Source organism: Cajanus cajan, chromosome 3, assembly GCF_000230855.2.
Source record: "Cajanus cajan strain Asha chromosome 3, NIPB_CcT2T_4, whole genome shotgun sequence".
In the NCBI taxonomy this organism is placed as follows: Eukaryota; Viridiplantae; Streptophyta; class Magnoliopsida; order Fabales; family Fabaceae; genus Cajanus; species Cajanus cajan.
In genome coordinates this window covers 40,955,981-41,028,069 of record NC_138519.1, presented here as the reverse complement: position 1 = coordinate 41,028,069, position 72,089 = coordinate 40,955,981, and the positions used below count along the sequence as shown (strand labels likewise).

The 72,089-nt window shown below is 36.0% G+C and overlaps 3 protein-coding genes across 7 annotated transcripts in view; 2 read left to right on the top strand and 1 right to left on the bottom strand.

The window, feature by feature from the left end:
* Positions 1 to 6,769, top strand: part of LOC109810194 (serine carboxypeptidase-like 20) — a 9,980-nt gene extending 3,211 nt beyond the window's left edge. For all 4 annotated transcript variants that reach the window (XM_020373602.3, XM_029273748.2, XM_083070914.1 and 1 more), the window contains 7 exons: positions 376 to 456; positions 538 to 783; positions 4,741 to 4,806; positions 4,878 to 4,999; positions 5,167 to 5,280; positions 5,959 to 6,004; positions 6,489 to 6,769. In XM_020373602.3, coding sequence (XP_020229191.1) covers positions 376 to 456; positions 538 to 783; positions 4,741 to 4,806; positions 4,878 to 4,999; positions 5,167 to 5,280; positions 5,959 to 6,004; positions 6,489 to 6,572 — 759 coding nt within the window. In that variant the 3' untranslated portion in view covers positions 6,573 to 6,769. The remainder of the gene's footprint in view (positions 1 to 375; positions 457 to 537; positions 784 to 4,740; positions 4,807 to 4,877; positions 5,000 to 5,166; positions 5,281 to 5,958; positions 6,005 to 6,488) is intronic.
* A 27,842-nt stretch (positions 6,770 to 34,611) lies between these two features.
* On the top strand, positions 34,612 to 59,837 carry LOC109810207 (linoleate 9S-lipoxygenase). Its single transcript, XM_083070912.1, has 9 exons — positions 34,612 to 35,055; positions 35,892 to 36,175; positions 36,824 to 37,064; positions 37,463 to 37,804; positions 38,051 to 38,136; positions 39,698 to 39,787; positions 40,836 to 41,134; positions 41,790 to 42,053; positions 58,908 to 59,837. Exons 1-9 carry the CDS (start codon positions 34,836 to 34,838, stop codon positions 59,674 to 59,676), a joined length of 2,595 nt encoding a protein of 864 aa, XP_082927038.1. The 5' UTR covers positions 34,612 to 34,835; the 3' UTR covers positions 59,677 to 59,837.
* On the bottom strand, positions 56,907 to 60,889 carry LOC145955761 (uncharacterized). 2 transcript variants are annotated; one of them, XR_014432454.1, is made up of 2 exons: positions 60,770 to 60,889; positions 56,907 to 57,499 (listed from the first exon to the last, which is right to left on the bottom strand). XR_014432454.1 is itself a non-coding variant. In XM_083070913.1 (2 exons), the coding sequence occupies exons 1-2, from the start codon at positions 58,007 to 58,009 to the stop codon at positions 57,462 to 57,464; spliced, it is 351 nt and encodes a 116-aa protein (XP_082927039.1). In that variant the 5' UTR covers positions 58,010 to 58,933; the 3' UTR covers positions 56,907 to 57,461. The 2 variants fall into 2 exon arrangements, 1 of the variants encoding a protein (XP_082927039.1); XM_083070913.1 differs by lacking the exon at positions 60,770 to 60,889 and adding an exon at positions 57,697 to 58,933.
* Between the last annotated feature and the right edge of the window lie 11,200 nt (positions 60,890 to 72,089).

Genomic DNA, 72,089 nt, shown 5'->3' with positions numbered 1-72,089 from the left:
CTGATTTCCAAGCTCAATGAGTTCCACATTGAATAAAGTAGGATATATTGAATAATATATAAGTATAAAAGATTCATAAATCTAATGTTTTAATGTTTTATTACTTTTGTGTTTTTCTCAAGACCCATTGGTGGAGTTCTTCCCAGTATTTAACCCCCTCGTGTTCCCATTGATGGGTTAGGGATGACTGCAATGAAGTCAACTTTCATCATTTGACAATGTATTATATTTTTGGCTTTAAAAGCATTATGCACTATTTAAGAGCAAGTTTGGAACTTTATCTTTGGTTTTAACTTGACTGTTTTTTGTTTGAAAGCGTACTATGCCTTGTCTTCTAAATATGTTTCATTTAATCGGTTGTACTTGCTGCTGCAGGAGATTAGCAAAGAATGCAATGGGAATTTCTATAATCCAACAAGTGATAATTGTTCTCTCAAGCTTCTAAAAGTTGATGAGGTGATTTAACTATATAACATTACTAGCAAGAAATGAGCTATAAGTGAATTTGAAACTCATTGATGATTCTTGCTATATTAGGACATTGATGAGATAAACATATATAACATTCTAGAACCGTGCTATCATGGCACAGAGGCAGAGAAGATTACAGAATCCTATATTAGGTTGCCATCTAGCTTCCGGAAGTTGGGCGAGACAGAAAGACCTTTTCCTGTGAGGAAAAGAATGTTTGGTCGTGCTTGGCCCCTAAGAGCACCTGTGAGAGATGGCATTGTACCAACTTGGCCACAATTGATGAATAGTGAGAGTGCTCCACCATGCACTGTAAGTTTCATTGTTACTATCTAAGTATCTATTTTACCATTTAACATCTACTTTTCCCATCTACCTATTGGTTATAATTTCTTGATTATTGCATAAAATTTATGTCTTCTTGAATGCATACTAGAACTATTGGTTCCTTATTGCCAAAACCAAAAGGTAACTTTCAACTTTAGTCCTTAGTGAAACAACAAATGCTGATTGCTGAATTAGAAAGTCATGAAAATAGCCCTGAAGAAGAGAATGTGCTCAAGTTAGTGAGTAACACTTAAATGCTAAAATGAAATGCACTCTTAAGAAGTGTTTTCTATCTTGTTCTAAACCTTATATGTTTGAAATAATGCTTGTTGTTGGAATTCAAGAAGAATTAGAAGGCTTAAACTCATATATTTTATTCATACTTGTAACCTTTTAAATACATAATTGAAAGTTGATACAAATTCTGCTCATAAACATAAAATTAAATGACAAATATAAATACTCATAAAAGTGTAACAGCACCTATAATTCCTATAATTAAAAAATCATAACCGTAGAAATTCTAATAATGCTCCATTAATACGAAATAAACTCAAATAATAGATGCTGATTCAGATTCTCAACACTCCTCCTTGAATCAGTAGCTATTAACTCGAAGTTTCCCTCTCAAGTTCTCAAACTTTCCTTTTGGAAGTGCCTTTGTGAAGATGTCTGCCAATTGATCTTCTGTTATTCAATCTAACTCTTCCTATCTTTGAATACCATTTATTGGAATTTGTCATATCAAATACATCTTGCTTAAAAGTGTGACCAAATCTTTCATGCCAAACATTACTCTTATCAATTTTAGCAATAAAATCATGATCTTCAATCAAATCAAATTTCAAATAAAAACCGTTTTTGGTCATCTCAATCTTTGCAATCTCTAAACCATGTTCATCCATGATAAAACAATAATTCTCTTTAAAAGAGACTCCATAATCATTCCTTAGCATTTGTGGAACACTAAGAACATTTTGATCCAATTTTGGAATGTAGAGAACATCTTTAACAATTATCATACCTTTCTTGGTTGCAATAGAAATTGTACCTTTTCCATTGGCTTGTACAATTTCACCATTTCCCATCTTGACTTTTGGCTTAATTGATTTGTCAATGGAGGTAAAAAATGATAAATATTTAGTCATGTGACTAGTGCAACCACTGTCAATGAGCCAAGTATTCAATTCATGTGAATTGAATTCTTGAGATGCCATAAATAAATACTCATCTTCATCATCATTTTTTTTTTCAACCACATTTACCTGTTTTTCTAGTTGTTGTTCAGGCTGATTCTTCTTTAATCTGCAATACTTTTCACTATGACCATTTTTATTGCAAAAATTACAGTGAAAAAGTGGTTTATCTTTAAACCAACAATCTTCTTTAGAATGGTTGGTTCTTTGACAATGAAAACAAGGCAAAACATTTCCTTTTCTCGAAGAACCTTCATCTTTTCCTTTGTTCTTATTGAAAGTTCGTGACTTTCCAAAATTCCTTCCATTGTGCTTTGCTCGAAAGGCACCTTCAACAGCTTCATCACTTCTAATGGAGACTCTTTGCTCTTGTGCGTGAAGTTTGCTGGTCAATTCAGTAATTGTGAGAGTTTGCAAATCACAAGACTCTTCAATTGCAGCAATCTTGGCTTCAAATCTTTCAGGCACCGAAACCATGATTTTCTCGACAACCTTTTGATCTATAAATGATGTTTCACCAAGAAGTCGCATTTGGTTCACAACATCCATTAATCTGCCAGAATAATCTTTGACAGATTCATTATCCTTCATCTTCATCAATTCAAATTCTCTCTTCAATGTGAGAAGTCTAACAGATTTGACTCTGCTACTGCCTTCAAATTCATCTTGAATCTTGTCCCACACCTGTTTAGGTGTTTCCAAATCCATGATTTTAGTAAAAATATGATCTGCAAGTCCTGCATGTAGACAAGTGATGGCCTTATCTTTCTTCAGCTTCTCCTCCTCATAAGCTTTAATTTGTGCAATGGTTGGATTTTCTCTCAATGGTGGTGGATCAGCTTCAGAAATTACAACATTCCATAAGCCTTGAGATCTTAAAACAAATTTCATCTTGACGGCCCAAATATGATAATTTTCACCATTAAACATTGGAATTGCAGGTGAATTGGTGGAAGTAGACATCCTTGCACCAAAAATTGTTTAAACAATAAATTACTCAATTTTGTGTTTGCACTCAACCTCAGTGTATTTAGCGCTCAATAAACTTTTCCTCACAGCCCGTAAGAAGCAAGCTCTTGATACCACTTGTTGGAATTCAAGAAGAATTAGAAGGCTTAAACTCATATATTTTATTCATACTTGTAACCTTTTAAATACATAATTGAAAGTTGATACAAATTCTGCTCATAAACATAAAATTAAATGACAAATACAAATACTCATAAAAGTGTAACAGCACCTATAATTCCTATAATTAAAAAATCATAACCGTAGAAATTCTAATAATGCTCCATTAATATGAAATAAACTCAAATAATAGATGCTGATTCAGATTCTCAACACTTGTCCATCAATTCAGATTAGAAATAAATAATACTGGAAGGACATCTAACAAATAACAATAGTGGCACAAAATAGTGTCCTCAGAAAACTAGGCTTTATCTTATAAAAACGGTGCTTTAAAAGTCATTATTGTTGAGGGATTTTAAGTTCTAGTTCATTGCCTACTAACATCAAATCTAAGTTAGTATTTGACAACAATTTTCTTTGATCATTTCCACTTGTTATAAATTTGTTTAGAAGAACAAGTTTTTGTGATAAACTGACAAATATTTCCCTATTGAAGGGACAATACTTCCTTTTCTGTCTTTCTTATTTTATCATATCAGCTTTGATCTCTGAAGCACGGATACGTGAAAATAGATCCCGTATCCGTATCGGATACGTATCCGATACGGATACGTTTTGATACGTGAAGGATACGTATCTTATCCGTATCCACACTGATTTTATTAAAAAAAAAAAATTCAGATTTGTTCCCAAAACAAAAATATTCGGAAATCAACTATAAAATAGGAGGAAAATACAAATTTGAGAGGGAGATACTTTGCATTCCATAGGATTTGCTGCGTTTAGACACCGAGTCCGACTCAGAAGACAACCGCACACCAGACCCAGTTCCGGTCATGCATAGCGAGATGGAAACCTAAGGCTCTGGTCTCGACTTTTTTTTTTTTCTGGTCTCAACTTTGTTCCTCTGTTGGGGGGGGGGGGGCTCTGGTCTCGACTTTGTTCCTGTGTGGGGGGAGGGGGGGACTCTCTGGTCTCGACTTTGTTCCTGTGTGGGGGGAGGGGGGGAGGCTTTACGCTTTTGGGGGAGAAAATTTATCTGATGCGTATATTTTACGGTCATGCTTCATGCTTTTTGATAAAATAATATTAAAATATAATATTAAAATAAGTTAAATATTTAAATATTAATTAAAAGGTGTATATAATATTAAAAAAATTAAAATCAAAGCAAATATTTTTGAGTCTATTGCCATTTCATTTTTTCTTTTTTTTTTTATATTTTACTGTGTTATTTGTACCTTTATTTAATTTTATAATTTATTTAAAAATATAAAAAATAGTAGCATATTAATTTTATAATTTATTTGTACTTTTATTTAATTTTTTAATAATATTTATTTACAATTATTATTTTATATATATTAATTTATTTATTTTTTAATACGTATCCTAAACATATCGTATCCTATATTTTTAAAATTTGACGTATCGCCGTATCGGATACGTATCGTATCCGATACGCGTATCGTATCCGTGCATCATAGGCTTTGATAAAAATGTTGCTGGGGACTCTATATACATGATATAAGTGTTATCATTTTTATAGTTGATTTTATGGCATTACCTTTTCATTGAATGTCTAACAAGTAACAAAGTGTAATGTTATCTTTAGGATGATGAGATTGCAAACTCATGGTTGAACAATGAAGAAGTCAGGAAAGCAATTCATACTGCACAGGTGAGGTTTCTAGTAAGATTCCTGAAATGGGGATATGGAAGCACTAAACTGTGATCTTTCTGATGAAACAGAAAAGTGTGGTCAGTAGTTGGGATTTATGCACAGACAGAATTTCCTTTGATCATGATGCTGGCAGCATGATCAGTTACCACAAGAACTTAACTTCCAAAGGTTATCGAGCACTTATATTCAGGTGAATTTCCAGATAACAGGTTTTTTATATTTTATCATAACAAAATATATTCCATTGTTAGACATTGAGGTGCAATTCATTGTTCCAGCTTTTGTAAGGAATATGAAAAAGAAAATTTGGATAATTTTTCACCTTTTTTGTTTGAAAACTTGAAATGTTTCTGTCAGTGGCGATCATGACATGTGTGTTCCATTCACGGGGAGTCAAGCGTGGACGAGATCAATTGGATACAAGATTGTTGATGAATGGAGGCCTTGGTCATCCAATGGTCAAGTTGCAGGGTACTTCTAGTTCAATTTCTCTGTTATCTTTACCCACTTAATGAATCTTCAAAAAAAAAATTAATCAGTTAAATGGAGGGACCTTAGTTGAAACTCTCAAGTTGTTTCTGAAATGGCTTGTAAGTCAAAATAAATTGATCTTTCTCAAGTATCTACATTTTGCATTATTAATCATGCTAGCACACATTTTCTGTTATAATATGTCACCCCACTTGAATCTATATTGAACCTATCTCTAATTAATGTGATAGTCAAATACTATTAGATTTAGAGTTTATATACTTACAAGTTTAAAAGTGTTTTTGAGAGTTTATCTACTGAAAAATGTTCTTTATTTTCAGTATAGAAACTTTTAAAAATATTTATAACTTGTATCCAAACAGACTAGTGTCTAGATAAATGGTAGATGACTCTGTTTAATAGATTTAGAATGCATTCAGAATTTAGGTTTAACTTAATTTATAAGATAAGAACTTTCTCTCTTACATTTATTTCTAATCCACGTGTGACCTGAGCTTTTTTTCTTTCCAAATAGTCCGTATTTGGCTTCAAGATTGCAACCTGTTATCAAAATATGACCCTAAATGTCTCCACAGTGTATATTATATAAAAGAAAAAGACCAATCTTCTTTTCATATGTCGACTAGATATTTAATTGATTATCTTTATTGTTTGCAGGTTTACACAGGGCTACGACAACAATCTTACTTTTCTAACCATAAAGGTTTGTATATACATAGCATATAAAATAAGAGAATTAGAGGCAATCTTGATCATTCGTTCTTATGGTCTAGATGAGCTATGTCTCCTCTCACTTGATATTCTTCCTTATGGAGGATATATCATGTGAGAAACAATAAATTGACCATACAACCATACTTAGATACTACGATTGCTTAGGTGAATTTCTTTTTCACTGTGCTATTTATTATATGCATTTATGTAAAATTTCTTAATTAACTCGTGATTTAGGTGAATTTTTATAGGGTCAGTTAAATGATAAATAGGACTTTAAAATACACTAGTTATGTGGAATTTTTAAATAAGCTTAATGAAGTTAATTATTATAAAATTTAACATTTTTATTATATATAGTTTGTGATTAGATAGTGTAAAATAGTGATTAATTAAATTACCTTATATTAATATTATTTTATACTGTTGGTTGAGTTGGTGTACTTGATAATATTTGATTACGTTTGGTACAGGGAGCTGGGCACACTGTTCCAGAATATAAACCACGAGAGGCATTGGACTTTTACAAACGCTTTCTAGATGGATCGTCAATATGAGAAAGAAAGAGAGGCAGAAGATTTGGAGTAAATAATGATGGTTCTCATTTTCTTTCTTCTTTGTTAATGATAATGATTTGTGGGTGTATGCAGGCCAGATGTTATATATCTCTATTCTATGTTCACCTCACTAATTTATTATCATATTAATATTAAATTATATGTCAACCTATGGGAGGCGTAGCTTTTTATTACAAGTTTTTGAATGATTGCAAAGTTATATTTATATTTTGATTTAAGGGCGTTTTTAATCTCTTTAATATTATAATTATATAATTTTAATTTTTAAAATTTTAATTGAGTAATTTTAGTTATTTAATTATTATAATTGTGATATTTAAAGGACTAATATTGTTCAAATAAAATTTGAGAAATTAAAAATATATAATTATTATATGTTCTAACAGTAAGTTTGCTATCCTCATTAAGATTATTATGTTTGAAGTATTGTCCGCTTTTGACACTCGTAGGATTGTCAGGTTTTGTCTTTTAAAATGCATTTTGGTGGGTTAAGGATAGAAGGTATTTATTTAGTCTTGACTCCTGAGTAATGTGAAACTTTTTAGACATGTTGAAACATGCCTCTGGTTGAGGTTAAGGGGCAAGTCCGCTGTCATTATTAGAGTCATAGCAATAAAGGTGTATTGTCTACTTTTGACACCTGTAGGGTCATTACGATTTTGTCCTTGAAAATGTATCTTGGTGGGTTAAGGAGAGAAGGTGTTTTTATTTAGCCTCAATTCTTAAGTAATGTGGGACTCTTTAAACATGTCGAAACAAACCTCTAATCGATGCTAAGGAACAAGTCCGTTGACATCATTAGGATCACCGCATCCGAGATATTTTTCGCTTTGAAAATCGATAGGTTAAGGAAGAAGATTGCTTATAAACTATCATTAGCCTCGACTTTTAAGTGATGTGTTCTATATTTTAAGAATAAAATTTTAAATGAAAATCATTTTAATTAAATGCAATTTATGGGAGCAAATAAGAAATGTACTTTTCTTTACGCTTTAGATGCTTCAATCCCAAAAGTTTAGAATAATGAAATAAAAAATGGCGATTGCCACATATAGCCCGCTTGGCCAGTTGTAAAACCTGGGTATAGCCGGTTAAAATTTTAGTTCCCGGTTAATTTATTAATTTATTTACAAAGATAAAATTCCCATATTATCCTTTTTAATTATTTCTCTTTTTTTTTTGTGTAAAGAACTGAAATTTGTTTTAGTGAATGTGTGGGTCTACCCCCTTTTTGAGATTGCATTTTCAACTTGGAATTTTGAGAGATTGAAGGAGCTTTGCATTACATACATAACTACAGTATGGAATATTCAAAAAGAGTACTTCCATATATAAAAAACATTATTAGGGTTTGTTTGCAGGCGAGAGAATGGGCCTTGTATATCAGGGACAATTTGGAACTTCAACCACATAACAATAAATGTTTAAATAACAAAATTAAATTAATAAACAAGTAACCAGTGCTTCATCTTGACCGTTCAATTTTTTTGTAATCGTATCCAACGGTGGAGAACAAGTTGTCCACATGTGAACAGCTTCAAATTAGCCTAAAATTGTCTTTGTCCACCGCTAAACCATATTTTCGATAGACATTGGTAGATTTCGCCATTAAAAATAAATAAAAAAAAGTTGTTGACTTTTCTTTGAATTTGAAATCAAATAGTTTTATTTTACAACACATGGTTGCTAAATGGTTAATAGTTGCTTGGAGTGTCAAATTTATTTTCCAATTGTAGTATGTCTCGAATAATCATTCATTTTGAACCTATTGATGACTCGTTACTGAAATTGCAACCATATCATGTGTCTAGGTATGTTTGAAATGGTGCTGAAAATAAGATATTAAGAGTTAAGAGAGCCACAAAGAGTGAATTTTGTGATGGGGTAAAATCCCTGATGAAATTCAACCTTTTAAACATTGAGTTGGGCTTTTAGTGGTGACACATATCATTTATTTTTCAATTGACCACCACCTAATATCTACATTGATTGAGTGTTGGAGACTGAAAACCCATATGTTTCACATGACCTCCAACAATTGTACTATTATGTTGAAGGATATTGTCATTTTATTTGGGTTGAAGGTTGATGGGGAGTCTGTCACTAGCTTTGCTACAGGACATTGAGTTCATTTGGTGAAACAACTATTAGGAACTAATATATTGAGTGGTGGCAGGTTGAAGATGAATTGGAATGATTGCCACTTTTTTTATGTTTCTGAGCATCTGCATAGCCAAAAACAATTGAAACACTTTATTAGAGTGTTTATTCTTCGGATCATTGGCAGTTTCCTATTTGTTGATCATTCTAGTACATATATACCTTTGAGATATTTGGCCATGCTTGCAAGCTTGGATCATTATGATCGTATGAGTTAGGGATCTTCTATGCTAGAAAATATGTATTGAGAGTTGTGCTTGTCCACCAACTATGATCACAAGGAAATAGGTGGTGCATGTACGTTGTTGCAGGTATGGACATGGTACCAGTTTCCAATATTTTCACCACTATAACCACCTCTAACTATTACTAGTATTCTCCTATGTACAAGGTTAGTAAGTATATAACTTATGTATACGTAACATATTAAGCTTCAAAATTTAATTAGTATGTTATACTAAAAATGTTGTTATCAATGTAATAGGTGGAATAATGATTTGCATAAGCCCAAGGAAGAAAAAAAATTAGTGAAATAAATAAATAAATAAATAAATAAATAAAAATTTGACCAATTAGGTCAATAAGATGTAATAATTTATTTATTAATTGATAAACATTGTTTTTTAATTAATTTTTTTTTTGATATTGGTATAATAATTATTTTTGTTTAATGCAGATTGTATGACAACCTATATTCAATTGTTGTCTACATTACTTCTTTACTGTCTAAAATACTCTGCAGTTTAGAGGGCTATTGTACCTCTAATTGATTTTCACATTGTTGAGTATCATTATCCAGATTGGGTAATGCGACAATTTAGCATGATCCAACGCATTCCTTTCACTCCAATTCATTATGATAAATTACATGATCTTACTTTACGAGGCAAGGATGATATGGACTGGAGTGTTACACACTTTCAGTTTGTTCAGGAGTAACAATCATGGTTGGACTGTGTATAGACATAAAATGTATATGATATGCTAGAGTTAAGTTCCAACTCTAAGTACATGGTCTAGTATAAAAAGCATACTCGATGATGGATGACACATTGTACAACGTAGAATGCATATGTGACTAGTATATTTTTCTTTAACTATTAAATGAAGGATTTAGTTAATTGATTTTATTAATTAATAAAATCTACAATTTTTTAATTTGTTCTTTTATGTCGATGTGTTAGAGCATGTTGTAGACACCTAATTTCGTCTGGGATATATAAACAAGGAAATAAACCTTTAACATAAGAAGAAGGAGTTCCTAAAGGCCTAAAAATGACATCAGAGCATACTAGTATGACATCAGAAGGCCCAAAACCCAACAGGGTTGAGTTAGAAACATGGATCGGGTTGTTCTCAATTTGGAACGGGTCGTTCTAGACTCCTAAAAAAGCCTAGAAACCCTAGGTCAAAACCTGTTGTTCCCAATCCGAAACGAGCCATTTTGACCTAGTTTGTTATGAGAAAAATTCAAATCTAGAATAGGCTGTTCCAGGTTCAAATTTTACACTTAACAATCTCATCCAAAACAAGCCATTTCGGTGATCGAAATGGGTCGTTCCGATCATCGGAACGTGTCGTTCTAGTCAGTCTGACATCTGTAAATGTGAGCCTCATGCACATTGCTTAGGGATCGAAAACGAACGAAAAAATTGTTTATTGAAGTCCTTGTAGTTTGAATTTCTCTATCTTATTATCCTTGTATTTCTTGAGAGTTATGAGGTGATTTGTAGTGTGTAAGGGCTGCCAAAATGTGGCTTTAACTCAATATTTCAAGATTTCTATAAAGCTCGCCTTAGAGGTATTTGCATCAATTTCATCTCTCTTCTTTATTTAGATTACCTTGCTTATATGATATTGCCATGAGTAGATAATAATCATGTACATAACATCTTTTCAAACACTTGAGGGTTTAAACCCTTTATTTTTGTAAATATTTATAATAAAACAATGTGTAAATAATTAATAAAAAAGGATAATATTTAAATTACCATTCTTTATTATGCTAAATTCATCATAGATACCGAATTAAGGCATTGTACGGTGCCTAATACCTTCGCTACACGTAACCGACCCCCAAACCCAATTCTTGCTATGAGGACCATTTTGGTAATTTTAAAAAATCTTTTCTTTTTCTGATGTTTTGAGTAAAATATCGGTGACGACTCCTTTGAACCATTTTTAAAACCATTAATTAAGGATTAATCTAATTTTTGAACATTGCTTGATTGATGAGATTTTCAAAAGGAAGTTCAAACCATCTACAGGTAAGATCAGAATTTTTCAGGTTTCGATGATGGCGACTCCACTGGGAAAACTTAAAGAGGGTCAGACTCATTTAATGACAAATTTAGCATAATGAAAATAATAATTCAAATATTTACCCTTTTTATTTTGTTTGTATATATTTACCTTTATGTTGTTAATATTTATCTTTTATCTTGGTTTGTTTATCTTTTATCTTGCTTATATTTATCTTTTATCTTGTTTATTTATCTTGTATCTTGTTTATAAATACTTATCTTTTGTCTTGTTTTTAAATATTTATTTGTTTATTTTATTGGTTTTAATATCTATATGTTTGTTTAAATTTATGCATTTGTTTGAAATATACAACTGCACACAAACCATTGCACACAATAGTTCCTCCTATACCCGGGGGCATGAGAAAGTAAACATAGGGTGTGGTTGACGTATGAGCAGCCCAAGAATGGCCTTATTGCCTGCGAGTTTTGTCAAAAATCACACTCAAGATGATAATCGATTACTCTAGCCTGAAATACCGCGTCAAACTTAGATGTTTGTCAAGTGATGGCGATAGAGATATCGGGTCCCTATAATGGGGGCACCTCGGGAACCTGTAAAGACTAGTAGGTTTAGAACCATCTTATACAATGCACTTTCTTTGATAAGGACCATAGACCAAGGATTATGTATGTGACTTTTTGCGGGTGTACTATTGTTTGAGCATATGTGTGCTGCATTTGTTGTGACACTTTGTTTATTTCAAATAGATAAGGAATATAAATAAACAAATAGATATTAATAAAAATAAAAATAAAAACTAACACGTTTCTGTATACCCTAACCTAAAAGCATCATATAGGTAGTTTATTTATAATAAAAAAACATATGTATATAAATAAAAAAAATACTCTTATCAAGCATCATTTCCCATATTAGTGAAAAACAAATATCATGCATCCCTTAGGTTAGTACATACATTCTTTGATAATGGAATTTCATTTAGAATAATATGCCTTCCTGTCGCCACCAGCCCGAACGGGCCTCGGCGGTCGCAAAGACGGTCGAGCTCGCTTATTATTTTAGTTTTGAAAATGTATTGGATTATTAGAACGACTTGTTCTCAAACTGAGACCTTGTCGATCTTATCCAATTTATTTATTAAAAGTCTCACTAATCCATATTAATCCCAAGCGGGACCCTCCATGGATTAGTGGTTTTCGCAAAAGGAGGGTTCGTGGAGTCGCCACCAATGTTTTACTCAAAACATTGGAAAAAGGGATAAGGCAATTGATTTTATAAATCAACTTTGGTCATTACAACCAGAGTCGGGTAAGGGAGTCGGTTACGCGTGGGGAAGGTGTTAGCACCCCACAGCGCCCCTTTCGGGTTCCCTATGACAGATTATTTCTAAAATAATAGCGTAAAATTACTAAATTACCCCTATTTATTATAAGCGATTATAAATTAACTATCTACATGATGACAGTTTAAATATGCACACAGAAAGCAGTAAAAGGAAGGATTTAAGAAGAAACCTCTTGAAGCGTGCTTTTATATATTGAGTAAAACTGGGAAGCTTTTTGGCGTTCCCTCGCTCTACAAGCTCGCTCGCTCCTTCCTAAAAACTTTTGACTATGGAAATCCGGAGGATTTCCCTTCGACTAGGTTCGAATCTCCAAGCTAAGTGCTCGGAATTCCAGAACTTCGTCGGATCGACTCCTAGAGAGATTTCTAGGGCAGAACACTGCTCAAAAACCCCAGAATCTCAAGGAGGGAGTCAAAACTCAGTGTGAAAGTGTGGAATGACGTCCAATTGACGTCATATTTATAGGGAATAGGCGCAATACGGCCTACAGAAGCAATACGGCCGTATTGAAATTTTTGAACTTCAATACGGCCGTATTGAGTTCAATACGGCCGTATTGAAATTCAGAAATTTCAATATGGCCGTATTGAGTTCAATACGGCTGTATTGAAGCTTCAATATGGCCGTATTGATTTCAGTACGGCCGTATTGAAGTTTCAGAAACTTCAATACGCCGTATTGAATTCACTGCGGCCGTATTGAAGCTTCAATACGGCCGTATTAAGTTCAGTACGGCCGTATTGGGCTTCATTCCCTCCACTTCCTTATTTTGAGCTATTCTAAGACCTCTAGACCTACAGAGAACCCTCCTAGGGCCTTCCAGGAGTTCTTCTGGCTGATCTTCCTTCAGTCTTCGAGAGTCTTCAAGCTTTATTTCCGACCCGGACAATTTTAGGGGTCTACAGCTGCCCCCCCTTTACTTAGTCAAACGGCCTTTTGGTGTACCGATTGACAAGTAAAGGAGTTGACCCAATTGTCCGGGGAATAAGCCATCCTTCCGACTTGTAGTGTCTTCAGGTGGGAACATTGTTGAGTAGCCTCTCCAGGTTGGTGCATACCTCCGCGCTTCTAGTCACTTTGGTAGCGTGAGCCTTGCCCTCTCCAGGGTGAGTTTGCCCTCTCCAGGGTGAGTATTAGTCGTCGCCTCTCCAGACTTGTGCGTGAGTCTTGCCCTCTCCAGGGTGAGTTTGCCCTCTCCAGGGTGAGTTTGCCCTCTCTGGGGTGAGTATTAATCGGCGCCTCTCCAGACTTGTGCGTGAGTCTTGCCCTCTCCAGGGTGAGTTTGCCCTCTCCAGGGTGAGTTTGCCCTCTCCGGGGTGAGTATTAGTCGTCGCCTCTCCAGACTTGTGCGTGAGTCTTGCCCTCTCCAGGGTGAGTTTGCCCTCTCCAGGGTGAGTATTAGTCGTCGCCTCTCCAGACTTGTGCGTGAGTCTTGCCCTCTCCAGGGTGAGTTTGCCCTCTCCAGGGTGAGTTTGCCCTCTCCGGGGTGAGTATTAGTCGTCGCCTCTCCAGACTTGTGCGTGAGTCTTGCCCTCTCCAGGGTGAGTTTGCCCTCTCCAGGATCTCCCTCCGTGTTCTTGACGACATTGGCAATGTGAGTTTGCCCTCTCCAGGGATTTGAGATGATTGTTGTCTCCACAGTCCACGATGTTGCTTCGACGGTTTTTCTGATTTTGTGCCGCTGAGGGCTGGATAACGCAGGGATCCGTCTAGGGGATGTGCAGTCATTCATAGGTTCCTGTGCCCCAACTTGCATTGCATTGTTGGTACCCATTGAGGAATTTCTGTTTCCTTGGGGTGTAGACACAGATGCTCTTTCTCTCTGAGTTGAGCGATGCCTTATGTTTGGCTGACGTCCTTTGACGTTGGTGGAGTATCCCGGTTTATCCTTATTCGGGTATCTCTTTTTGATTTTCTGATTTTTGCTGCCTCTGTGTAGGCTATTATCCGCTGGGGATTCTGGATGTTGATTTTGTCTCCACAGTCCACGATGCTGCTTCGACGATTGTTTTTTATTTTTGTGCCACTGAGGGCTGGATAACGCAGGGATCCGTCTAGGGGATGTGCAGTTACTCATAGGTTCTTGTGTCCCAACTTTCCATTGAGTAGTTGGCGCCCATTGAGGAATTTCTGTTTCCTTGGGGTGTAGACACGAAGATGCTCTTTCTGAGATGAGCAGTGCCTTATGATTGGCTGACGTCCTTTGGACGTTAGTGGAGTATCCCGGTTTTCCTTATTCGGGTAACTCTTTTTAATTTTTGGATTTTGTTGCCTCTGTGTAGGCTGTTATCCGCTAGGGGATTTTGTCATTGGTTGTGATTGGCCTCTTCTGTTAGGCAGATCATCTTGATGTTCAATGATAGGCTGAGAGCCGGATTCCGCTTGGGGAATGATTATTGATCTTTTCGATTTTTTTCTTTTTTGAAAGAGTGCCTCTGAATAGGCGAATTATCTTGATGTTTGATGATTGGCTGAATGCCGAATTCCTCTTGGGGAATGGTTATTGATCTTTTTGATTTTTTCTCTTTTTAAAGGGGTGCCTCTTGAGTAGGCGACTGGGGATTTGAAGTTCAGTGTTTGGCTGAGTGCCAAATTCCGCTTGGGGAATACTTATTGATATTTTTGATTTTTCTCTTTTTGCAGGGATGCCTCTGAGTAGGCGATTGGGGAATGAGGGATCTTATGTATCCCAGAGTATTATTTAGGAAGCCTCTGCAGGCTTAGCGTCACTCAACACTTGAGTTGGAGAGCTATCTTCACTGAGGAAGTGTTAAGTCCTTTGACTTGTATATACTGTTTGGATGATCGCACTTCCATTGGGGATTGCGTCGATTTTGCTTTGATAGCTCTCGCTGGGGATTTTTCCGTGAGCTTGAGCTGAGGTTCCCTCTGGGGAGTATTATTTCTGCGAGCCTCTCCAGGCTCAGTTATTCTGCATACTGTGGAGGATGTGGAGTATTATTTTGGTAAGCCTCTCCAGGCTTAGTTATTCGGTACAAATTGTTTGTTGGATTTTCTATATCCTTGCCTTTTTTATTTTCGGCTTTTTCTGTATTTTGCCTTTTCTTCTGATTTGGCTTTTTCTGTATTTTGCCTTTTTTATGTTTTTGGCTTTTGCTGTACAGAAATTAAAAGTGCTAAAGAAATTAAATTCAATTATTATGAGAGAGTATTATTTCGGCAAGCCTCTCCAGGCTCAGTTATTTTGTAGGAGTATTATTTCGGCAAGCCTCTCCAGGCTCAATTATTCTGAAGGAGTATTATTTCGACAAGCCTCTCCAGGCTCAATTATTCTGTACGAGTATTATTTCGGCAAGCCTCTCCAGGCTCAATTATTCTGAGAGAGTATTATTTCGGCGAGCCTCTCCAGGCTCAGTTATTTTGAGAGTATTCTTTTGGCAAGCCTCTCCAGGCTCAGTTATTTTGAGAGTATTCTTTCGGCAAGCCTCTCCAGGCTCAGTTATTTTGTATGACGCTGTTGATTTTCTGAATCTTTGCATTTTGTTTGCTGCTGTCATACACAAGCAATTCTTCCTATTTTTTCTAATTTATGTAGTTGCCTCATGACGAGGTCTTTGAAAATTTCTTTATGGCCAATACGGCCGCATCCATTTCAGTATGCCCGTATTGAATTGAAAATTTGTTCATAACCCTAATTTTGGTACTGGCGTACTGAACATGATACAGGCGTATTGTTTTTTCTGAAGTTTATATATTTTTTGTTTTTTCAATAAACAGAGAATAAGTGATCTTCCAGTACACCTATCATCTGTATGCATGTATGCAGTATGATGCACCTAATTCTATTTGATTCTTTTTTCAAAAGAATTAACCGATGCGTTTTTGTGTTTGGATTTTGCCATTCCTCCAGACGGACTGTGCTCTGCCGATTTCTGTTACCGAGGAATGATGCGTATTATATTTGAGATTTGGTGTCATCAACCAAATGATCCTTCCCTTTCTTTAGAAGATGTGTCAACCCTCCTATTGACCACTATATCTCCATGTTTCCACTAGATTATTCAAAAATCGTTGGGACAAGAGAGAAAAGAAGGAAAGGGTATATTTTTCAAAAGTTTGTGTTTTAGAGGGGATTATTTTATTTTTTGAAAAATGGTCTTTTGTAAGAATGGCTGGCCATGGTAGGATTATGTGTTTAGGCTTGTTCGATTAAACACTTATGAGGTTAAGCACATCTTTGTTATTAATGATTGTGTTTTGACAACTTGGATAGCTTTTCTTGAGCCCCTTGTTGAATTCAATTGATGGTACCATCATGGATTTATTTTGTTTTTTTCTTTTTTTGACGGCCCTAACTTTTGCCTAAAACACCCATTTGTGATGTCTTAGCGGGCTTTTGTTTTTATTCATTATTTTGTAACCCTAATTTTTGCCTAGGTCACCCTTTTGTGGGATTCCTAGCGGGTCTTTTGCTCTTATTTTGTAACCCTAACTTTTGCCTAGGTCACCCTTTTGTGGGATTCCTAGCGGGTCTTTTGCTCTTATTTTGTAACCCTAACTTTTGCCTAGGTCACCCTTTTGTGGGATTCCTAGCGGGTCTTTTGCTCTTTAGGATTTCTTTATCCATGATGGCACTTATTGAGGCCAAGAAAAGGTGCTCCAAGTTGACACACACACTTCCACATAAAAATGATGTGGGTTTATTATTATTAAGATGATTTTAACCTCATTCATGTTTATTCAAACAGGGTTAAAATAATGTGGTCTAGAATTTTATTGCAAGCGAGAAAAGAAGCAATAAAGAATTAATGAAGAATGATTTTATTATAATCGCAGCGGAAACATGTGCCCTATCGAGGCTCGGGGGTCGGGCTGTCCCCGAGGAGTGATCTCTAATAGTCACTGAGTCTACACATCCCTATTAGAAGGAAAAGGACACTTGATGACGACAACCGGCCTTGACGATTGTGAACCGGCCTTCCTAAAGATCTGGCTTAAAGAACGTCGAGAAGGATCTTGATTCCTCTTCGTTCTTTGATCTTTAACAGGGTTGTATCCTAACCCTTGTTTCCCCGGATTGTCCTTGATAATGGGTAGCTCCGGGATTCCTTGGGAGTCCTTGCCTAATCCTTGTCCTGGCAAGTATCCGTTCTTTATGAGCATATGAGCTACCTTCTTCATTTCTCGGGGAAACGTTTCAACATTGGCAATTTCCAATGCTTGGAAGGCGGTTTCCAAAGCTTCCTCTGCTGCCTCCACATAAGGTATGTTGGATGGCTTGCTGATGAGTATGTCATCTTCAGCTTGTACAGTCACCAGTTTGTCACCCACTATGAACTTGACTTTCTGGTGGAGCGTAGAGGGTACAGCTTTCGCATCATGAATCCAAGGTCGGCCGAGGAGACAGCTGTATGCGGGAGTAATGTCCATCACTTGGAATTCGACATTAAAGATAGTGGGTCCAATTTGGATTGGAAGATTGATCTCTCCCACCACTTCTCTTTTAGATCCATCGAAGGCTCGAACGATCATGTTGTTGGCGCATTTGGATTCCCTTGATTGCCACTTGCTCGAGCGCTTTTTTTTTGGCATTACGTTCAAGGAAGATCCATTATCTACCAAGACTTTAGCGATGTGATACTCCTTGCACTTTATAGAGATGTGCAAGGGCTTGTTGTGGTTTGATCCCTCGGCGGGGATTTCTTCATCGATGAAGGTGAGGTGGTCATTAGCCTTGATGTGACTAACAATCCCCTCAAACTCGTCTTGGGAGATAGTGTGCGACACATATGCCTTGTTCAAGACTTTCAACAGATCTTGTCGATGCGGTTCGGAGCTTCGGATCAACGACGACAGCGTAATCTTTGCTGGCGTCTTATGAAGTTGATCCTCGGTGGAGTACTCGCTCTGTCGGATATACTTTAACAGCTCGTCTGTCTCCTCCTCAGATTCTTTTTCCTCGGTTTTCTTTTCTTCTTTTTCTTTATTCTTGGGGGCTTTATCATAAAGATCTTCGGGAGTGTAGATCCTGCCACTCCTAGTTATGCCCCCAAGTCCAGCGATGTTGGAGATATCGCTGTCGGCAGAAGAGTGGATATCGTATATCCACGGCACAGCCTTATTTGATTTGCAAGGGAAAGGCCTTGGAACTGTGATCCTTAATGGTGTTGGACCTTCCCCTTTGTTTGTCTGATTACCAACAACGGAGTTGACGTATGCTCGCTTGGCATGGTTGTTGGCTTACACTTGATAACGAACGGCGTGCGATCCATTCTTTGAACATACGCATCGATTATTTCTTTCTTTTTATTAATATTTATTAATGGAATACTAGGAGAGATGTATGAAATGAATAACTCCTAGATCCCTCCATGATCTATATGCATGATATGAGATGATGGTGGTGGATATGCATGCATAGTGTTTATTCAACTAAGCATTATCATGTTTTTAGGATGTTCCTAAGATGATGCATGATATTGCTTGGTTTGGATAAATAACCCTTTTTTCTTTTTTTTTTTGGGTATTTTTATTTATTATATTTTTTTGTATTTTTGGGTGAAAAGGGAAACTACCTATATGAATGTGATGAAGGTAGATGTTAACACCATGCAATGGAAGATCCTTATTCCTATTTATTTTTATTTTAAAAGAATAGGAATGTTGTATGTTTAAAGAAATGCAATGTATGCTCAAACAATTTCACATAAACAATGCACAAACAATTCACTCATCCACGAACAGTCACGAGCGAATCACGAGGTGGGGGTATCCTGCAGAAAAGTGCATATTCAAGGTGGATCTAACTGTTCTCACCGGTCTGAGGCCCCCAAGGTGCCCCCATTATAGGGACCCAATTCCTCTCGTCGTGGGTCGATGGAAAGTTCCAACGCACCGTCGGACTTAAGTTCATGGTTATCACCTTGAGTGATGTTTTTCCGACAACGGTCTCGTAGGCTCCTATAGACCCATTCAACCGGCCGTACTAACATCCACTCCCTATGGATTACCACTCATGCCCCCGGGTATAGAGGGAACTGTTGTGTGCAAAGGTTTGTGTGCAATTTATATTTCAAACAATTGCGGAATTTTAAACAAACAACAGTTATTTAAAGCCAAATATATAAAGCATGTTATCATACAAGCAAAGGGGTAATAAAGTAATTTTAACTATCATTTGTTAAAAATAATCTGTCACTAAATGGGACTGACTCTCGAAGCTTCCCCAGCGGAGTCGCCATCTGTCGCCACCGGCCCGAACGGGCCTCGGCGGTCGCAAAGACGGTCGAGCTCGCTTATTATTTTAGTTTTGAAAATGTATTGGATTATTAGAACGACTTGTTCTCAAACTGAGACCTTGTCGATCTTATCCAATTTATTTATTAAAAGTCTCACTAATCCATATTAATCCCAAGCGGGACCCTCCATGGATTAGTGGTTTTCGCAAAAGGAGGGTTCGTGGAGTCGCCACCAATGTTTTACTCAAAACATTGGAAAAAGGGATAAGGCAATTGATTTTATAAATCAACTTTGGTCATTACAACCAGAGTCGGGTAAGGGAGTCGGTTACGCGTGGGGAAGGTGTTAGCACCCCACAGCGCCCCTTTCGGGTTCCCTATGACAGATTATTTCTAAAATAATAGCGTAAAATTACTAAATTACCCCTATTTATTATAAGCGATTATAAATTAACTATCTACATGATGACAGTTTAAATATGCACACAGAAAGCAGTAAAAGGAAGGATTTAAGAAGAAACCTCTTGAAGCGTGCTTTTATATATTGAGTAAAACTGGGAAGCTTTTTGGCGTTCCCTCGCTCTACAAGCTCGCTCGCTCCTTCCTAAAAACTTTTGACTATGGAAATCCGGAGGATTTCCCTTCGACTAGGTTCGAATCTCCAAGCTAAGTGCTCGGAATTCCAGAACTTCGTCGGATCGACTCCTAGAGAGATTTCTAGGGCAGAACACTGCTCAAAAACCCCAGAATCTCAAGGAGGGAGTCAAAACTCAGTGTGAAAGTGTGGAATGACGTCCAATTGACGTCATATTTATAGGGAATAGGCGCAATACGGCCTACAGAAGCAATACGGCCGTATTGAAATTTTTGAACTTCAATACGGCCGTATTGAGTTCAATACGGCCGTATTGAAATTCAGAAATTTCAATACGGCCGTATTGAGTTCAATACGGCTGTATTGAAGCTTCAATACGGCCGTATTGATTTCAGTACGGCCGTATTGAAGTTTCAGAAACTTCAATACGCTGTATTGAGTTCACTGCGGCCGTATTGAAGCTTCAATACGGCCGTATTAAGTTCAGTACGGCCGTATTGGGCTTCATTCCCTCCACTTCCTTATTTTGAGCTATTCTAAGACCTCTAGACCTACAGAGAACCCTCCTAGGGCCTTCCAGGAGTCCTTCTGGCTGATCTTCCTTCAGTCTTCGAGAGTCTTCAAGCTTTATTTCCGACCCGGACAATTTTAGGGGTCTACATTTCCTTATAATTGAATAAATAAGAATAAAAAGGAAAATCTAATCTATGTGTAATAATCAAATAATGAAATCACTGATAATCAATTGCAAACCCGACGCATCAAATCGAGAAACACTTAACTTAAAACCAGTAATTGCACAAAAAGATGAGGGGCATAGCATGCCCAGATTGATAATTCAAACACCGAGACTTTCCCATTTGGAAGTGACAAGGCAGTGCCATGGACGTATAGAGTTCGTCAACAATGGACTCGTTAAATATTAACAAGACAAGAGGAATGATTAGGAATGGATGAATCTTTGCTCCTAAGGAATTACAAGAAAAACACTCCAAAGAGAAGGAGAAGTCCAAGGAAGAAAGGAAAAAAACTCGAGAAGAAGATGAACTTCTCAAACGTACAAAGCAGAGGGAATGAGGCTTCCTCATCAAGACAAATCCAAATTGAAGAAGAAGCATTATGATCAAAGGCATTCCCACCTATATTTTCCTCCTTGGAAAATCATGAATACCCCGAGACTAAGGTCGTACCCTCCATGCTCATCAAAAGTTCCTCAAGGAAAAGCCAAATAGTATGTCATTACACAAAATCTTCCAAAATGCCAACATTCAAGCAAGTGGAAGGATGTTTCTAAAATAGTTAGACATCTCAAGTCAAGTAGAGATCTGTGGAGCCTATGAATCTATCACAAAACCCTTAAGCCATATCAGCCAACACCACATCAAGATCAATAGGAGTTCTCTTACCCCACAGACAAACATTCCCTAACACTCCAACAATGAAATAAAACATCCAAGTCATCCATATAAACATCTCCATGCTAAAGACATTGCCACAATAAGCACTACTAGGGGCTACACCCCAACACCCAACAAAAACAACAAAGACATCCAAGTCAATCACATCACCACCAAAATGAGCATTGTTGAAGGCAACATCCCATGCCACCAGTAATCAAAAATCAGATAACCCATAATCAAAGGAGGAAACCTCAACCCAAATAAAATTTTGCCAACACACGACTTTACCTCAACAAGCAGCAAACATCTACAAAAAGTTCAACATACCACTTCACACAGCAATAACCAGACATCAACAAAAGAAAAACTCAAACAACACTTCGACACAACATCTATCCAGATTCACCATGACAGGCAACACCTATCTACAAAAAGCTCATCATCAACAAAGATGCTTGGAGAGGCATTATAATTCTCACCTGGTAGGAGCAACAAAAGATTCCTACCAACCAATCACTAGTCAAAATGCCTGGAGAGGCATCATAATACTCACATGGTGGGAAGAATATGAAATTCTCGCCATACATCCCCAGCATAGATGCCTCGAGAGGCATCACAATACTCACATGACAAGAACGACACCAAAATTCGTCCCACACATCCCATTCCCCAATGGAAATGCCTGGAGAGGCATCACAATACTCACGTGGTAGAGGCAACACCAAAATCTCTACCACTCATCCCCCTAGTATAAGACGCATGGAGAGACATCATAATACTCACACAATAGGAACAACACCAGAATCTCTACTACACATGTTGATGGAAATCTAATTCCCAAGGATCCCTTTGGAAGAGGTAAGACCAAGAAGGGTGAAGGTTGATCCAAGGAGGCTCACCCATGAAGACCATTGGGCCTTTAACTAGGTCCATGGTTAGGAAGCTAGAGGAGGCTTCTACAGAGGAGGTGCTTCTTATACCTTTGCTCCTCATGAGCATTGATTATGATTCCTCTTATTAGTCTCTTGAGTTTCCATTGTACATACTTGTATAGTTGATTTCTTGTACTTTGTATATAGTAGATACTTGTATAGGTATATTTTTGCCTTTGTATTTGAGAGGCACTCTATTTCCTTTACTAGCTATTTTATATTGTTTCTAGGGTAGGTTACTTGGACACTTTGACTCCATTTAACCTAATCTAGAAATACACTCTTTTCTTAGCTTTCTAGTAGTAGGATTGGGAGTGGCATTAGCAAGCTAGAGAGTGTCACTAGCAAGCTAGAGAGTGTTACTAGCAATTGGGCCTATAGGTGGGCATAGACAAATTTTTACATATTGGACTCATTTTACTCCTAATTTTTCATAGATTTGATTTAGCTAGGTTCCATTCACATTCAATGAACCTAACTAAACCAAATCAACATTTTCAAAATCGGTTGGAGTAAAATAAAGTCCAAAGAGCCACCCACCTTAGCTTGTGTTCACATTGGGCAAATTGCTTGTCTCCTCTCAAGCTTAGAAGCTTGAAGCACAAGCTTCTCCTTAGCTTGCTTACCAAGCAAGCTAAGTGAGTAGCTTTCTCTTTAAGCCTCTAGACCATGGATGGTTAGCTAGACCTTACCATGGTTCCTAGTGAACCATGGTTAAGGCTAGCTTGCTCTCCAAGCTTCCTACTCCTATATACTTGTTTTCCTTTCATTGTAAGACACCTTTTGAGATATTGAGAATTATTTTCTGAAGATTATTCAGATTTCTCTCTTCTAAAAGTCTCTAAACCTCTTTGATATTCATCCAATTCTCTTATCCCTTCACTAGAAGAGTATGGTGAGAATTGAAGAGACTTATCTGTTCATCAAGGAGTGGCGTCTCTTGGGAGAGTTCTCCACCAAACCGTGGTGGTTCTAAGGTCTCCTCCTCCATTGCAGACCTTAGCATAACTTAGGAAGAATCAAGGAGCCAAAGATCTAGGGAGGAACTTGAAAAAGATTCACATCAATCTGGATTCTCCAACAAGTTTTCCATCACATGTCATCCCCAATGGAGACGTTTGGAGAGGTATCACAATACTCATACAACAAAATACAAGCTCGAAAAAGGTTCGTTGGATCCTCAAAACCAGTACAAGCTCGGAAAAGGTTCCCTAGACCCTTAAAACTAGTACAAGCTTAGAAAAGTTCGTTGGATCCTCAAAATCAGTACAAGCTCGAAAAAGGTTCACTAAACCCTCAAAACTAGTACAGGCTCAGAAAAGGTTTGTTGGATCCTCAAAACCAACACAGGCTCAAAAAAGGTTCGTTTGACCCTCAAAACTAGTACACTCTCAAAAAAGGTTCGCTGGACCTTCAAAATCAGTACAAGCTCAAAAAAGGTTCGTTGGATCCTCAAAACCAATATAAGCTCAGAAAAGGTTCATTGGACCCTCAAAACCAGTACAAGCTTAGAAAAGGTTTGTTGGATCCTCAAAACCAGTACAAGCTTGAAAAAAGTTGGCTAGAGCCTCAATACCAGTCCAGCTTGTAGAGGCTGGAACAAACAACACTCACCATAGGTCGGCTAAAGCCTTAATGTCAGTCTAGCCTGTAGAGACAAGCAAGAGTACCATGGAGCATCTATGCTGAACTAGAAGCCTAGATGGTATAGTCTACTATCCTTGTCACCCAACGGAGCACGCAACTCAACACTTAGGTGCTCCAAAGGGCAAGGATACAGGTAAACACATATCTACCCGAAGGAAACAACATGGAAGTGGCTGCACGAAGAGACAAAGAGAAGGCCCGAATGAAATGTCTATGCATTTACTTGCCTTTGGAAAAATAACACATGGCTATCCAAAAGGACAAGTAAAAAGAGGCATCTATAGACACCTAATTTCATCTAGAACATATAAACAAGAAAATAGACTTTTAAAATGACATCATAGTAGACTAGTATGACATCAGAAGGCCCAAAGCCTAAGAGGGTTGAGTTAGAAGCCTGGAACGGGCCATTCTTGACTCCTAAAAAAGGTCTAGAAACCCTACATCAAAATGGGTCGTTCTCAATCTGAAATGGGTAGTTTTGACCCAGTTTATTATGAGAAAAATTCAAATCTAGAACGTGTCGTTTCGATTTTGGAACGGGCCATTATAGGTTCAAATTTTACACTAAACAAACTAATCTAAAATGGACCATTTTGATCAGTCTGACATCTATAAATGTAAGCCTCGTGCACATTGCTCAAGGACCGAAAATGGACTGAAAAATTGTTTATTGAAGTCCTTATAGTTTTAATTTCTCTCTTATTCTCCTTGTATTTCTTGAGAGTTATGAGGTGATTTGTAGTGTGTAAAGGCTGCCAAAATGCGGCTTTAACTCAACATTTGAAGACTTCTATAGAGCTTGCGTCATAGGTATTTGCATCAATTTCATCTCTCTTTCTTATTTAGATTATCTTACTTATATGATATTTCCATGAGTAGATAATAATCATGTAGATAACATCTTTTCAAACGCTTGGGGGTTTAAACCCTTTATTTTTGTAAATATTTATAATAAAAACAATGTATAAATAATTAATAAAAAGGGGATAAATATATAAATTACCATTATTTATTATGCTAAATTAATCATAGGATACCGAATTAGGGTGTTGTAGGGTGCCTAATACCTTCCCTACACGTAACTGACCCTCGAACCCAATTCTGGCTATGAGGGCATTTTGGTAATTTTAAAAAATCTTTTCTTTTTTCGATGTTTTGATAAAACATCGATGGTGACTCCTTCAAACCGTTTTTAAAACCATTAATTAAGGATTAGTATGATTTTCGGGCATTCTTTGATTGATGAGATTTTCAAAAGGAACCATCTATAGGAAAAATTAAAATTTTTCGGGTTCTGACACATGTTTACCACAGTATTAGCCAAGAACATATAGATTCTTTTGAATTTTCCCCCATGAGGGAGAACATCACGAGTTGCATGGAGGTTAATCATGAGATGCATATGATTACTTACTCTTCTACACCAACTCCACCTCCATCACAACAAGAGCTAGATTCAGTGGTTCATGAGCATATTGGGTCAAGTTGATATGAAGGTTGAGGTCTTTGTTAAGTTAAAAGATGATCTAGATCCCTTGAACTCAAAGTTTTAATGCTAACAAATAAAATATTTTTATAAAGAAGAAATGTTTGCAAAAAACGTATTTAAAGAATATCTTTGAAAAGCTTATCAAATGAAGTGTAAGACATAAATCATCTGTAAGACGTTGTAAATCAAATGAAGTATACACTCTATCTCATATACATTAAATATTTATTATTTACTTAGACTAATGACAAAGTTTGTATTGAATGCTTCATTCCTTAATAGATTGAACCAAAAAAGCAGTCTTGGAACTCACAAATCTATTATAGACAAGAACCATGCTTTTCATTAGAACTAAGATCCCTAAAATCATAGAGAAAAATAAAGTCATTGCTACAATTGCTCTGCACTGACATTCCCTCTACAAGCTCTATTTTCTATGGAAAGTTGACAAGTAGCCTCTTTGACCAAATAAGAGGTACCATTTGGTGAAATGCATTCATTGCTCGCATTAAATGAGCCCAACGATCACTCATCATCACAAGGAAAGACAATGAAGATAGATGAAACAAACTTGTGAGCTGGACTCTAAGTGTTGTAATGGTTATTTTCTTTTAGCTACTATATAAGAATATTCAAAGCACAAGAAAGAAAAGAGAGGCATATACATATACATTAACGTATATATACACTCATATAAAAATATACTCTTTGTAAATCTATTATTTCCTTTAAAAAATCATTGCTTTGTATTGGTTGTTTAACATCTAAGTAAGACGAACAAAAAACTTGCGTAACCTTCATAACCATTTTTATAAGGTTGAATCTAGAGAAGTTTTCTGAAAAAGAATACTTGTTTTGAGCCTGGACAGACTTGATTGTAAAAGAATACTTGGTTATTAAGCTTGGAGAGCCTTGTTGTTAAAAGAATACTTGGGTAGTTGCTTCAAGAGACAAGTCAAAGAATATTTAGGATTGAGCTAGAAGTGACTTGTTGAAAGAATAATTGTACCTTTATTTAAAGATAATGGAACTCGATCTGATTGGATTAAGAACTGGACATAAGTGGTTGAGACAAACTAGTATAAAAATTCCTAGTGTTTCATCTGAGTGTTCTACATACTTCATTTGACTAAAGTTACTGCTTCATTACAAAAATCATGCGAGTTTTTGATATACTATTTAACCCCATCTAGTGTTTATCTTTACTCCACATAGAGGTTCACTCTTACAATGTTGCGATGAAGCTTAGGATTGAATCTATTTTCAATAATTTTTGTTTTCCATCTTTAGGAAATCTTTAAATGTGATTTGCGAAAAGAGAAAATCATGCATATCCCATATTTTATTCATGAATGATAGATTAATTTGGCTTAGTTGGACGTGACTCAACGAAATTATGTACAAATATGTTCATACACCCACATTTTAAGTTTTAGATTTGGATTTGGGTAATTTTTTTCTCTATTGATAGAAATAGAGCAACTTTTCTAAAATAATATCCAATTCTGGTTTATTTTTACTTATTGTGTTTCATTTTTTTAGTTCACATTTGGTAAAATGAAAACGATAACTAATTAAATTGAATTCAAAAATAATTCTCTTATGTTATATATACTTAATCTGTTGTACCTAATCTATTTTCAAAGGATGTGATGATGGGTTATTTTATATTTTTATTTTGTAAAGATATATTTTTATCAAAGGAGTATAATCAAATTTTATTCACGAGATCTCTATTTATAGAGAAAAGTTGTGATATAGAATCAAATATTGATATTATCTTATTCTAAAAAAAACGAAACAAATCCTAAAATAATCAAATCAAATTAAGGCTAAATATTTGAAACATAAATAGAAGATTCATATCAAAACTAATTTATATCCTAAAGATATTTAGGCATTTTCCCAACACTCCTCCTTGACTGAATATCTTTATCACCTAAATTGAAATTGAATTTCAAAATCTCTCTTTTATCTTTTTGACTAGTTTCTTCCTTTTATTTTTCTTGTAATTTTTGTTGCAATCCTTCTTGAGTGGACCACCTTAGCATTTGTCGCAAACTTCTCCTTTGAAGGTGGATTTTCACCATCTTCATTCTCCTCTTCATCATCAAACTTTTTTGAAGACATGCATCTTTGTGCTCTTCACTTGTATTTTTATTTATAATTGGCTCCTCCTTCTCCAAATTCATAACAAAACTCTTGCCTTTCATATGAACATTGAACACTTATTTGTTATTTATATCTTTAATACACAATTTTTATCTTCAAATAACACATAATAGCCATTTTCTAACAATTGACAAACACTCAACAAATTTTGATTAATATCATAAACATATAAAACAACAAATATTAATTTCAAACCTAAATGACTTTTAATAACAATTATTCCTTTGGCTTTTACTGTAAGGTATGCTTCATTCCCCATTTGGACTTTAGAGATATGAGTTTTGTTGAGTTCTTTGAAGAGTTCTCAATCATAAGTCAGATAGTTTATACAACCACTATCAATAATCCAAGCTTTTCAGGATTTTTCGGTCATAAAGCATGACATTGAGAGTAGTTGTTCTTCTACCTCTTCTTGTTGATTTTCAATAATGTTGGTTTCTTGTTGTTGCTCGTGAGATTTGCATATATATTTTAAGTGTCCTAATTTCCCCCATTTATAACATTTTGGATCAGGTTTCCACCAACATCTCTGTTGTGGATGAGTAGTCTTTTTGTAATAAGAACATTGTGGTAAAATTAGAGAGTTATTATTTTGATGTCGAAGTGGTTGATGAGACAAATCTCTCGGAGGCTGTACGCTAATTGAGGGAGGAAATGGCGTCCATGAGACAATAGAGAGAGAAAGATGCAAGGGAAATAACGACTTTAAGAGAATAAAATATTGTGTTAAAAAACCAAGACCCCTCTTGGAGACCTCCCGAGTTGACCCGAACGCAAACACAAGGGTCGTTTCACTCGCTCGAACACTACACTTCTCTCCCTCGTGTCTCAGTTGTCACCCCAGAAAATTTCCCCTTAGTAGCACAAACCATTAGCTGACCCGTCCATAACGCCTCGGTTGGAGCACACTGCCACCCTTTAACTTCGACCATCATGAAAGCTCCACTCTTGGACTATTGAAAGTCCCTCCCCTTAGAAAAATATGATGGCACGATAGACCTTGACAAGCATGTCGATGTCTTCCTCACTCAAGTGATGCTTAACACAACCAATGATGCTGCCCTATGCCAAATCTTCTCGACATCATTAAAAGGACGAGCACTAAACTGGTTCACACGCCTTCCCATATGTTGGCTTCTTAGTTTACTATCCAATTTTCCACCAGTTGGCCTCACCAACTGACTTCCCTAGCCTTAGTCAGTATCGACAAGACAAAAAGGAGACGCTCTGAGCCTTTATGGACCGATTCAATAAAACGGCCTTGGAAATCAGGGACCTCAACCCTGCGGTAGCTCTTCACCACCTCACTATAACTCTTAAGTCGAGGCCATTTGTTAACAACATTTGCAAAAAACCACCAGTCAACATGGACAACTTGCGTCGTCGTGTCGATAAATACATGCAAATGGAGGATCTCGCTGAATTCTGCTACCAAGTTCGGACCAAGGCTTCCATGAAGGCTAAAAAACCAATAGAAGGTTCCTATCGAAGCCGACCAAAAGATTTAGTCCCCCGCGAGAGACATGTGCGAGGGCCAAAGTATTCACATTATATGTCGTTGAACACTAGTCAATTAGCCATACTTGATCAAGCGCTCATGTCCAAAGTCTTGGCGATCCCCAAGTGAGCCTCTACTCCCCCTTGTGCCGACCCGACTAAGTCATGCAAATACCATCACAACAAGGGACACTCGGCCGAGGAATGCACCGCCCTTAGAGACAAAATTGAAGACTTGATCAAACAAGGGCAACTTCAAAAGTTCATTGATCGACTTGCCCCATCTTAGCATACACATTGCTCTTGACACCATAGTCAATATGGGCAAGAGCGAATGGATAGGTGCCCCCATAGAGAGCGAAGTCGGTCGAGGGAGAAAAAAAAGGAGCCTCAAGTGCAACCTTGGCGTGTTAGCAACACCATCGCAGGTAGCTTTGTGGGTGGTGGCTCTACCTCCTCAGCCTGAAAAAGACACCTAAGTGTAGACACCCAGTTTCATCCAAGGTACGCGAGACAAATAGTCCTTGAGGGAGCAACACGTTGGGCAACATTTTTCTCTGATAATATCTCTCATTGAAAATATAATTTTTACGATCTAACCATTGAAGTTAAAGATTAATGTATTGAGAAGGTATCATCAAAATTTTAGCATGATCCAACGGTTAACGAATTCTCTAGAGACCTCGCACTGCAACTGAAAAGAGTAGCACAAATGGCCCCTAAGGGCTCAATAGAACACCTAAATGGGCCAAGATAGCTTTGGAAGGCCCAAAAAACTCAAAAACACTAATTTGGGGCGTGGAACAGGCATTCCCAAATTGGAATTGGCCATTCCAAATGTTGGAACGGATCGTTCGAAAACCGGAACGGTTTATTCCCCTTTCTAGAAAGTTTTACGTTGGGTAGCGTTTTTGTTCTAATAATATCTCTTGCTAAAGACGGAATTTTGATAATCTGACCGTTGAAGTTAAAGATCAATGTATTAAGAAGATATCATCAAATTTTCAACATGATCCAACGGTTAATGAATTCTCTAGAGGTCTCGCATTGCAGCTAAATAACAAGAGTCTTATACTAGACAACATTTTTTCTATAATAGTATCTCTCACTACAGACCTAATTTCAACGATCCAACCATTTAAATTGGAGATCAATATATTTTGAGGGTACCATAAAAAAACCAACATGATCTGACGGTTAACAAGTTTTTTAGAAGTCCCACATGGTGCTTAGAAAAATTATATTTTTATAAAATCTAGTCATCAATCGAATAACTCTCTTATGCTTCTGCCTCCTAGTTGGTTATTTAAAAATCCATATGACCGAGGGATTGGGGGACCAAAAAGTTGCATAGCTTCCCCCCTTTTCTATATGAATCTTTGAGAAATAGTGAGATTTTTATAGAGTTAAAGACTACTAAAACATGCCCCACACGCTTAACAATTTGTTAATTTTTTTAAATATTTTTAATAATTTGTTGAAAAATTTACTTTTAGTTCAAATACAAATAAAAAAAAATTAAACCTACGTTTATATATATATATATATATATATATATATATGTATATATTAAAATTAATTCCATAAAAAACTTTATAAATAAATTAATTTTTTTTATTGAATTCATAAATATTTAAATTCATACAAAATTTGAATTTTATTTTTTATTTCATTTTTTAAGAAATTATATTACCTTCAATTTTTTAAAATAAATTAATATTTTTAAAACATTAACATGTTTAAAAATTATATAAATTAAATTTTAAAAAATAAAATATAGTAGCTTAGTGACTATTAAATTTTTAAATAATATTTATTTTTAAATGATATTCTTGTCTCTAAATATATATATATATCTATATTACTTATATATTTTATATTAAAAAATTAAATTAAAAAAATGAATTTATTTTTTGTTTATTTTTTAACAAACTATGTTAGTATTAAAAAATATATTAAAAAAACTTAATTTTTTTTAATTATTATATGTTAAAAAATTAAATAAAACTAATTTTTTTTAAAAATTAATTAAATGGTGTCGATATGATCCATAAAGACTCTTTTAATTATAAAAAAATATGATCTATAATATTTTACAAAATTAATTATTTTAAGCGTTATAACTTGTATTGACTTCATAAAAAATAAAAATAAGTCGTTGTGTGTCACTACAACTGATAACGACTTTACCTGAGCGGCTATTGACTTTAGCAACTTTTATTGTATGTCTCTCATGTCTTCTTTAAAAAAATTAACGTGTATCACTAGAGTCGCTATGTCGCATAGCGACTTTACAGTAAACTATCTCAAAGGTGTAAATAGTTTCAAAATAGTTTCATTTACGTAATTAGTTTTAAAAATAACTTCCCAATAGTCAATCAACCGCATTATTCTATTTGCAGAAAGTACCATAAAAATTCATCCTCAATACACACTACTACATTTTAATTTTTTAATAACATTTTCTTTCTTACATTTGTTAAAATGTTACTATATATAGAATAAATAAGTTATTTTGCAATATTGTTTTTGAAAAATGTCAGTATATATAGAATAACATTTTTTATTCACTACAAGAAAAACGTAAATTTTCGATAGACAAAATTCATCGATAAAAAGGAATATCTGTTGAAAATTCTCTATTTTTGATGGATTTCCAACGGATGTAAATCTGTCGGAAAAAAATCTGTCAAAAATTTTTTGTTTAATTTTAATAAATTTATTAATGTAAGAGCCTTCATATTTAGCCTCTTAAGGATTCTATTTCACGACATTTCACTTTTCAGCGTGTTTTGTCCTTACTTGTACAATTTCTGGGAAACTTCCTAGAAGGTCACCTTCATCCCTATATTACTCTAAGTCAAACACGTTTAACTATGAAGTTTTGATGAAATAAGCTACCGGAAGATGCATGTTGTTAGTATAGGCAGTATAAATTAATTCATTTAAATCATTCTCAAATATACAATCTCATACTTATACTATCTTTGGATCCCTCTCATTTCAGTGTGCCCAGACCGTTATAAAAATATAATAATATATATAATAATTATATTACCAATAATAATAATTATATTATATTTAATTAATCTTTATTTATATATACACTTACTTTTATAATTAAAAATCTACTTATTTCTATTAAAATTAATATTATGATACAATTTAAATTATTTATTATAAATTTAAAAGTTTAAATAATAATTTATATATTTTAAAATGAGAAGGGTTATAATAATACTGATGTAAATTTTACTAAGTATAACACCACTTAATAACTTTATATTAAATGTGAATTTTGTAAATTCAACCGTTAGATTGAAAGCTCATATCACTTTATATGTTTATATTAAATTTTGTTAAAATTGAACAACAACTTGAAGTTAATCAAAGTATTCATATTTTAGTATATTTTAAAATATATATATTACGTCAAATTTGTTTTACAAGAATGAAGTATTAATTCATCTTGAATTAATATAAAATTTTGTATATATGATCTAAGAGTAAAAAACTTTCAATCTAACGGTTGAATTTATAAAATTCACATTTAATATAAAGTTATTGAGCGGTGTAATACTTAGTAAAAGTTGCACCGGTGTTATTATAACCATTCTCTTTTAAAATATTATTTTTATAAATTAAATTTTAAGTTTTTAAATAAATTATTAATTAACTTAATATATTTATTCATCTCAAATCTAAGATATAAAATTCAAAAAATGTATTTATCCTTGTTTTATTTTCTAATTATCAACCGTTAATAAAATATTAATTTAAAATCTTATCTAATTATATCATAATATTTTCATATCAAATTTAAAACCAGATATAGTTATACAAAAATATCAAGATCATATAGTGAATTGTTAATATGATTCTATTTAAATAATTTAAAATAATTAATTTTTCAACTATATTGTTTGTAAATAATTTATTCCAAAGCTAATCAATTTTTTCTATATTAATTATTAGTAAAATTTAATAACTTTTAATTTAATAATTGGATCGATGAAATTCAACATACACTATGAGTTATCGAGCAAAGTAACTTTACTAAGAGTTATTTTATGAATTATTTGATTCCTCCTCTCTCTCTCTCTCTCTATATATATATATATATATATATTTAAAATTTTATTGATTATCTTTTTTAATATATGATTGTCAATTTTTGTCAAAAATTCTTACATTTTCGACAAATATAAATTTGTTAGAAATATTCCATCAGTAATATAATTTTTCCTACGAATTTTTTTCCATCAAAAATATAAATTTTATGACAGATTTATATCTGTCGAAAATTACCAATGGATAAATCCGTCAAAAATTATCGACGATCCGTCAGAAATTACCGATAAATATATCGGTTGAAAATATAAATTTTCTGATAGATTTATATCCGTCAGAAATTATTCGTTGAAAATATAAATTTTTTGACAAATTTGTATCTATAAAAAATTACCAACGAATATATCCGTCGGAAATATAAATTTTCTGAAGATTTGTATCCATCGAAAATTATCTGTCAGTAATATAACTTTTCTTACGAATTTTTTTTTCGTTGATAAAATCCATCGGAAATATAAATTTTTCAACAAATTTGTATCCGTCGGAAATTATCCTTCGGTAATTTGCATTTTCTTGTAGTGATTTCAATATTATTCTTTCCAATTGTTTTCAAAATCAAAGTCCCATATCGAGTAAAAAAAATGTCACATAGGTTATTTTGCAACATTTTTTGAAAAATGTTATTATAATTGCTTCTAAAATCAAAAGTCTCACATTGAGTAAAAAAAATATATTTCTCTCATCTCTAATTGTTACTCATAATTAAAGTCTCACATCGAATAAATGAATGACTCATAAAAAATATATATAATCATATAGTTATACTTAAGATAAATGAATTTTGATAGTTGATATATAATTAGTGATGACTAATTAAAAATGTTTTTAATCTTCTCTTAAAGAAGTCCTAGGAGTTTAAGAGGCATAAAAATATAATAATTGATAGTAATATCTAAATAAAAATTAATAATTATTCTATAAAATTAACAAAAATTTAGCAACATCATTAAAATGTTACAAAAATACTACTTTGATGACATTTAAAAAATGTTGCCTAATTATGTAAAAATGTTATTAAAATTTTTTACAACATGAAGTATATACAACATTTGGTAATATATTGCCAAAGCAACATTTGACAGGGAAAGTATATTTAAGAATTATTTTTCTTAATGGTGCTTAAATAATAAATATTTATTCAAAAAAATTGATGGGTCCTATTGTATGTCGAATAAAATGCAGTATAATTCCATGTAGTATACCAACTCATGCCCTGGCCTCAAGAAAACCACATGGTGAAACAAGCAACGTATCAGATGCTATGTTACTAACAAGAAGGCAAGTATAAGAACTCCGCCAAACTAGGGGGAATTTTGATCACTATGGCTTATACCAATCCTATCATTACAGATTTTTGTTAGAGACAGAGAAACAAACATCCACAAAGTAAGAAAAGAAAGAAACATGAATCTTAATGGAACGCCTAAAAAACCTTCTAGTAGTGTGACCAAACAGCACTCTCCTTCTGTCACAACCAGAATTGTGAATAATTTAAATCCTATATGCCAAGCCACCCAACAGTTAACTCTCAAGGGGAAGTTTGTGATCACATACAACCAAAGCAAATCAATACCTGGAAAATTGGTTTGTGTTCAGATTTATAGTGGGACTGATGTGGATCCTGGTAAGTACACCTTCTAATTTACATTTTACATACTATAACATTAATTGGTCAATGATCCTTTTATCACGAGAAATAATCACTCATTTTTGTTAACTTTATGAGATAGATTTTGAAAATAAGCAAGCATTTATCCATAAAAGCTGAACCAAACATGTGCTATAAATTTTAATCTATTATTTTTGTGTTGTAATTTAATCTTGGCAAAAATTTCCTTACATATAATCTCTTTATTATCTTTTGTTATCTGGAAAACGTATCAGGAGTAATGAGCTTTAATAATTTACATAATTATGGTAGTAAATTTCAAAATTATAATTTTTTTATTGTATAAAAAATTAGTTTCTAGGTGTGATTTCAAGAGAAGAATGATGTATTTATTTTCATGATCTCTAAATATATAAAGTAAAACGTAAACACAAAATTCAAATACCGATATCGATACTATCCTATTCTATAAAAAGAAGAAACAAATCCTAAAATAATAAAAAGAAATTAAATCTAAATATTTCAAATATAAATAACATGTTCTTAAAAATAACTAAATTATTCCCTCTTTTTAAACTAAACATATTTAAACAAAATCTCAACAAGATGATGAAGAGCTATGTGGAAAATACAAAGACTAGATTATGATTATTTAAAAATAAGAAAACAAATGAAAAATGGATGATATTTAGGAGAAAAAAAATATTCAAATCATTCTTCTTGTTTTACTATTAAATTTAGAAGGAGAAAATATGAAGACTGGTACAAATTGCATGGTTTACTATTATATTTTCAGGATATGTTTCAACACAGGAAACATAATGTTTTCAACTTTGTGTTGCATTGGACAGAGACTGGTAAAGGGAAGTTGAGCGAGAAAGCCTATTTCAAATCGGGTGAGAGCATTAAACATAGCCATGATGCACAAACCATGACATATAAAATTAAGATACATGTTGACTTGCATTTTGGGACTCCAAGAGCTTTTGTGATTCAAAACCAGCATAAGAAGAAATTCTTCCTTCAGTCTGCATCTATTGAGACTTCTAACACTCGCATCATTCACTTTGATTGCAATTCCTGGATATATCCTATCAAGAAGACCAAATACGATAGACTCTTCTTCTCTAATAGAGTATGTCATATCTATTATTTTCCGGTTAAACTAATCATTTGGTTCATATAGGAGACACTTACGACCCAATGGTGGTAAGACCTATCTTGAGACACGAGATCAACTTGGTACTTTCAAGATCGATTCTTGTTAATGTTAAAATAATGTTGGTTCAACAGAATTCAAATCTTGCAAGTGTAAAATAGTTTTTAGTTGTTAGTTTTAGAACAATGCGTAAACTATGTCCATGAATTAACTAAACAAGGTTGCTTAGTTGGTGGAAAGTGGTGTAACGCATAGAGTGTGAAATAGAGAAAACAGAAGATGAGAAAGTATTTCCCAAATGTTTCTGTTTTGGGTTTTTAAAACACCCATTCTGGAAACAGTTTTCAAAACTTGAGATTTTGAATGAGTTGCTAAGTTGTGTGGAATGCTTTTAGAAAATAGTTTATGAAACCAAAATAAGAAGGGAATCAAATAGGCCCTTAGTTTCTCTAAGTTTTAGTCCCTCTATAAGCCTTGAAAGGGACTAAAAGGGACTGAGGATTGAGGACTGACTCTGAAATGAGTGTCACTTATAGGGACCAAATGATTGGCTTAACCTTCTTTTCTTGTTTTAGTGACAACTTTTGTGTTACATGAAATTGCATTCCTATGTGATCATGACAGTGCTACCTTCCAAGTCAGACACCAAGTTCACTAGTGGAACTAAGAAAGGAGGAGCTTGATAGATTGAAGGGTAACGGAATGGGAGAAAGAAAGGAATGGGAAAGAATCTATGACTATGACTACTATAATGACCTTGGTGATCCTGACAAAGGTCCAGACCACCTTAGACCTGTCCTCGGTGGCTCAAGGCTGTATCCATATCCTCGTAGAGGAAGAACAGGTCGAAAACATAGTACAGCAGGTACATAATTTACTTTTCCCTTAAATTCAGTTCAAGGTAGAAATCATTCTTGGGATGAACCATGCTTTAACACACTTGGTTTAAGGTTGGTTAAGTTTATGAGGAACTTTTGAATCAAAGGTGGATACACCCTTACTTTCTCACTTTAAAAGAGTGGAATCTCTTAGAAAATACATTCGTTTTACAGTCTAGGCTTAACATTTCAAATTCCATCCTCTGATTTGGTAATTTCTGCCTTGCGTTTGTGATTGGAGGACCCCAGTGGAAAATGAACCTAAGTAAGAATATAGTCCTTAGAAATTAAAGGGTATGTGTTTCATCATGTCTGCAAAATAATCTAGCAGCTTTTTGAGTTGATTCTCATTCCTTCATTCTTATGTCTCCATGGAAAATGTTAGGTCCATCAAGTGAGATCCGGCCACAACCAATGAACTTTAACATATATGTTCCATCAGATGAGAGATTTGGCCCCAACAAAATGAAGGAGTTGAAATCAAATTGTGTCCATGCTATGGGACATTTTTTATCACCAAAGTCAGAATTATATCCACGACAAAATTCTGCAAATTTTCAATCTTTGGAAGAGATACTTGACATGTTCTCTAGCAATAGGAACCAGACAATAGAGGGATGGATGATAGAAAACTTGAAGAAACTAATACCTGTTGAGCACTTAAAGGAAATAACTCAAGCAATCAAGGAAAACCGCGGGCAATTACCTATCCCTCAAATCATATCTGGTAAAAAAGTCTTTATACCATTTGTATGTAAATATTTCAGTTAGTCAGATGCAATTTTAGTTAGTTTAGGAGATCAATTGTATAATAAAGTCTTAGGTGGCAAAGGTAACTCATTAGAAAATTGTACATTTGGTCTCCCAGTTTTTACCCCTTAAATTGAAGAAAAGACAATTTGTGTTCTATCAGAGCTACTAACTATGCTAAATTATTTTATGACATTGTTTTCTGAGATATTTTTCTTTTCAGAAAATGAATGGGCTTGGAAAGATGATATGGAGTTTGGACGGCAAATGCTTGCAGGAACTCACCCCACCAGAATCCAGTGCTTAATGGTATTATGGTACTTCGTACACTTATGAAGTAGGCTTTAGAAATAATATGCTATGTTATAGATGTATAATAGAGCCATTCTGATCTTGCCTTCATCTCCTTAGGAGAACAAGAGGATCACGTATTGGAGTGGAAGTCATAGGTTAAACATCCATTATAGACACAAATAAGTAAAAGCAAAACAGTGAAACTATTTGTTTAAACTTAAAATTAAGTGTTTCTAAACAAATATTTTTAAGAAAACTAATTCTTTAAGAATCAGACAGAAGTTGCTTCTTAAAAAAACCAAAAAAAAAAAAAACTGTTTACTTAAAAAAAAAAAAAAAAGTTTAGACAAACATTAAAAAAAAAAAAGTGTTTATTTTACTAAAAAGCACTTTTAGAAAAAAAAATAAAAATTAAACAAACTGATCCATTACTTTAGAAATAGTTGTACAGCATTGTTGAACAAAGTATAATGATATATTTTTCTACATTACACAGTGACTTGAAATATTATATTTGGATATAGAAGAAATTCATAACATGCTTCATTAGTACAATACTGATACTATTATGTTCTTCATCTCTTGCAGTAAGCACACAACCTGATTGAAATTATTGTTTCATAATTTTTCTCTTTAGAGGGTTTCAAGATTAACACTAGAAGCAAATTAAAGGTTGCAAATAATCTGCCACAATTAAAATTTTCTTTGACCAAAGCATGAAGGACAAATTACAACTTAAACTATGAAGTGATTGTTGATTTAACCATCCTGGGAACATCAGCTATAACGTTGCATACTTGCATCTGACACCCAACCAAAGAGTTTCATTATCCATGCTGTTAATAAGCAGGGACGGAGCCAGGATTTCAATACTGGGGGGCCGAGAATTGGAATGATCAAATGAGGCGCTACATTTTTTTTAAAAAAAAAAAATTCCAAAGTGATACCACATAGCAGGCCGTACCAGAAGTCCAAAAGTTGAATAAAAAAATAAATTTGGGTTATTCATTTAATTATACATATGAGTTTATATTAAAAATAGGGGGTGCCATATAGTAATATATATGTATATAAAAAAAAATTAAAATTGTTGGGGGGCCGTGGCACCCGTAGGTCCCCCCTTGGCTCCATCCTTGTTAATAAGCTATATTATAATAAGCAGTTTCAACCTCGACATCTTAGAATGTAGGAATGAAATGAAAAACAACAATATTGGTAAAAACATGTTCCAAAAACAATGATACATTTATTGATTCTAAAATAAATTCTGAACTGATCAGGTTAAGATGAGTGTACCGGCCAAAGTTTAGAAATCAAAATTCTTGCTTGCATATAATGACCCTGAAAGAATATACAACGCGTGTATGTAATACATCATAGTTTTCTCACCGTCTTAAAGTTTATTTAGAAAAATTACATGGCAAATGAGTTTCAGTTCAGCTTTAGCGTGATGGCCAGGCTTCATCACTACAGCAACAAAACCAGTCTAATGATTGTTAGTTCTGTAGTCGTGTAATCAAAATTGTACTTAGACTCAATTTTTGCTAATTTTTGTTGGTTTCAATTTTCCTTTCAGACATTCCCACCTCAAAACAAATTCGGAATAGATAGTTCAATTAAACAATCAATCATAGAACAGAAGCTAGAAGGATGGACACTTTCACAAGTAAGTAACAAAAGTCCGAAAATTTTGACATTTGAGATGATCAATTTTTCTTTTCCACTTCTCCTGGGAGATATTAAATAATCTGGAAGTAGTAAATACTCATTTTAGTCAAAATGTTTACTCTATTCCATTTTCTTTAACCTTCCACGAACTCAGAAATTAAAAAATTAAAATGAAATTTGTTAATCTTATTAAGCACTGTTCAAACAATATGTAAAATGGTTCAGATATGTGCCACAGGAATCACTTAAAGTGTAAGTCATGAGATGAATAGTTACGTCGTGATCTTTATGTACAAATCTTGCTAAGCAGGTCAAACTTAGAAACCTTCTGTGTTTTTATTTTTTTATTATCTTCTTTTCATTATAGGTTAGTTGTGGAAATCTTAAAAAAAAATATAGAAATATTGTAACTTGTAGAGAAATTGAGAGATCAAAATTGAAAAGGAAAAATTGTGTTTTAAATACTTAAAAGAGAATGCCTATGTTTAGACTTGCAAACAATTTGAAAATCCTGAAAATCTAATTTGCAAACTTACTTGAGATTAGTCATTAGCAAAATTCATGGATATTAAATAAATTAGAAAAAAACAATTAGGTGGTTTTGAATTACATGATCTCTAATTGGTATCTATATGACATATAATTAAATGTTATTAATTTTCTTCTCATAAATTTAAAAAGAAAACTTAAATTCATGACATGTAGAGATTGATTGAGACCATAAACATTTGGTGGTCATGAACTATCTAATAATTTTTCTAAATTAGAGAAGAACAATAGATGTATTAGATAGAATGGATTGAAACATAGTATCATTCCGTTCCAACCTATTTTAAACAATATGTTAAAAACATTTAACATAGTATTGTTCCACTCCATCTCAGTCTATCAATTCAAACACCACTTAAAACTTTCTGCATGCATGTAATATTTATAGTAGCAAAACTTTTAAAGCATCTTAGCTTAATTGACTGGTAGTTTATGGTCCTTTTTCTTCAATGGGATGTCATTTATTTGTTGTCCTCTTTCCTTACAAAATTCTGTAGGCAATGGAACAGGGAAGAATATTCATATTGGACCACCATGACTATCTCATTCCATATTTGAACAGAATAAATGCAAATGGGGTATGTGCTTATGCATCCAGGACTCTACTATTCTTAAGGAGTGATGGCATGCTTAAGCCATTGACAATAGAACTTAGCTTGCCTGGCCCATCTCCTCACCTTGAAATCAATAGAGTTTTTCTTCCAGCCAAGCAGGGAACACAAGCAGCACTTTGGCAACTTGCTAAAGCTCATGTTTTAGCTAATGATGCTGTTTACCATCAACTAATTAGCCATTGGTGAGTTAAAATCTTTCTGCAACCGCAGTTACTAAAGTTCCTGTGCTAATATCTCAGTTTTTACTCGACATATATTCTAGAAAAATGTTTGTTTTACATTACCTTTTTTTTTTTTTTTTTATCAAAATAAAGCGACACAGTGAGAAGAAAGAAAAGAAAAAAGGATTTCTTTTGATAGATATAAAGGTTAAGTATGTAAAAGAGTGAAGTGGATTAATTATGTTTTAAGGTTTTTTGCCCTTTTCTGTTATCTAATTTAAGGTGCATCATCAGGATTTGTAAAAATGGTTGTGCTTTACCTTTTCTAATATTGATTTCTGGCATTCTTCTTGGTTGCATTACACATAGGAACAATGCTAGAGGCTAATGAATATTTCTTGAGTTTGTCAATGAAATTAAATCCAAGGACACTTTGTATGTTGAATCATTGAGCCTTCAAAAGCTACAGAAATATTGTTTTATCAGAGAAAACAATGAACTGTAAAGAAATTAAGTAATTCACACGCAAAACAAAAAAATAAAATAAAAGGGAATGCATGGGATAACAAGAAAGAAAAAAAAAAAGAATAAATAGAAACTCTTTAACAACTAATACTTTCTCTACTTCCACGTTACTTTTGGCATTTTAAGTATTCTGTAATGAAAACTTTTGCAGGTTATACACCCATGCAGTTGTTGAACCATTTATCATTGCCACCAAAAGAAGGCTAAGTGTTATGCATCCTATACACCGGTTGTTGAATCCTCATTTCAAAGACACCATGCACATAAATGCCTTGGCAAGACTCATCCTTATAAACTCAGGAGGAATTCTTGAGCGAATATTATTTCCTGGTGAAATCTGCATGCAGATATCTAGTGACCTCTATAAGGAATGGAGATTCAATGAACAAGGACTTCCTGATGATCTACTCAAAAGGTACATCAGCAACTGCCAACTTTTTTTACAATTTTTAAACTTTCATAATAAAAATTGTGATTCGTAAAAAAATTGTTAATTTGATTATTTGGGTCCTATACGTGACACTCGTTTATGTAGAAAAAAAATAAGAGAGACGAGGTAATACTAATGTTGTGGGTGAACGTAGCAACTCATTGTATTTTTTATTGAATAAGAGATGACCTTTAAATAGCCATTTTACAACGTACTGAACTAACAAGAAGATAATAAAATATCTTATCAAATCAAAACTTATCAAAAAACTATCTTATCTAATCTGAAACAAAATAACTCAAAAGATAAATCAAATAATTCCAGATAACTTAAATCGGATATCTCGGATATCTCGGAATCTCTAGAAATTTAAGATTTTCCAACAAAACTCCCCCATAATCTTAAATTTCTCCTTCTTCTTTCATTCCGAGTAACTTTCTTAACTTCTGAAATGTTGTTGTCGGCAATGGTTTTGTAAAGATATCGGCTACTTGCTCTTTACTTCCTACGTGTTCGAGCTCCACGCTTCCTTCTTTCACCTTTTCCCTGATGAAATGAAATCGGACGTCGATGTGCTTGCTTCTTTCGTGATTGATTGGATTCTTGGCTAGCTCGATTGCCGACCTGTTGTCTACTCGGATCAACACTTTCTCAGCTTTCATAATTTCCAGTTTTCTTAGCAAGTTTCTAAGCCAAATTGCATGTTGGACACTCCAAGATGCTGCTACATACTCGGCTTCACACGTTGATAGAGCTACGATTGGTTGTTTCTTTGATAGCCAAGTGAAAGCCGAGTTTCCCATGAAGAATACGTACCCAGCTGTGCTTTTCCGATCATCCACATCTCCACACCAATCACTGTCCGAGTACCCAATAAGTCGGTAGTTGTCCGACTTAGTGAAACACAGTCCAAGTGACATCGTCACCTTCACATACCTTAGTATTCTCTTTAATGCTTTCCAATGAGAATACCTCGGATCCTCCATAAAGTGGCTTGCAATTCCCACACTTAGCATCAGGTCGTGTCTTGTACTTGTCAGATACCTTAGACTTCCGATTAGGCTTCGGTACCTGCTTGCATCAACTCTTTCAGCCTCTCCATTTTTAGATAACTTCGTTCCAGGTTCCATGGGAGTAGAAACTGGATTGCAATTCAGCATCTTTGCCTTGCTCAAAATCTCCTCGGCATACCTCTTTTGGGACACAAAAATACCTGTTGCTCTTTGGTCCACCTCTAAACCCAGAAAGTACTTCATGATGCCCAAATCGGTCATCTCAAACTCCCTCTTCATCACTTCTTTAAACTCCTCAACTAGCTCAGCTTTGCTTCCCATGAATATCAAGTCATCCACGTATAGAGCAACGAACAATATATCTCCTTTGCACTTCTTTAAATAGAGAGCATGTTCATACGGACATTGTTCATAACCATTTCTCTTGAAGTAGGTGTCTATTCTCTCATTCCATGCTCGAGGAGCTTGCTTCAAACCGTACAAAGCCTTTTTGAGCTTCAGCACTTTCTTCTCTTCACCTCTCCTCATGTACCCTAGAGTTTGCTCCACGTGGACTTCTTCCTCCAACACCCCATTCAAGAATGCTGACTTCACGTCCATTTGTTGTATCTTCCATCCATTCTGAGCTGCTAAGGACAGTAGTAATCGAATCGTTTCCATCCTTGTCACGGGTGCAAAAACTTCATCATAATCAATGCCTTTCTGCTGTTTATAACCCCTCGCCACAAGACGAGCTTTGTAGCGCTCCACTTCGCCATTTGCATTTGTCTTCCTTTTGTATACCCACTTCAAACCAATTGGCCGAGCTCCTGTGGGTAAATCTGTCAGCTTCCACGTCTCACTCTTCTCAATTGATCCGATCTCCTCATCCATTGCTTTCTTCCATCTCTCATCAAGTACCGCCTCTTCAAACTTTATATCTTCTGTTCCTGTCAATAGACACACTACATGTAACTCGTCAGTAGAGTTGTAGATGTCTTGCTCCTTTGCTTTGTACTCGGACAAGCTCGGAAAACTTGTTCTTGAATGCTTTCCGAGTACACAAAACTTCTTGTCAAACTTATCACCACGCAGTCCGTGCACCAACTCCTTCCTTGATAACTCGACCAAACCTCCAAAGTTTAAATGCCCAAGACGAGAATGCCTCATTATTGCTTCATCCTTCACGTCCAGCTTTAAACACTTATTTTGAATGATGTTCAGCTTCAGTTTATACATCCGATTCTTTTTCATCTCCACTCGGGCTATTAAACGATCATGCTTGTCCTTCAAATAAAGCACTCGATCCTTCATCAGAACCGAGTTGCCTTTCTCCATCATCTGCCTCATGCTTAAGATGTTGCTCTTAAGTTCGGGAACGTAGTAGACATTTCTTATTTCTCCAACTCGTCCATCCTTCTGCATAAACTTGATGGTTCCATGCCCTTTTACCGCAACCTTGGAATCATCTCCAAATGACACGAATCCAGCCTTCACCTTGATGAGTTCGTTGAAGAAACTCTCTTCTCCACACATATGATTGCTCGCCCCAGTGTCCAAATACCAAACCGAGTTGTTTAAGCAACTCGAATCAAGCTCGGCTTCTGACTTCTCATCTGAGCTTGGAAGCTCAACTACTGATCTCTCCACGCAACTCAAGTTTAGCTCATCCTCGGAGGCACAACTCGGACGTAGCTTGGTCTCCGAGCTCTGCGTCATCATCAAAATTCCTGCTTCCTCGTCCTCTTCTTCTGTGAGAAGATTCTTCTCTTTCTCTTCACTTCGGCTTTTAGCTCGGCAATACTTTGCTATGTGACCGTATTTGCCATAGTTGTAGCAATTTGCCGATCTGCATTCTTTTGCGTAGTGGCCAAGTTTGCCACACTTATAACATTCCACCTCGGACCTCGGCTGACTTCCTTGGCTACGATCACCTCGTCCTTGTCCACCTCCATGATCACCTCGTCCTCTACCTCGTCCTTGATCACCTCGTCCTTGTCCACTTGATCTTCGGCCCTGGGTGTTCCGAGTTTCATTCAAATCAAGTTGCGCTTGTAATGCTTGATCAAGAGTACCCTTCATCTTCCTCCTCCTTTGTTCATGGGCTTCTAGTGACCCAGCGAGCTCTTCCACTGAGAGAACTGACAAGTCCTTTGACTCCTCAATTACGCATGCAATACTCTCGAAATCATTTGTTAATGATCTCAAGATTTTCTCCACAATTCAACTTGCTGGCATTGGCTCCCCATTCCTTCCGAGTTGGTTAGCCAACTTCTCCACCCGAGTTATGTACTCGGATACTTGTTCCTTATCCTCCATCTTCAAACACTCAAACTCTCCTCGGAGAGTTTGAAGTCGGATCTGTTGTTAAGATTTTTAAATAGGCAAGCGCACCCAAGTCTCTGTAGTAAAAATAAAAGGTTGTCGAACCTCAGGGACTTGTGAGATAACTTAGATTTCTATTATATTAGTTGATGCTTATAAATTTAAAACTGGAATAGTTACACATATTCAAATTTGAGATATATGATTTTCCAACTTCAAGAAACCAAAGAGTAATTTGATTTAAAGAAACAGATATAAGAAACAGTTGGGATTTGATTTCATCAATCTCCCTCCTATGTATTCCTATTGATTCTTTCTAAAATTTCCATTACTCATTGTTATTGCATTCTCTATTTTCATTCAAACCCAATCCCTTGGCATAAGAAATTCTGGGATATTCAACTCAATGAATGATTCCTCACTTCATTTAGTTCAATATTCCGCATTACGAATCAGAACTTGTTACAACTATTAAGATCAAGACCATCCCTGGCTCTTAAAAATAATAGGTGATTTGACTCAAGTCTAGATCCAGAAAATGTTTTCCAACTAAATTCTAAATCCAAAATCAAAGATAAGTGATCAGTTTATCTAAGCATTAAGAATGGAATACAAATCACTAACAAAGGGTAACAGATCATATATATATATGAATCAAAGAGAAATACATAGGAGTTTGATGACTACATCAATCCCAAACTTAGAGATTAGCTCTCCATATTACAAGAAATCACCAAGTTACAAGTTGAGAGGTAGAAGAAGAAGATCCTTTGAAGATTCGCGTTCCCACGAGCTCCAGAGTACTCTGTTTTTTTCTTCCTCTCGTGTCAGTCTCCACTTTCTCTCTCTTTCTTTCCTTATATATGAAAACAGAGTAAGCAAGAGAGATATGAATCCGCTCAGCGCCTCGAAACGGCTGAGCGGATTGAGAGTTCTTCACCATGAAGAAACCTGAATTCTTCACCATGAAGGAACCTAGGCGCTGAGCGCCTTTTATTCGCTGAGCGGATAGGAGGCAGAGAGCACCTTCACATTTCTGGATGAAATCCGCTGAGCGGATTGGAAATGGCTGAGCGGATTGGAGGCAGAGAGCATTCCTTTTCTTCCAGGGACCAATTCGCTGAGCGGATATGATCCGCTGAGCGCCTTCATTGTGGAAACTCTCTGTTCTTATTCCGCTGAGCGCCTCAGAATGGCTGAGCCATTCTTCTCCAGGTTTCAACTCCTACAAAATAAGCACAAAATTAGATCAAAGGCTTCCTATTCTATGTGCTAACATTGATCAAGAGTATCTCTTTGATTCCATGCCTATATAAATCAAAATAACATTAATAACAACACAAAAACTATTAGATAAGTGTCTCAAATGAATGTTAAATCAAGCTAATTAGACACTTATCAAACTACCCCCAACTTAGAAATTTGTTTGTCCTCAAACAACAATCTTCGTTGAGAATAATATGACTGACTCATCTTTCCAGTGAATACAAAAGTTTCACCCAACAAATATATCAATACATTTTTCATGATTTCACAGAATACAATGAACTTATTTTTCAAAATCCAGTGAGTGATTGCTACAACAATTGATACCCAATTGATGACAAACATTGTGAACCTCAAGCACACTCAAGGAAAATATCCAATCATCTTCCATTGTTTTCAGCCAAGAGCACTCAAATTTCCTCACTAGTGTATAACTCTCTTAGTATATTGTGCAGATGAGTGTTTCTCTCCTTTCATGCACCAAACAAGCTAAGTCTGATTTGTTACCTGTCTCTCACAAGTCTATTGTTAAGACTAAGCATGAATTACTAAGGACTTAAGAGGGTTGTAACATGGCCTGGCTATCAGAGATTTGGTTTTTCTTTGGGAATCTGATCTGAAAGCCTGTTTGACAAGAGACATTCTCACTCATATGGTTAATCAAATCCTTGCTCTAGCTTGAATTCTCTTGATTCTTTATACCTCATCCCTCTTTGAATGACTTACTGGTTCGTTCTCTTTTGAAATATTGCACAAATTAATGGAATGATAACAAGGAACCTTGATTACAAAATTAACTCAATTTTTTTTTTTTTTAAGATTTTTTTTTATATATATATATATTTTTTTTTAAGAGATATACATAATAATACACTGTAATAGAGATATACAATCCAGCTTCAACCACATGATCTCTCCATGCAAACTACCCCCAACTTGGTTCAAACCCACTTGTTTCATAAAAATGTCTCTTACCAACAAGGCTAAGGACAATCATGGTTTTCCATTTTGAGCTTAGGGGTTCTGTTTAAGGTCAGATTTTATGTTCAAGGATTCATGGGTTGGCTTTTTTTTTTTTTGGCTACTGGTTAAATTAAACAACTGCCTTAGAAATTTCATGCATAGCATAACTGTAACTAATGAGAGACTCAAACAAAACTGACCGCATGAATTAGTGATGACTCTCCAAGATTGTATTTTAACTATTTGGCTCACTCACTCACACGGTTTGGTTAAGTGCCCTAACATCAACAACTTTAGAATCATTTCAACTTCACTTGAACAAACTTGAAGCACACAATCAAAGTCAAAATTGTAACCACTTGTGCAACAATGTAACTTCCCAGATTAGAAAATATTGATCATTGAAAACTTGGAATCATAAATTTGCACTTTCTAGAAAAATTTGTCAGTTGAGTTAAACCAAAGCAAGCAACTAATGTATCCAAAATAATATGCACAATACTGATAATAAATAAAACGAAACAAAATAAACTGCACAAAAACCCTCAGATGTCCTCATCATCATGGTCATCTCCTTCAGCTCCATCTCCTCCTTCTTGCTCCTGCTCATCCTCTCCTCCTTCAAAATGTGGACTGTCCCCAGGCCAATAAAAGTGTTGCTGAAATGCCTCTGGGGATGGCCATTGGAAAGGAGGGCCACCCTGAAACTGTTGCTGATGGGCATGATACATGCTAGTGTTGAGTGACATCAGTGCCAGATGGTTGGCCAGATTCTGCTGCTCTATGTGATGAAAGTGTGCAGCCATGAAGTCCTGAGCAGGTACTTGGGAAGAAGAAGAGCCTTGCCCATGCCTCTGGGGTCGAGGTTGTGAAGCATCTCCATGCTGCTCACTTTTGCAATGTATTTTAATATATGCAGCATTGATGGGAGGTCGGAGAGCTTTATTTAAATTGCCAGGCAAACGAGAACCACTGAATAAACATAGCCCAGTAATTAAACCTGGAAAGCCCAAAGGTCTAGAAACACCTGTTGAAGACGGAGAAGATAACACGATCTTGTGTATTTCATCTGAAATAATTGTAGGTATATCCACCTCTGTCTTTTGCAAAATAGAATAAAGAAGTGTTGCTCTGGGCATGTTTAGATCAGATATGTGGGTGATGCAGTACACATTACAATATAGGAGATTCTGCCAGATACGTGCAGTGGTAGTCAAGTTCTTCCTAAGGAATGAAACTGGGTTACCTGTGAGTCCCACTGTGTATGTACATCCAGGCAAACATAACAGCTTAGCCATTTTGTCCGCATTAAAAGCATGGGCTTTCTTCAATCGGCCAAATTCATCCAAACCATCACCTCCTATAACATCACGACTACCCAAATACTGTTGAATGGCATCCCTAGAATAACTGACCACAGCGCCTCTGACCCAGCTGTTTCTAGTTTGATCAGTCCTCTGGAGCGGGTAAGCATTGGCATAAAACTCCTTGATGATCTCTTCATTATATTTCTTTTCAGGAGTAGCCAATTTGTTCCATTTCCTGCGAGTCAGCTCCCTTTGGAAGTCCATATATTCTCCAGCTTCCAACTCCACCCGTCTTTCAGCAACTATTTGGCGAGGCTCCAACTCAGTATATCGCTGCTGCTTAGTTTTGGTCATGAATCTGTTCCTGTCCAAACGGATTGAAGCCACAGGTGAATGGGTAGGCTCCTCAGTGTCAGAATCATGTGGAGGAGGATTTGAAGAAGCAGCCCCCTTCCTCTTTTTACTGGCTGAAATCTCATGAGTGGGTCTTGATTTTCCCATCTGCAATTCATTCAGAACAAGAGCAAACCATAAATGTTAGACAATTTCAGTTAATTCATGCAATAAAAGAACATGAGATTCTGCATTCCATCCGCTCAGCGCCTCTTATCCGCTGAGCGCTTTAAGCCATCAAGGGTTTCTGACCTCTATCCGCTTAGCGCTTTGGAAGCGCTAAGCGCCTTGCTCCAGAAGTTGAAACTGAACTATCATTTTTAAAACCCATGGCTATGGAACCCACGCCAAAATATACTTAAAACTTAACAATGTATGGCAGTGAAATTCAAACCCTGATTTTGGAATGCAGAGAGTTATGCCCCTAACATATAAGGTACGAACCTGAATGCAGCAATTTCAAACCCTAGACATATATCTTTAAAAGCAAACCATTGGATTACAAAATTTCAAGAACAAAATAATAACCAAATCCTAACTAACATAAATAGGGCAAAGCAGCAGAATGTATTTCATGAATAACAACCAAGGGTTGGCGCAAAAGAAGAATGTATATGAGCATACCTGGGATTTGAGATGATGATTTTGGAAGCACACAAAAGACTAAGGAATCAGAAGAACTTGAGAGCAAGTGAGAATAAAAATAGCAAGAGGGAGGAGGAAAGGCTCTTTCAATGTTTAGAATAGGAAAGGGCTGAGTGGGTTTTAATTCAAATGAAGGCTCAAACCCGTAACTCATCCGCTCAGCGCTTGGGAAGCGCTGAGCGCTTTGGCTCCAGAGAGATCACTAACCCCAGGCGCTGAGCGCCTTAATTTCGCTGAGCCAATTGGCTCCAGAGAGTTCTAGGGGTTTTCTCCTTCCAGGCGCTGAGCGCATCCCAGGCGCTGAGCGCCTTGCCTCCAGAACCCCTCCTCATATGAGGCGCTGAGCGCCTATCAAGCGCTGAGCGCCTGACCTCCAGGGACTCATCTGATTATTGACTGATATAAAGGGCTGAGCCACTCAGAGGGGCTGAGCCACTGAGTCCTGGATCAGAAATTATACAATTCTTATTCTAGCTCAGTTTTGATCCCAAATTCCTTAATATTCTTCCTTTACTCCATCAAAACAAACACACATTGAACATCAAAGAAAATGCATAATCTAACACAATATTCTTGAATTTATTTTAAGCATTAAATTCTAAACTCACTCCCTAAAACATCACACATATGAGATTAAACATGCAATACTAAATAATCAAACCACTTTTAAAAACATAACGTCTGGGTTGCCTCCCAGCAAGCGCTTCTTTATTGTCATTAGCTTGACACTTCTTGAAGTCATGGATCAATGAGATGAGTGACATTGGTGAGTTGCTCAATATCACCACCCAAGTATGGCTTAATTCTTTGGCCATTCACCATCCAAGATCTTCCAGAGTTTGGTTCTTCCAATTCTACTGCCCCATATGGCTTAACTGATTTGATGACAAAAGGGCCTGACCATTTGGACTTGAGTTTTCCAGGGAATAATCTCAACCTGGAATTGAACAATAACACCTGTTGACCTGGTTGGAAGTTTCTCTGGATAATTTTTCTATCATGATAAGACTTGACCTTGCTTTTATAAATCCGTGATGATTCATAGGCTTGTAACCGCATCTCTTCAAGCTCATGTAACTGGAGCTTTCTCTTTTCACCTGCAGCTTTCAAATCAAAATTCAATGCTTTCAATGCCCAATAGGCCTTATGCTCCAACTCAACTGGAAGATGACAGGCTTTCCCATAGACAAGCTGAAATGGAGAAAGTCCAATTGGAGTTTTGTATGCTGTCCTGTAAGCCCACAATGTGTCATCCAATTTCAAAGACCAATCTTTTCTTGAACTGGCTACAGTCTTTTCTAAAATTTTCTTCAACTCCCTATTGGAAACCTCTGCCTGTCCATTCGTTTGGGGATGGTAAGGTGTAGCTACCTTGTGTCTCACACCATAGTGCTGCAACACATTCTTCAGCTGTGTGTTACAGAAATGAGAACCACCATCACTAATGAGCACTCTCGGTGTTCCAAATCGAGTAAAGATGTTCTTCTTCAAGAACTTGATCACCGTTCGTGCATCAGCCTTCTGAGTTGCTAAAGCTTCCACCCATTTAGAAACATAGTCCACAGCAACCAGAATGTACTCATTGGAATAAGAGGAAGGAAGTGGTCCTACAAAGTCAATTCCCCAGCAGTCAAACACTTCGATTTCAAGAATATTTTGCAATGGTAACTCATGCCTTTTGGAAATTCCACCAGTTCTCTGACATTTATCACAATTCTTGCAATGTTCATGAGAATCCTTAAAGATAGTAGGCCAGTAGAATCCAGACTGGAGAATCTTTGCTGCTGTGCGATCTCCATTGTAGTGACCTCCATAGGGTGAATTGTGACAGTGCCACAAGATATCCTTGACCTCTGTACCTGAAACACACCTTCTTAACAAACCATCAGCACCAATCTTAAATAAATAAGGATCATCCCACACATAATAAGTAGCATCCTTTAAGAATTTCTTTCTTTGCTGCCAATTAAAATCTTCTGGAATGACCCCGGCTGCTTTAAAATTTGCCATATCGGCAAACCAAGGTCGTTCCTGCACCAAGAATAATTTTTCATCTGGAAATTCTTCATAGATTGCACTTTCAAGTATGGTCACCTCATCATTTTCCAATCTGGAAAGGTGGTCTGCAATTTGGTTTTCACAGCCTTTCTTGTCCTTTATCTCTAAATCAAATTCCTGTAACAATAAAATCCATCTTATTAACCTTGGCTTGGAATCAGATTTAGTTAACAAATACTTGATTGCTGCATGGTCAGTAAACACAGTAATTTTTGAGCCAATCAAATAAGAACGAAATTTTTCAAGTGCATACACTATTGCAAGTAATTCTTTTTCTGTGGTTGCATAATTCATTTGAGTTTCATTCAAAACTTTACTCGCATAATGTATGGCATGAAAAATTTTGTTTTTCCTTTGTCCTAGTACAGCACCTACTGCATAATCACTCGCATCACACATTAATTCAAAACCAAAATTCCAATCCGGACTAGTGATTATGGGTGCCGAACACAGTTTTTGTTTCAAAAGTGAGAAAGCAGCCAAGCAATTATCATCAAAATTAAATTTAACATCTTTAACAAGGAGATTGCTAAGCGGTTTGACGATCTTTGAGAAATCTTGGATGAAACGCCTATAGAATCCAGCATGTCCAAGAAAGCTTCGAATCCCTTTTACATTTGTTGGTGGAGGAAGCTTAGAGATGACTTCCACTTTAGCTGGATCCACCTCGATACCTTTCTCAGAGATCTTGTGGCCAAGCACTATTCCTTCAGTCACCATAAAATGACATTTCTCCCAATTAAGCACCAAATTAGTTTCAACACACCGCCTCAGTACAGTGTTGAGATTCTCTAAACATGTATCAAATGATGCTCCAAACACAGAAAAATCATCCATGAAAATCTCAATACACTTCTCAACAAGATCAGAAAAGATGGCCAACATGCACCTTTGAAATGTGGCTGGTGCGTTACATAATCCAAATGGCATTTTCCTATATGCAAACACACCAAAAGGACATGTAAATGTTGTCTTTTCTTGGTCCTTCGGATCCACTGCTATCTGATTATAACCAGAATAACCATCCAAAAAACAGTAGTATGCCTTACCTGCCAACCTTTCTAACATCTGGTCCATGAAGGGTAATGGGAAATGATCCTTCCTTGTGGCCTGGTTTAGTTTCCGGTAATCAATACACATCCGCCAACCAGTGACTGTCCGTGTAGGGATCAATTCATTCTTATCATTCACCACGACCGTCATACCTCCCTTCTTAGGAACCACCTGAACAGGACTAACCCATGCACTATCGGAGATAGGGTAAATCATGCCAGCTTCAAGCAACTTAATCACCTCTTTTCTGACCACCTCCTTCATTGTTGGATTGAGGCGCCTTTGAGGTTGTGCTACAGGCCTATAATCCTGTTCCATCAAGATCCGGTGCATACAATATGAAGGGCTAATACCTTTCAAGTCTGACAGCGTCCAACCGATAGCTCCTTCATTAGCCTTCAGAACTTCAATTAGCTTCTTTTCCTCCTCAACAGATAGGGAACTATTGATTATAACTGGTTTGCCACCATTTGCTTCAAGAAAGACATACTTGAGATGGCTTGGCAATTGCTTCAACTCTAATTTCTGAGGTTGAAACTTTTCCTCCTTGTTTAAATCTTGAACACTTGTTGAACTAGGAGAAATTTCCTTTGCTTTGTCCAGCTCTTCCAAACACTTCTGTATTTCTTTTTCATCCTCCTCATTGATTTCACTGACTGCATTAACCAGTGCTTTCTCTAATGGTGTAGCTACTGAGAATGACTTTTGAGCTTCCATACACAGCTCATCAATCACATCCACTCTGAAGCAGCCTGACTTATCACTTGGATGTTTCATGGCTTCAAATACATTAAAATTCACTTCATCATCCTGAACTCTAACCTTGAGTTTGCCATCATCAACATCAATAATGACCTTGGCTGTCTTCATGAATGGTCGTCCTAAAATAAGAGGAACTTCAGAATCTTCCTCCATATCCATGATAACAAAATCAACTGGGAACCAAAACTTATCAACTTTCACCAAGAGGTCTTCAACAATACCATGAGGATACTTTATGGATCTATCAGCCAGCTGCAGGGTCATCCTGGTAGGTCTCACCTCTACTTGGCCTATCCTCTGTAACATAGACAAAGGCATCAGATTGATACTGGCTCCTAAGTCCAACAATGCCTTCCCCAGAGAAACATTGCCAATAGTGACTGGCAAAGTAAAACTCCCTAGGTCTCTAGACTTTTGTGGAAGTGACTTCTGAATTATAGCACTGCAACCTGCCTCTAGCTCCACTGTTCCATCTTCACTCAACTTCCTCTTTTTTGTCAGAAGCTCTTTCATAAACCTTGCATAAGATGGCATCTGTTCCAAGGCCTCTGCAAAAGGTATGTTGATCTGTAACCGCTTGATTATATCAAGGAACCTTGCAAATTGTCGTTCCTTGTCTTTCTTTGACGGAGCATGTGGGTAAGGTAAATTCTTCACAGGAGGAGGCCTAACAACTTCTTTCCCTTTCTTCTTACTCTCCTCCTTCACCTCTCCATCTCTACTCTCATTTTTTTGACTTTCTATTTTATTTTTTTCATTTTTGTCAGCCTCATTATTCAACTCCACTCCTTTCTCACTTTCTAACTCAACTCCACTCTTTTTTTCTTCTTCTCCACCATTATTGTCTCTCAAATTATCACCAATCCCTTTTCCTATCACAGTGCCTCTCCTAGTTGTAATTGACTGACAATGCTCTTTAGGATTGACTTGTGTATTAGCTGAAAAATTTTTGCTTTGTTGATCTGCCAATTGCTTGGCTAGCTGCCCCACTTGAACCTCCAGGTTTCTGATAGACGCTTCAGTGTTTTTCTGGTTAGTTGTGGAAACCTGCATAAATTGTGTAAGAGCATCCTCCATTTTTGACAACCTATCTGGCTGATAAGAAGACTGATTTTGATATGGCTTTTGTGGAGGTTGCCTTTGTGATGGTCCTGCTTCTTGTTTCCACCCAGAGTACTGATTTTGATTATTTCTCCAGCCTTGATTCTGATTATAGTTACCAGAGAAATTCCCTTGCCTTCCTGGATTGTTCATATAATTAACTTCCTCCTCCTGTTCTGATTCAGATATAGAACATTGCCCATTTGGATGATCACCTGCACAAAAATCACATCTCATTACTTGTTGAGAGCGTGAAGATGATCCTACTTGAAGTTTGGACATCTGTTTCCTTATCTCTTCCATCTGCTGAGAAAGAAGCTTATTCTGAGCCAGAATTGCATTTTGAGTATCCAATTCTAGAATTCCCCGTTTGGAAGGTTGGCTCCTGTCATGGTGAGCTTGGTAATCACTGGCTGCCAAAGCATCAATAATAGTGATTGCTTCCCCAGAATCTTTCATCATCATAGAACCACCTGCAGAAGCATCCAATAACATCTTTGTTTGAGGCCTTAACCCATTACAGAACATGTTGAGTTGTGCAACATCATCAAACCCATGATTTGGGCATTTCCTCAGCAAGGATTTATATCTCTCCCAGGCCTCACACAAAGGTTCATCAGCGCCTTGAGAAAATGTTGCAATTGCTGATTTGGCACTTATATATCTAGAAGGAGGAAAGAATCTAGCTAAGAACTTCCTTTCTACGTCCTCCCATCTAGTTAGGCTCTGATTTGGATGAGCCTGCAACCATGTCTTCGCTTTTCCTGTCAAAGAGAAGGGAAATAATCTCAAGTAGACCGCTTCTTCATCTTCTCCAGGAATGCCCATAGTGCCAATAAGCTCATAGAAAGTTGACAGATGTGTGTAGGGATCTTCATGGTCCATCCCTGCAAATTGATTGGTAGTGATGAGAGATAATAATGCTGGTTTCATCCCCACCCCCTTAGCTGGTCTAGCTATACTGGAAAAGTGCCTAGGACCCAATTGATGATTGTATTCTCCAAGGAGTCTCCTTGGCTGATGATGAGGTCCATGACCACCTGGTCCTTCTTCAGCCATTGATTCAGAATTAAAGTGTTGAGCTGAAACTGAAGTGGAAGTACCCTCCTGTTCCCGTCTCTCCTGTTCAAGCTTCCTTTGTCGCCTTCTTCTGCTATTATTTTTCCTAGCTGTTTTCTCAATCTCTGGATCAAATAACAGCTGCTCAGCGGGAATTTTTCCTCGCATACAAAGACTGACTTAAACAGAAAAGTTAGAACAACAGGTAAAGAATATATTCAACAAAATGAAAACTAAACAATATATACAATAAGCTCCAACTAGTACAATAGAAATCACAACTATCTTGACACAAGTCCCCGGCAACGGCGCCAAGAAACTTGTTAAGATTTTTAAATAGGCAAGCGCACCCAAGTCTCTGTAGTAAAAATAAAAGGTTGTCGAACCTCAGGGACTTGTGAGATAACTTAGATTTCTATTATATTAGTTGATGCTTATAAATTTAAAACTGGAATAGTTACACATATTCAAATTTGAGATATATGATTTTCCAACTTCAAGAAACCAAAGAGTAATTTGATTTAAAGAAAACAGATATAAGAAACAGTTGGGATTTGATTTCATCAATCTCCCTCCTATGTATTCCTATTGATTCTTTCTAAAATTTCCATTACTCATTGTTATTGCATTCTCTATTTTCATTCAAACCCAATCCCTTGGCATAAGAAATTCTGGGATATTCAACTCAATGAATGATTCCTCACTTCATTTAGTTCAATATTCCGCATTACGAATCAGAACTTGTTACAACTATTAAGATCAAGACCATCCCTGGCTCTTAAAAATAATAGGTGATTTGACTCAAGTCTAGATCCAGAAAATGTTTTCCAACTAAATTCTAAATCCAAAATCAAAGATAAGTGATCAGTTTATCTAAGCATTAAGAATGGAATACAAATCACTAACAAAGGGTAACAGATCATATATATATATGAATCAAAGAGAAATACATAGGAGTTTGATGACTACATCAATCCCAAACTTAGAGATTAGCTCTCCATATTACAAGAAATCACCAAGTTACAAGTTGAGAGGTAGAAGAAGAAGATCCTTTGAAGATTCGCGTTCCCACGAACTCCAGAGTACTCTGTTTTTTTCTTCCTCTCATGTCAGTCTCCACTTTCTCTCTCTTTCTTTCCTTATATATGAAAACAGAGTAAGCAAGAGAGATATGAATCCGCTCAGCGCCTCGAAACGGCTGAGCGGATTGAGAGTTCTTCACCATGAAGAAACCTGAATTCTTCACCATGAAGGAACCTAGGCGCTGAGCGCCTTTTATTCGCTGAGCGGATAGGAGGCAGAGAGCACCTTCACATTTCTGGATGAAATCCGCTGAGCGGATTGGAAATGGCTGAGCGGATTGGAGGCAGAGAGCATTCCTTTTCTTCCAGGGACCAATTCGCTGAGCGGATATGATCCGCTGAGCGCCTTCATTGTGGAAACTCTCTGTTCTTATTCCGCTGAGCGCCTCAGAATGGCTGAGCCATTCTTCTCCAGGTTTCAACTCCTACAAAATAAGCACAAAATTAGATCAAAGGCTTCCTATTCTATGTGCTAACATTGATCAAGAGTATCTCTTTGATTCCATGCCTATATAAATCAAAATAACATTAATAACAACACAAAAACTATTAGATAAGTGTCTCAAATGAATGTTAAATCAAGCTAATTAGACACTTATCATCTGTCTGACACGGTGGTTACCTCTGTGCGCAACCTCCAAGATCTTCCATGCTTCCTTTGAAGATGCAGCGTTTGCAATCTTCTCGAAGCCTGACTCATCCACGGCATTGTACAAAAAATACAAAGCCGATTTGTCCTTCACTCGTGTCTTTTCCAATGCGGCAATCTGAGCCACAGATTGGTCTTCGTCCTCCTCGGGTTCTTGAAACCCCTTCTCCACTATATCCCATAGACTTTGGGAACCCAACAGGGTCTTCATCTGTAAACACCAATTATCATAATTGATTTTCTTTGACAGTTGTGGTACGGTCATTCCATTAACAACCTTCGCCATTACTCTCTCTTTCTTCTTTCCTCCCCTTCACAGGCGCACACTATTTTCCTCTCACACTCGGCACTCAGAGCATAAAGCTCTGATACCAATTTGTAGAAAAAAAATAAGAGAGACGAGGTAATACTAATGTTGTGGGTGAACGTAGCAACTCACTGTATTTTTTATTGAATAAGAGATGACCTTTAAATAGCCATTTTACAACGTACTGAACTAACAAGAAGATAATAAAATATCTTATCAAATCAAAACTTATCAAAAAACTATCTTATCTAATCTGAAACAAAATAACTCAAAAGATAAATCAAATAATTCCAGATAACTTAAATCGGATATCTCGGATATCTCGGATATCTCGGATATCTCGGAATCTCTAGAAATTTAAGATTTTCCAACAATTTAAGAATCAAATCCTGTATGAAAAGATAGTAAATAACTAATTTAATAGAGGGTCTGATAGAGTCAAATATCTAACTTAAGGTTAAATTATTCATTTGATCCCTATAATCGTCCTCATCTTAAGTTTTAGTTCCTATACAAAAAAGGTAAAAAAAAAAATGTTTTATTCCCTACACAGTTTTTTGTACGAGTTTATCATCATTAGAAAGTTTTTGTAGCGGTTTTATACTTCTAGAAACTTTTCTAGTGTCAATGACAAGAATCAAAATTTAATTTTTATGCATGTGCAAGGACTAAAACTTACATTGTCTCAAATAGAGATTAAAACCTAAAATGGAGACAACTAAATATATCAAGTAAATTGTTTAACCTTAATTTAGCCTAAGAAAAATGCAAATGTGAAAAAGAGGTGCAATAAAAGGGGTGAGAAAATATCATGTTTCTAATACTTTGACTGTTCACATTCATGCATGTTCTAATCCAACAACAATTAATTTTGCAGGGGCATGGCTGTAGAAGATACAGACAAGAATAACCCCACTGGGATTCAGGTTCTGTTGCTGGACTATCCCTATGCCACTGATGGACTTGAAATATGGGTTGCCATTAAAGAGTGGGTCAAAGAATTCTGCTCATTCTTCTACAAAGACGATGAGGCCATTGAGGCTGATATTGAACTTCAAGCCTGGTGGTCAGAGATTAGAACACAAGGCCACAGTGACAAACACAATGACACATGGTGGTACCAAATGACAACACTCTCAAACCTTGTGGAGGCATTGACAACCCTCATATGGATTGCTTCTGCCAAGCATGCATCTCTAAACTATGGCCAATATGCATACAATGGTTTCCCTCCAAACCGCCCCACACTATGCAGGAAGTTTGTCCCTCAAGAAGGGACAGTGGAGTTTGGTGAGTTCCTCAAGGACCCAGATAAGTTCTTCCTCAAGATGCTACCTGATAGGTTTGAGATGAGCCTTGCAGTGGCATTGGTGGATGTGCTCTCAAGGCACACTTGTGATGAAGTCTACTTGGGTTGCCAGCAATCACCAGGGTGGATAGACAATGAGGTGATTCAGAATAGGTTTGCTGAGTTCAAACAAGAACTAAAGGAGATTCAAACAAGGATCATGCAAAGGAATAGGGACCCAAAGCTTAAGAATAGACGTGGCCCTGCAAACATTGAGTACACTCTCTTGTACCCTGACACATCTAGTTCTGCTGCCTCAACAACAGGAAGGGGGATAACAAGTAGCATATCTATTTGACTTATTTTTATTGCTTTTTGTGCAACAAAGTGTGCTTTTGTTGATGGATAAAACTTAGATTCATTTGATTAAGAGTTTTAGGTGTGTTATCTAATTAAAATTAGAGTTTCAATCTATAAGTAGAACTAATATCTAATGAAAATCTTTATTACATTAATTACAGTGAAACTCTAATTTTGGTGGAAAATTATAACACTAAAAATAATTCAAAAACTGTAAGTTTTGTTTGTTGATGATAATAGTTCTATACAACAAGAGGAACTAAACGTGAAAGGAATAACAAGCAACAAATTCGAACAAATCTTGTGAATGAGCTTTTATTTTCTGAGGAAATAATCATTTCTTGAAAAAAAAATTCAAGATTCACACAAATACGTGAAGTATTTAAACTTACTAATTGCATAAGTGCGTGTTTAGTTCTACGTACAGAGCTCTTAAGCTCTTGACTCAGGTAAAAAAACATGAAAATGAGAAGTTAATATTCCTTACTTTTCTATCAAATTGACCTGAATTTGTTAAAAAACGTGGATCAATCACACGAATCCAAACACGCACTAAGAATCATCACAATTTCTTCGGAAAAGCTAATTAAATTTTACTTGGGCATTATGTTTTTGAAGTCTTATTAAGATATTCCATTCTCTCGCAACTCACTTTCATTTGATTTTTTTCTCTCTCTGCATTTTTCATTACCTTACATATAACATCTATTATTTATCCTAAATACCTTTTTTTATAATCTCTCTTCTTCCACCTTAATCCACCCAAAATAGTCGAACATTTATATTTTTTCTATGATTTTAGCATGACAGTTTTTCTTGTCCGCTTAATTGCGTTTTTTTGTCCCTTACACAATCTTGAAAATTTTGTCTCTTGTTATAACTTACACCATTCAAACTACTAAAGTACATAACATTTTTTTTTCTCTTAATTTATAAAATATTGCAAATGTTGCTCCATTTTCTTAAACCGATGTGGCAATTTAAGTTGGTAGGGGCAAAATTGTGACATTTTTTCAAACTGAGAGAAAAAAAAAATTGCCATAAAATTATTTCAAGAGAAAATTTGCAGATGTGAAGTGATGAAGACGAACCTCTTCTTACGCGCCTTTCAGTGTCAGTTGTTGAATCCGACAAAAACCCGATATGAAGGTCGAAACCTTCAACGACGGCAAAACCGCAACTATAAGTGCAACTCGTTCATGTAAATCTGATTTTTGTACCAATAGTTTTGTCAACGTGGAATTTTTAAAATTTTGGTCCACTATTAATGAAAGGAGAGATACCTTAAAAGTGAAACAATTGTAGAAGTCAGAAAAATGTAAAAATAAATTCTTTAGTTTTTATATTTATTTTTTTAATTATTTTTAATTCTTATAATTTATGTTTGTAATTTTTAATTTTCTTAGTTTATGTCTTTATTTTATTTCTAATATCGTCTTTTATATGTTAACATTACTTATTAATTTATTTTTGTATCATTGTGTCTTATGATTCTCTTTTATACTCTTTCATGTAAGATTTTTATTCGGACATATTTTTATTCTCACAAAATTAAAAATTATTAACATAATGTTAAAATCATAAGTATCAAAAAAAATTAAAAATTAAAAATATAAAGACTAAAAATATTTATATGAAACTATAGTGACTAAAATTATATAAAATTTAACTCAATTCTACAAAATCAGTTTTCTAATCAATGAGTCTTAGATTTTTTTTAATATACATTTTCATGTTCAACACCATTGAACTTGATATATAGACAAATAATGTTGATCCTTTTTAAATGATGTAAGGTAGATGAAACTTTAATTTTTCTTAATATACTCCTCAGCATCTACCATTATTAAGTTTTATATCAATGATAAATAATTTTTTTAGAATAAAGTTGATACCATCTTAAAAGGCAGTTTAGAAGTTTGGAAAATATCTTAGGTGAATGTCGAGATGTCAAAACGAGTCACCCGACCCAACCCGGTCCACCACGGGTTGACCATTTGGTGGGCCAACCCAACCTGCCTCATTTATTAATGAGCTAAAAAAAATTGAACCCGGCCTGACCCATCACGAATTAGTGGGTTAAACGAGTTGACTCACCCAGAGTGGTGCAAGATTGCAAGGTGCCCTAGGGTCTGTCATAATCCGAAAAATTCCAGTCTTACGACCAATGGTTTGAACTGCCATTTTGAAAAATCTCATTAATTAAGGAATGCTTGGATACTAGACTAATCTCCAACCAACAATTTTTTAAAAAGGTTCAAAAGAGTTGCCACCAATGTTTTACTCAAAACATTGGAAAAAGAAAAGATTTTGAAAATCCAATAATGGCCTTAATAACCAAAATTGGGTTCGGGGGTCAGTTACGTGTAGGAAAGATATTAAGCACACCTACAATCCCCTAAATCGGTACCCTATGACGAAGCTAACGTAATAAGAATTAATAGTTTAAATATTAGATCTCCGTTTATTGATGATTATTTACATGCTTGAATCTTAAATTACACGATTTAACCTACGATGGCTACATGATTATTTTTATTTAGAACGACGTTTATTAAAATAAAGGAAGTAAGAGAGGGAGGAGAATATTGACTGAAATACCTCTTGGTCGAGCTTTATTTGAAATCTTCAAATGTGGAGATCTTTAGGTTCTTTTTGGCTACCTTTCACACTACAATGTGACTCACAACTCTAAAAAAATGCAAGAAAAGGGAGAGAGAGAATTTGGGAATTATCTAGGATTCTAGTAGACGAATTTTTTTGGTCCTAGAAACAGCCCCCGACTCTACTATTTATCGACGTCAGATCTGATCAGAACGGTCTGTTCTAGTTTTGAACTGGCCCATTCTGGGACAAATTGTTATGGCCAAAATTTGAATATGGAACGACCCATTCTGAAATCTAAATGGTCCATTCCGGATTTGAATTTTGCTCCTAACAAATCGTGTCGAAACAGCCCGTTCTAGATTGGGAACAGCCCGTTTCGGGCTACTAAATCACCCTTGTTGGGTTTTGGGCCTTTTGATGTCATATCGTGTCATTTTTGCGCTTCCGGGAGCTTCGTTTCTTCATGCTCAACGTCCATTTCTTTGTTTGTGTGCCCCAAACGAAATTAGGTGTCTACAAATGTCCCTTTTTACTTGTCCTTTGGGATAGCTAGGTATTGCTTTTCCAAAGGCAAGTAAAGACATAAACATTTCATCCAAGTCTTTTCTATTTCTTTGTGTTGGTGTTTCCACATCGTTTCCTTCGAATAGGTGGGTTTGCATGTATCCTTGTTATTTAGAGTAGTTGAGTGTTGGGTTGTATACTTCATCGGGTGACAAGGATGGCAAACTGTACCACCTGATCTTCTATCTTCGTGTAGATGCTCCATGCCTTTTCTTCTTGTTGTTTTTCCTATGATGGTGAGGTGAAGATCTGGGTCTTCACTTTCGCTTTGACAATAGCTACCTCCATGTTGTTTCCCTCAGGTAGATGGTGTTTACCTATATCTTTACCCCTTGGAGCAACTGAGTGTTGAGTTGTATGCTCCCTTAAGGGTCAAGGATAGTAAATTGTACCATCTAGGCTTCGGGCTCCATGTGAATGTCCATGTCGCTTCTTTTGTTGCTGGTCTGAGTCTTCCCTCTTGCTTCAACAATGTAGATGTCTTTACATCGTTTCCTTCGGGTAGATGGTGTTTACCTGTGTCCTCGCCCTTTGGAGTAGCTGAGTGTTGGGTTGCGTGCTCCGTTGGGTGACAAGGATGGTAAATTGTACCATTTAGGCTTCTGGCTTGATGTAGATATCCCATGTTGCTTCTGCTCATTTTGTGGTAATGTGATCCTTATTCGTAGCTTGCTGAAGAGGGAGTATGTTCTAAGCTCAACATCTCCAGGTTGGACTGATATTAAGGCTTCAGCCAGACTGATCCAAATTGTGTACTGGTTTTGAGGATACAGTGAATCTTTTCCAAACTTGTACTAGTTTTGAGGGTCCAACAACCTTTTTTGAGCTAGCACTGGTTTTGAGGGTCCAGTAACCTTTTCCGAGCTTGTACTGGTTTTGAGGGTCCAACAACTTTTTCTAAGCTTGTATTGGTTTTGAGGGTCCAACAATCTTTTCCGAGCTTGTACTAGTTTTGAGGGTTCAACAACCTTTTTCGAGCTTGTATTGGTTTTGAGGGTCCAACAACCTTTTTCGAGCTGTACTAGTTTTGAGGGTCCAACAACCTTTTCTGAGCTTGTACTGGCTTTGAGGGTCTAGCAACCTTTTCCATGCTTGTACTAGTTTTGAGGGTCCAACAACCTTTTTCGAGCTTGTACTGATTTTAAGGGTCTAGAAACCTTTTCTGAGCTTGATGTTGAGTATTTCTACATGGTCTCTCCAAGCCTACAAAGGTGAGTATTGATGTACCGACTTCTCCAAGCCGCTTGGTTGGTGTTGGTGTGATTGCCTCTTTTCTTTGGTCAGGACGTCTGATGAAGACGAGGATGACTTGTAGGTAGTGCCCTTGTGCTGATGGGCGATGGGTCATCTTTCTTGCGAGATGATGTGGTGTCGGCATGGATTTGCTTGACCTTGTCAGGTCATCTAATCTGATCATGGTTGTGATGGGACCCTACCCCTTGCTTGTAGATGGATCCCCGGGCTGAGGATTTCCTAGAATTCTTTTTTTATTATGATTTTAGCTTCGACTCTTTTTTTGTTGAAGCTTTGCCTTTTTTATTTTGTCTTTTGTTGTCATCATTGGTGGAGGGGTCGCTTCCCATAATGATGTTATTTGTTGAATCTTTATTGATAAGTATTATTTTAGAAAGCCACTCCTGTCTTTGGTGAGAAATCCATTCATGGTCTTGGCATTCTCTTGGATCATCCTTCATTCGGTTGAGAAGTAAGGCATGATGGTCTTTTCATGCTTATAGGCTTGCTTGTTTGGTCGATTCCACTCTATTCTACTGTTGACATGTCTTCACTTAGTGGGCACATAGAATCACTTAGGATTGCCTTTGTTGGGCAAGGCTTTTGACACGACTTCGGCTCTTGCTTAGCTATTGAGCTTATATGAGTGCTTTGTCCTGATGCCTCCCTCTAACCCATAACAAGTATAATGCATGGATGCATGGATGCGATGAAAACATAAGATAAGAATGAATTTCCCTTTTTTTATTTTATTATTATAAAATTTTGTTTAACGCCCTTCCATATGCCCCCACCACATGCATGCAATGCGGTTTATGCTTGTGTTTTATTCCTAAAAATGCAATTCAAATTTTAATGTCGAGAAATTAAATTGTACGCGTTAGGGTTAATGTTGACGATTCCTTTCTGTCTATGCTATTTTTTATTATTGTTGGGATATGTTCCTTTGAACCTGAGGTTTCAGTAGCTCCTTAATTATCTGGTCAATGTATAGTCAAACGTCTCCAGACTCCGTTCAAGGACGTCTTGGTCTTCCCTGTGTGAATATTTACTATGCATTTTTCGTGTATCTTTTTGATACCGTTTTAATGCCATAAGGGTCAAGAGAAAAGAAAGAAGGGATGTTTGTATATTTTTTCAAAAAGGATTGTTAGAAGGAATTTTTTTTTTCAAAAAGGGGATTTTAGAAGAATGGCTGGCTAAGGTGGGCTTTAGTGTTTAGGGTTATTAAACAAAACATATTTGCTGCAAGGAAATTATCGTTGTATTTTGGCCTTTTTGGAAAGTGGAGTGATGACTTGGGGTCGCGCTTTGGTTAGATGATCCCTATTTTACTAAACCCTATTCATGTTTGGATTCACGTGACTATTCCTCTGTTACATTTTCCATGCTATTGTTCGAATAACGTTTCTGTCGCAAATACGCTTTGTTTATTAGGGGTTAATAGATGAGACCTAGAGTGAATATTTAAAGAGAGAAATAAAAATAGAAAGAGTGTTATGGCATTAAGAATGGAACTGTCAATTTACACATGCCCCTTTAGCATAGCTCGAAGGCCTAGGCATGCCCCGAGTTCGTGATTCATACACAAAGAGATTGACAGAGGTTTGCCCCTAGAGAGGCATGGTTGATCTAACATGATTGGTTTGACTATTTCAGGAACACTCTTCCATTTGCTTGAACGTTGGTGCTCGAAGTTCAGAGTAGAACCTTTATGGAGTCTTGCTTCTTAGAGGGAATACTTGAGCCGCCTTTTGATTTTCAACTCGAGCAGACATTGCTTTTTTTATTTTTATTTTTTATTTTTTTTATATATATGATGGAGATGAGTAGAAGAAGTGAAACACAAACTCCTCCTAAGCTCCTCCTAGGCTCGGATCTTCTTCAATGGAGATTAAGACACAATTGAAGAACACGTTGAGATGAAGAACACTTGCGGAAATGGAAGAAGGAAGCATCCAAGCTCATGAACTCAAAGGATTGCACACTTCAAAGGGAAGGAAACTAGGTTTTCCTAAGGATTTTGAAGGCATTCTCTTAGGTTTTCTCTCTTGGAATTTTCGGTGACTCTTGAGGGAATTAGCTGAAGAAAATGTTCAGAAATTCTCATATATTCAAAAGTGTTGATACAAGGTGGTAGAAGTCACAATTATAGGAAGAAATTAGGTCAAAGTTGGCGGCAATTCAAACTAGCCAAATTGGCGCCAAGTTTGAATTTCAAATTTTGAATTTGAAATTCAAACTTTGGCTTCCAACGTGATTAATTCAGATGCTACCATCTTTTAGGTGTCATTTAGGAGTGATTTGAAGTGAATTTGAGCTCACATGGCCGGAACTACTACATGCCATCCATGTGACTCAAATTCAACTCAAATTACTTCTAAATGATGCATAAATGAAGCCTAATTCTCCTATTAATGTATTCTTCATATAATCCTAATCTAATGACCAAAATACATTGGTCTAATGAATACAATGAATAGGAAAAAATATAAGAAGAAAAATGAGCCTAATATTGGGTATCAAAAGCCCAAAGCTTAAGAAGCCCAAAAATAAGCCCAAGCACAACAACCCTAATCTATGGTCAAAATACAAGACCAAAAATCAAAGTAACTTCCTATACTAAGTAATGCAATAAAATATGGTGTTTAATCAATCAAAGTCCAAGTGAGAAGCACCCTAGGCCCACCAAGCCCATTGGGCCCACTAAGCTCTGAAGCAGTCAAGTCTTCAAGTAATCTCCTGGCCATAGCTCTAGTGGTTGGGCCTTTAGCCCATGCTCTTCCATCAATATATCCCTAACTTTTGCATAGGATGTATCCTATTGGGATTTTTTATTCTTTTTCTTTACCCTAATTTTTGCCTAGAACGGCCCTTGTGGGTTTTCGTCCTAGCGGGTTCTTAACATGCAATGCCTTTCTTCTTCAATTGGATTTTGTACTTGTAATTCCCTTGGAGCAAGGATTCGTCCATTCTTGATCATTCCTCTTATTCTAGTAATATTTAACGAGACCATTATTGACAAACTCTATAGTCCATGGCACTACTTTTTCGCTTCCAAATGGAGAAGTCTCGATGTTTGAATTGTCAATTTGGGCGTGCCTATGCCCCCCAATTACTGGTTTTAAGTTAAGTGTTTCCCGATTTGCTGAGTCGAGTTCGCATTTGATTACTAGTGATTTCATTATTTGATTAACACACACTGGTTAAATTTTCTTTTTTATTTTTATTTGTTATTTACAAGGAAGGCATGTTATCTATATGAAGTGCAAAATAGGATGCAAAGATGAGAAATTCAACAAATATCATTCTCATTGATTTGTTTGTTTATAGAACATTCTTTGTACAAGATCTTTCGGTGCACTTTAACGATGTTGTACTATGTAACGACCTGCCTTAGGTTGCCACATCAACAACCAACTGAACAACTCATAATAAATAATAGAATGAACAAACATAAAAGAGAGCAAATGCCAGCTACACTGTGAAAATATTCAAAAACTTGTAAATTGTTTTCATCATATAAAAACTTTATAAGAGAGTTATCACCAGTAAGGTTATACAGTCATCCAAAAGATAATATAGATACAACATCAGAAAAACAACAAAATAAAACACCCTAGGTGCTGGTCAAGCTTTAGATCTAGCCACTTCTCAAAACAACTACCAAAAGATTACTTGCCATCCCAAAGCCTCACACCTAATCTGCTCCCCTGCATAGTGAGATCATCACAGTCCACATCATGGAAATATAAGGGTTAACACGTATAAAACCAACCATAGCACATATAAATGAAATATCATCAAACAAGATATTAATCATCGACATAAATCCATACCAAAGGAATGAAAACATTATTACATGCCCATCTCCATGCCAATATAGACAAATCCAAAATCCAATGTATACACATCCATACAAATGCATACATATTCTATAATAATAAAGAATTCATAACCAATGTATACAATCCATACCAAATGCATACATATTCCATATCCAAACCAAAGTCACACCATTGTATAATCCCATGAAGTAGCCAACACATCCAAACCAAATGTTGGCCTCAACACATCCAACCTAAGTGTTGAGTTTGTGAACATGTCACCTGCCCATGTCACACACCTAACCTCTCATGAAAAATATATAGTTGGATTACGTCGTCACATAACCCGGGTGATCCCGGCCACTTCATCCATCGGTATGACTCGACCTTGCCCCCATACCGGTAGAAAATAGAATACTTAGAGGAGTACTTCAGAATCTACCTAACATCTGAAGTGGTTTATTATATAATCTTTGGAAAAGTTCTATATTGGAATCCTCACCATGGGACTCCCAAATTCCATATTTTTCCAAAGACTATATCCTAATCTCACCAAGAGATCTCCCAATCCATACCATAACCTTACTCCTCTAAGTCATATTAGCTTTCCAAACCAAACACACATAAACATACTCCATAATTACATACAATTTTCCCATAACCATGCCACATTCCATACCAATTATATAACATCAAAAGAGGTATGATTCAACATTTAAAAGTTTCATAAAAACTCAATTATAATAGGTTTTCCTCAAAGAGACCACGCGCCCAGCGCAGTGGTATTTACGCTCTGCGCAACCAAAATTGGGAGCCTATCAGGCTTTCCCTGCTCAGCGCGTCACCACATGCGCTCAACCCATGGCTACATGCGCTTAGCGCATAGACTCGTGCGCTCAGCGCACTCTGGACAAAGAGGCACTAAAATATGCCCGCTCAGCATGTAGACCCGTGTGCTTAGCCCATTTCAAAATACGCTCAGCCCATGGTTAAATGCGCTCAGTGCGCTCTAGACAGATAGCTCTGTTCTTTAGTGTGCTCAGCATGTCGTCACGTGCGCTCAACACACATGCATCAGACAATGCGTTGGAAGTTCAAAAACTCTTATTTTCACCCTCAAATCCATCCTAACATGAATCTGAAACCCAATTACACGATTCCGAACCATTATAGGCTATAAACACCATCCAAAAACAACATATTAAGTGATAAAATCAAGTATTAACCATTAATCCATGAAAATCATGAAGAAACCCAACCAAACTCTCTCCACTCAATCCAACCTTAATCATGCATAAAACATGGAATCAATGTGATATTTCAAATCCATATATACTAGATTAAATCTTATAAGTGCTACCCTTACCTCAGAAACCTCAGAAATGCAAGATTTGAACTAGATCCTCAAATCCCAACTCAAACTTCAATCTCACTTTTCAAGCTTTTAAAGGATAAATCTCTTGAAATTACAGTTGTGAAGATTGATCCCGACTTGATAAACTTCCCAAATGTATCATCAGCTTCCCTCTGGACCAGAGCTTCTCTCTCTACTTTCTCTCTCTAGAAACTATTTCATTTTGACAAATGAAATCATTTGGTCCTAAGCCCCTATATATAGCCATTTTCCAAAATTTCCAAATTTTACCCTTAGCACCTATTCACCTCAAATGTCCTACTCCTTGAAGTATTTCAACCCCTAAGCTCTAAAACAACCTCATTTTCACTTAGAAAGATCAGATTTATCTTATGTTCCTATCCTTCAATCTCCTACCATTCCTATTCCTTTCTATGCAATACTCACAACTCACCACCATATGAAATGCAACATGTATCAACATACAAAAAATCATCACCTTCAGATACATATGCTTGGAATAACGAGTCACATGCCATAATACTTCACTTAACTAAGATGAGAAGGAAGGTGATCAGTCTTCTTCTCTCTTAGTACCAGTTTAATATAATGGTGTATAATGCATCATTCACCACACTCATGCATACACATGCCTACTTAAACACCTCAAAACAACGATATCTCGTTTCATACTATAAAATCACTACTATGTCCAAACAACAAATCAAAACCACATAAATATACAACATAAACAGAGGTAAGTACATTTCAAATCCACATATTCACAATCCAATCCAAATCCATATAAACAACATATACATACATACATACCTACATATATATATATAAAGTATATCTACCAAATAGCTCGATATTTTCATGGCGTTACAACTCTCCCCAACAACAAAAAATTTTGTCCCCAAAAGTTTACTTACTCAAAAAGAGATATGGGTATTGGTCCTTCATCCTATCTTCCAACTCCCAAGTAGCTCCATTAGTAACTTCATCCCAAATAACCTTCACCAAATTGATAGATTTACCCCACAACTGTTTAACTTTCTTATCCACTACTGAAACTGGTTGTTTCTCAAAAGTTTAATTCTCCTTAACTTGCACTGCCTCTGATTCCAAAACATGACCTGGATCATGAATATACTTCCTCAATTGTGAAACATGGAACACATCATGTAAATTAGATAGGAATGGAGGTAATGAAATCTGATATGCCACTAATCCAATCCTCTTGAGAATTTGATACGACCCAATAAACTTAGGATTCAACTTCTTAGCTTTAATAGCCCTTCCCACACCTGTAGTAGGAGTCACCTTCAAAAACACATGCTCTCCCTCTGAAAACTCCAAAGGTTTCCTCCTCTTTTCTACATAAGACTTCTGCCTACTCTAAGTAGCTTTCATTCTTTCCTTAATTTGTTTCACCTTTTTGATAGTCTGTAGGATGATCTCTTGCCCCACCATCATTGATTCTCCCTCTTTAAACCAACAAAGAGGTGTCCGACACTTCCTCCCATAAAGAGCGTCAAATGGTTACATCCCTATACTAGCATGAAAATTGTTATTATAAGTGAACTCGACCAAAGGCAACATTTCTTCCCAACTCCCTAGATGATCCAAAATACAAGCGCTCAACAAGTCCTCCAAAAGATTGGATAATCCTCTCAGACTGACCATCAGTCTGTGGGTGATAAGTAGAACTGAGTCTCAACTTAGTCCCTAATTCCTGGTGCAAACTCTGTAAAAATCGAGATGTAAAACGAGGATCTCTATTAGAAATGATACTGGAAGGCACACCATGTAATCTAACTATCTCCTTGATATACAACTAAGTTAACTTTTCCAAATACCATTTTACATTCACTGGAAGAAAATGAGCACACTTAGTTAATCTATCCATAATCACCCAAATAGAATCACAATTCTTAGCAGACCTTGGCAAGCCAACAACAAAATCCATGGCGATACTATCCCATTTCCATTCTTGCACTTCCATCATCTATAACAAACCTCCTGGTTTTTCATGTTCTACCTTAGCTTTCTGACACACAATGCAAGATGCCAGAGACTCGGCTACCTCCCTTTTCATACCATTCCACCAAAACATTTTCTTCAAATCTTAATACATCTTTGTTATACCCAGATGTACACTCAACTTGCTCTTATGACCTTCTTTAAGTACTGATGGACCATGGGCCAAGGGCCCAATCACTAGAGCTATGGCCAGGAGCATTCAAGAAGAGTTGGTGATGGAAGAGCATGGACCAAGGGTCCAACCACTAGAGCTATGGCCAGGAGATTACTAGAAGATATGACTGCTTCAGAGCTTAGTGGGCCCAATGGGCTTGGTGGGCCTAGGGTGCTTTTCACTTGGGCTTTACTTGTTTGACACCATGTTTTATTGCAAATTCATATAATAGGAATTTACTTTTTTTTGGTCTTGTATTTTGACCATAGATTAGGGTTTGTGAACTTTGGGCTTGTAATTGGGCTTCATGGGCTTTTGGGCTTTTGATACCCAATATTGGGCTTATTTTCTTTCTTGTAATTTTTCCTATTCATTATATTACATTGACCATTGTATTTAGGTCATTAGTATAGGAATTAGGAGGGAAAACTTGTTTAATAGGATTAGGTCAAACTAGGTTTAATTTAGCTTGCATTTAAGTTGCATTTTGAGTCACATGGATGACGCCACCTTGGATGAACATGTGTGACTCAAATTCAACCCTAAATGTAAATTAAATCAAACCTAAATTCACTTAGCATCCTTGTGAACCGGTGACACACATGTGAGTTAAGATTTGAATTCAA

Excerpts from the sequence above, each read along its gene's own strand:
- LOC109810207 (XM_083070912.1), top strand. The coding sequence starts at position 34,836 with ATGAATCTTAATGGAACGCCTAAAAAACCTTCTAGTAGTGTGACCAAA. Across the intron at positions 39,788-40,835 it reads AAGGATGGACACTTTCACAA|GCAATGGAACAGGGAAGAAT; the intron begins GTAAGTAACAAA and ends AAAATTCTGTAG. Across the intron at positions 42,054-58,907 it reads CCTGATGATCTACTCAAAAG|GGGCATGGCTGTAGAAGATA; the intron begins GTACATCAGCAA and ends TTAATTTTGCAG.
- LOC145955761 (XM_083070913.1), bottom strand. The coding sequence starts at position 58,009 with ATGGCGAAGGTTGTTAATGGAATGACCGTACCACAACTGTCAAAGAAA. Across the intron at positions 57,500-57,696 it reads CTTGGAGGTTGCGCACAGAG|GAGTTGAAACCTGGAGAAGA; the intron begins GTAACCACCGTG and ends CTTATTTTGTAG.